The following is a 72089-nucleotide window of genomic DNA, read 5'->3' as shown; positions in this document are numbered from 1 at the left end:
TGGGATCACCCCCCGGGTATGTGCATAGCGAGGTTACACGGTAATTTGATGGCTTTTGGAACAACTCTTGGCACGTTCGAGGACAAACGTATGTTTAAGTGGGGAGGATGTAATGACCCGACCAGTCATTTTGAATAGTTGCACTTTGATCGGTTGTTTGAGGGCATGAGTAGCTCCATATAAAGTATTATGACTTATGTGAATCATCGGTTTTGGTTTTCAGGTTATTCGGAATTGATTTGGAAGAATGATTCTCACCTAGAAGCTTTAAATTTGAAAGGTTTGACTTTCTAGAATTTTACCTCGGATTGGATTTCTAATGATTTTGTTAGATCCGTTGGGTTATTTTGGACTTAGGAGCGCATCCGGATTGTGATTTGGAGGTCCGTAGTAGAATTTGGCTTCAAATAGCAAAAGTTAGAATTTTGGAAAGTTTGACCGGGAGTGGACTTTTTTATATCGGGGTCGGATTTCAATTCCGGACGTTGGATCAGGTCCATAATGCTAAATGTGACTTGTATGCAAAATGTAAGGTCAATCGGAAGTGATTTGATAGGTTTCGGCGTCGGTTGTGGAAGTTAGAAGTTTCAAGTTCATTAATTTCGAATTGAGGTGTGATTCATCGCTTTGATATTGTTCTGTGTATTTTGAGGCCTCAAGTAGGTCATTGTTATGATATGGGACTTGTTGTTATGTTATAATAGGGTGCCGAGGGGCTCGGGTGAGTTTCAAATAGGTTTGAGTTGTGTTGTGCTCGTTTTTTTATGTTTTGACGTCGTTTTTCAAGAATAAATGGTACTACATTAAGCAAATAAGCTCCGATTTCTTTTTTTGAAGCATTAGATCCGTATCATAATTATGGGTCCATAGCAGAAAGAATCGTCGAATTTGGACATTATATGAGGATTTTATGATCATTTTACTAAGAATTGGATTGCCATATTTGTCAGATTAATTACGAAATTGCCGCTAAATTCGTATTTAAAAATCTCCACTATTTTCAAATATTGAAACCATTCTATCTCTTTCAATATAAGGTCAAATAGAGTGATTCAAGAGCCTAACTTGACTAAAATTTCACAAGGAATCCATTGGAGGAATTAAAAGCGAGTTTCGGGATTATTTCACAAGAATCGGGGCAAAATGGCTGGCAGAAAAATATATAAAACAAGGGTTTGTTCATTTGGTCATATTTTGAGTTGGGGAACTCGGATTTGGGAGATTTTGGAGGAGATTTTCACCATATGGATTGAGGTAAGTGTTCTCTACTCTATTGTAGTTATAGTTTATGAATCCATCTTTGTTTTTGGCATTTGATTGATGATTTCAAAGTGAAATTTGGAAGTTTTTGCCTAAAGTTTCATAAAGTGAATTTTTAAGTTTTGAACATCGATTCGGAGTTGGAATTGGATGAAACTAGTATGGTTGGAATCATAATTGAATGGGTTGTCGAATTTTATGAGTTTTGTTGGATTTAGAGATGCGGGCCCTAGTTGGGCATTTTGGCCGATTATGGGCTTTTGATTAAAGATTCGACTTTTTCGATTGGGATTGGTTACTTTAGCATTGTTTGATGTATTTGAGTTATTTTTTGTTAGTTTCGAGCCGTTCGAAGGTCGTAACATGCAAGATGGCATTTTTGGAGCATCACTTGGCTTGCTCGGTATTGGAATTGGCTTGTTTGAGGTAAGTAACGATTATAAATCTAGTCCTGAGGGTATGAAACCCCGAATTTCGTATCGTTTTACTATTTTGAGGTGACGTGCATGCTAGGCAACGGGCGTGTGGGCGTGCACCATTAGGGATTGTGACTTGGTCCATCCCGTAGCAACTATAAGTTGCGTATTTAGTTGAAACTATATGATACTTATGTGTTTTAGAAAGAATTTCTATAAATTGGGTTGAATGCCATACGTGGGACTTGTGCCAGAGCTGTTTGGACCCTTAGGGGTCTTTTTCTTACTATCCTCTCACTGTTTTCGATTGGAAATCTATACTCAGTCATGTTATACTTATTATTTTCATAACTCAGTCTTTATTACTCTGTTTCGATGCATATAAAAATTGCTTTGGGCTAAGTACCATATTTTTACTGAGAGCCCGACTGGCTTGAGAGGTTTATGACTGAGTGAGACCGATGGCCTGATTTGTGAGGATATTTATGGGATCGGGCTGCACACCACAACATGTTTACTGATTTATGACTGAGTGAGGCGGATGGCCTGATTTGTGAGGATATTTATGGGATCGGGCTGCATTCCGCAACATGTTTACTGATTCATGATTGAGTGAGGCCGAGGGCCTGATTTATTTATGCCACGAGGTTGCTTGGTATAGTGTTTGGGCTATAGGAGCCCCTCCGGAGTCTGCACACCCCCATTGAGCACGGGTACCCTAAGTGAGTGTTATGATGTTTTGCCCGATGAGCTGTTCTTGATTCATGTTGTGCCTGAGTTACTATTCTTGATTCATATTGTCCCCGAGGGGATGTTTATGAGTGACTGTGAGGTATGCCTGATGGGTTGTATATGAGTGACTGTGAGGTTGCCTGAGGGGTTGTTTATGATTCATGTTTGCCCGAAGGGCTGTTCACGAGTGATGTTTTGCCCGAGGAGCTATTTATGTTTTCATCATTTTTACCCACTATTTCATCACTTTATTTGAAACTGTTGAAAGATGTTTTAAACAGTTTTACTGAAACTGGATTTAAACGAGCTGAGTTGATTCAAACCCTGATTTTAAAAGCCTGATATATTGTACTGAGATTTCATAATATAAACTATATATGTTTGATTGCTCATCACTACTGCTTAGTCTTTATTTACTTCGGATACTTACTAAGCTGGCGTACTCATGTTACTCCTTGCACCTTTTATGCATATCCAGGATTCTGGACTCGATAGCGGGTGTTGATTATTCGGTGACAGATCCATCAGAGTTAGAAAGGTAGCTGCCTGGCGATCGCAACCCTGCTTTACTCCTTCTTTATCTTCCCTTAGTTGTATTTAGTTATTTTTAGGCTATGTTAGTCTTGATATTGTCAGACGGTTGTAGTAGATGCTCATGACTAGTGACACCCTAATGTCGGGCTTTCTTTTCTGCACGTTTGTTTTGATTTGAACTCTTTTATGAAGGTTTTATAATAAATTATTTTGGAACTATCTTTGAAATGAAAATATCGATTTGTTTTGGTAATGTGTCGGCTTGCCTAATACCACGATAAGCACCATCACGATAGGGTTAGTTTTGGGTCGTGACAATATGTTTAAGCGGGGGAGAATGTAAAGACCTGAATAGTCATTTTGAGCATTTGCACTTTGCTAGTTAGTTTGGGGGCACTAGTAGCTATGTATGATGTATTAGGACTTGTGTGCCAAATTTGAGTTCATTCCGAGTTTATTTGATATATTTAGGTGCTAGTTTTTGAAAGTCGAAAGTTCTAAAGTTCATTAAGATTGATTTGTGGTGTGTTTCATCGTTTTGATATTGCTATGCATGATTTGAGGCCTCGAGTAAGTCCGTTTTAAGTTATGGGGGTTGTTGGTAGGTTCGTACGGGGTCCCGAGGGGCTCGGGTGAGTTTTGGATAGAATTGTATTGTGTTGCGCTCATTTTTCTTATGTTTCACGACGTTTCTTCAAGCATAAATCGTACCACATTGAACAAATGAGCTCCGATTTCCGTTTTGGTTAAAGCATTAATCTGTATTGTAATTATGGATCCGTAGCAAAAACAATCGTCGAATTTGGACATCGTATGAGGATTTTATGGTCATTTTACTAAGAATTAGGTTGCTAGATTTTTTCAGATTAATTACGAAATTATCACTGACTTCATATATAAAAAGCTGGAATATTACCAAATATTGAAACCAACATATCTCCTTCATTATAAGGTCAAATGTAGTGATTCAAAATCCTATCGTGACTGAAATTTTACAAGAAATCTATTAGAGGCATCAAAAGCAAGTTTTGGGTTGTTTGGCATGCAAAATGAGGTAAAATAACAACATGGCAAAAGTACTTAATATCAAAGGTTTGTTTATTTGGTCATATTTTGAGTTAGGGAGCATGGACTTGGATATTTTTTGAGGAGATTTTCACCATATGGGTTGGGGTAAGTATTCTATACTCGATTTTGGTTATATTTCATGAATCCATCTTCGTTTTTGACATTTGATTGATGATTTCAAAGTGAATTTTGGGGGTTTTGTCCAAAATTTCATAAAGTGAATTTTTGATTTTTTGAAAATCGATTCGGAGTTGGACTTGAGTGAAACTAGTATGGTTGGACTCGTAATTGAATGGCTTGTTGGATTGTATGTGTTTTTTCAGGTTCCGAGGTGCGGGCCCGGGTTGGGCTTTTGGTAGATTTAGGACTTTTGATTAATGATTCAACCTTTTTCGATTGGGATTGGTTTCTTTAGCATTGTTTGATGTATTTGTGTTGTTTTTGGTTAGTTTCAAGTCGTTCGGAGGTCGAAACGCGCAGGATGGAATTTTTGGAACATCGCTTGGCTTGCTCGATATTGGAATTGGCTTGTTCAAGGTAAGTAACTCTTCTAAACATAGTGCTGAGGTAGGAAACCCTGCAATATGTATTATGTGATTGGTATTGAAGTGACGCATATGCTAGGTGATAGGCGTGTGGGCATGCACCATGTGAATTGGGACATTGTTACTCCCATGACACATCATAGTGGCCCTAGTTTGTTGATATATGTGTTTTCACCTTGCGATAGAGTAACTGAGCTGTCAATTATGTTAATTATCATATTTAGGATTCATGCTGATGTTGTTAGGACCCATAGTGGTCGTTTCTTATTGTCATCTCACTGATTTCCATTGATATTTGTACTCAGTCATATTCATGCATTCATATCGTATCTCAGTCTCAGCTGTTGTTGTTGATGCACCATATCATTATTGTCGGGCTAGTTTCATGATATTTTGAGCCCGTGAGCGAGACTGGAGAGAGTGATGACTGAGTGTGGCCGAGGGCCTGATCAGCCTGCATATATATATATATATATATATATATATATATATATATATATATATATATATATATATATATATATATTATATTTTATGGATCGGGTTGCACGGCGCAGTGATGTGTGTATATATATATATATATGTGTGTGTGTGTGTGTATAATGCAACAACTTTGTATTAAATATGTCATGCCCCGAGCTTGGGGGTGAGACCGACACCCAGAGCCTCACCTATCCTTGCGTATCACTTGCGACTAAGAGACTCTGGACATGTAATGCCATATTTTGGCCATAGGCCACATTACAAGATAATGTGCGATGCAAAATATAAACTGAATAGAGACTAACGCTGACTAAATGTCAACATAAAGTTGGGCTGGCAAGGCTGTCATAATTACTACAACTGACAAGCCAACAAAATATACATACAGGACCTACAAGCCCAACATACTGCACTAACTGACAGGATGTGTCTACAAGCCTCTACTGATAGACGTATTGTGATAGGAACAGGGCCCCAACCTACCCATAACCTATCTACATATATACACAAGATGTACACAAAACTTCTAGAACCGACACCTCCGAAGGACGGGGAGCTTACCGATAAAGCTGAACTCGGGCAAACACCTACTGGGGAGGTCTACCCGTCTACCTATCTGGACCTGCACACATGAAATGCAGCTCCCCGAGAAAGGGATGTCAGTACGAAATAATGTACCGAGTATGTAAGGCAATATATTGAAGCTGAAACTGAACTGATAATATAATAACTAAAAACAACTAGGAGTCAAAGAAAATCTAAAGATATGCTCATCTACTGATACTGACTCAACTCTCTCAATATAGTAAGTAAAATAGTTGTCCGGCCCTATAAGGATATATCGCTCATAAGCGCTCGGCCATAGTAGGCTCGGTATATATATAATTGCTCTGCCATAGTAGGCTCGCTCATAAGTGCTCGGCCATACTAGGCTCTATATCTCGACCAACTGGGCTCACTCATAAGTGCTCGGCCATACTAGGATCGGTATATAACTTACCATCTGATCAGAGGTTACCCAATAGGGGCCTGTCCATCGATTATAGCTCGATGGTAATAAAAATACTTTAATACTATATATATAAACTCTCTACTCTCTTGACTGGAAGAAGAAAATACTCAATTGAATATGAAGTCCCGATAAAGAGAATATTGTAACTTACAGAAACTAGGAAAATATACGTAACTTGTGAAGCTAGCAAAATATACGTAAATTTTGGGATATGAATTGTTCTTTATGCCTCGTTATCAAACTTGTGTAATAACGAGATCATGTAAAATGAAATAAGGGCTTAGCCTTAACATACCTGAAGTAGGTAAAATCCGTATGATATTCTTGGAAAAGGTTGCACCGTACTCCGCTAGAATCGCAAAACGTAATTATGTTGCTAAGGCTTTAATAATTTTTGTTGGGTTTTTTGTGGGAATTGATTGCACAGAAAATGGATAACATCTACTTCATTCAGCAAGTAATGTGAGGTCCTATATCTCTGTTCTTAGTTTTGGAACATTTCAAATGAAATTATCATAGTTTGTTTAGTCTTTAAGTGAAAGACTTTGATTAGTCAACGTCTTGGAAATGAAATACATTGTATCTTCATGACAACTTAGCAAAGAATGACTTAGTCATTCCGTATAACATGGCAAGCTGCCACGTGGGGTTGGGGATAGGATAATTTAATCTTCATCCACTTATTAGGTAATTAGGTACGGTCCCGTTACCCGTTAATTAACCAATTATCCGCATAATTAAAAATCATCTCAAATTACTTAAAATTCTACTTATTTTTAATATACTTTATACATCATACTATCGTGATCATGTGGTAACTTGCACGATACTAGTCCATAAGTATCAAGTATTAACGCTCGACCCGTAGTTTATCCCAATTCGACAACCTTCAATGAAACTTATTTTCTTTAATTCGCGTACCCTTTACTTCATGGTACTTACTTATTGCTTGTTATAAACAGTATAAATATGCTAACCTCCAGATAATCTCATCCCTGAATTTACATCAATTTACTGAAGACGAAACTTTAACGTACGAAAAACGTGAGATGTAACAATATATATTTATGTATATGGATCGGGTTGTACAGCGCAACAAGCCTTAGGGATATTTATATATATTATGGATCGGGTTGCACGCCGCAATGAGATTGGATCGGACTGCTCGCCGTAACAATATAGCGCTTGGGCTGAAGGAACCCCTCCGGAGTCCGCACACCCCTAGTGAGCGCAGTTGACTCTCTCTTTTTTTATATATATATATATATATATATATATATATATATATATATATGTGTGTGTGTGTGTGTGTGTGTGTGTGTGTGTGTGTGTGTGTGTGTGTGTGTGTGTGTGTGTGTGTGTGTGTGTGTGTGTGTGTAGCAGTTATTATACAGTGCTGAGTATTGAGCCTAGTGAGAGAGGGTGTGAGGTAGTGAGATTGAGTGCTCTGAGAGTGTGAGTGCATGATTCATATCCAAGATACATGACATTTACATGCACAAATGACATACATGCATAGAGATGCATTTTTCCTCATGCGATATAGTATCATGGCATTCATGACTTATTATACACATTGATATGTGAGCATAGAGAAGTATTTTGTACTTGTTATTTGGAAAGAAAATGAAATATTTTATTTATTGTGGAAAGGATATTTGAAAAATTACAGTTTTCAAACTTACTCGTACTTTTGGTAATTTTGATAAGAGATCTGGGATTTTCTTTCACTAAGATATTTGAAAAGCATGACCATTTTCTGGAACTGTGAACGAGCTGAGTATTTTTACTTTTGAGATGTCTCTTTTATACTTGCATGTATGCTATTATGAACTGTTGTGGAATATTGGTATTGGACCCGACCCTGTGTTAGCTTGTCACTACTTTCAACTTAAGATTAAGTCTGTTACTTACTCAGTACATGGGGTTGGTTGTACAGATACAATACTTCTGCACATTGCGTGCAGATGTTGGTTGTTGTTGTTGATGAGTTTGACGGTTGGGGGACTTGAAGATGTACATGCGTCCCTATTGTACCTGCCTCCTTTGATTTGGGGTAGCCTTAGATTATAAACCTTTGATTATGTTTCAAACAAACTATGTATTTATTTTATTTCTGCTTTGTAAATTCTATTCGTAGAAGCTCATGATTTGTACTACCAGTCCTTGGGAAATGTATAGGTTTCAGATAACATCTTTCATTTAATCATTTTATTAATTTAATTAGAAATGGATAATTATTAAATTGGCTTACCTAGCGGGTCGGGGTTAGGTGCATCATGACTAGTGGTTTTTGGGTCGTAATAATATATATATTAAAATGATTGGAGATGTATAACACACACACACACACTATACACGTTTAAAAATAAAATGTATAGTGCTATAAGATGTAGTGCTATATATATCGTGTTGGATGTCGTTACTGTACCAATTGATCCACTGATAAAGTATCCGAGCAAAGTACTAATAAGGTAGTCGAGAATAAAACAATCAAGACTGTGTAGATTGTACAAATCTTGGAGCATCTAGTCACTCATTATACCAGAGCATCTAGTCACTTAAACTCCAAGATTTGTTTTCTTATTTAGTCACCGATCAATCTTTCGAGTATGAACAATTGAGAATAAATCATCAACTCTAGTCATAGGTATGTAAGTGAAAATAAATTATCATAAATGAAATAAATCATACACTCTATTAGAATTTATTACACGTATATGGATATGAAGTGTAATTTATACAAAAGCACACGGATAATAAATATTATATATAATTGATCGAGTTTAATTGATATAGTCGTTGTATCCAACATGCTATGATATATATATATATATATATATATATATATATATATATTGTAAATAATAATAATTTATAAGTGGTTGACTATTTTTGACCACCATATTGTCACGGCCCAAAATCCATTAAAGGTCGTGATGGCGCCTAACGCCGCTATCGGGCAAGCCAACCAAAATTAATTATAACTCATAGAGTAAGTGATAAATATTTTAGCAACTAAATTTCTAAACAACCCATATCCACTCCCAAAATACGGTGTCACAAGTGCATGAGCATTTACCAGGGAGTTAAAATAAAATACAGCATCTGTCCAGAATACAAATTAGACAGGAAAAATATAAATAACTCTGAAACAGACTCTATTGGCTGCGGATCGTAATACAGAATGCAGCTCGCCTAAGTCCCCGCATGTTAACCACACCTCTGCTCCCACAAGGCCGCTAGACATATCTGTACCTGCACAATAAAAAGGTATAGCAAGTGTAGCATAAGTACGAAAATAATGTGTACAGTAAGTATCAAGCCTAATCTCAAAAAAGTAGTGACGAAAGGCTGACTTTGACATTCACTAAGGGTCAATAATATTACAATAAATATATTGAATTAAACATGATTTTTGATGAACAATTATTCACTTTCGTAACAAGCAGAAATAATTAATTGCTTACATTTCAATAATTTCCAATTTATCAATTAACTTCCCACGCAGCAATTAAAATATCAAGGTATCGTGTAAATATTATGGTTATTAGGCACGATTTCTGCCGAGGTCGTATAACCCGATCCAGAGTGACGTGTATACTGCCGAGGGACGTGCGGCGTGATCCATAGATCCATAAATGCATATATCCATAGATGCAATAACATTTTTGAGATTTAACGCAGGAGGATGTACAAATTTCTACAACAGTTAAATATTCTTAACAAAATTTCAAGTATGTGAGATTTCAATCTTTTACCATTTCCTCTAACAATCTGCAACATAATTCTATTGCTTTAATTAAATAAGGATACAATTATCACAAGATTCATAATTTAAGTCCTAGACTATCCGGACTTTAGCAATATTAATAGCTACACACGGACCCTCGTCACTTAGTGCGTACGTAGCCTCCACAACTAGAATCAGTTATTAATTTAAATTACCTATGGGGTATATTCCCTCTTACAAGGTTAGCCAAGAGACTTACCTTGTCTCAAAGCACACTTCCGATTACCATGTCGTGTAAAAATCTCAATTCGGTGTCGAAAAATCCGAAACTATCCAAATGTTATATAAAAAAGTTAATACATGCTCAATAATTCGAAGTTAGACTATTAAATAAATTAACCTATCCAAAAATGATAAATTTCTAAAATTCACCTCGGACCCACGTGCCCGGATTCCGGAAATTTTCGGAAGAAATCGTTACCCACAATCTCAAGAATTCAAATATACAATTTCCATCTAATTCTATTCTTTAAAAGGTTAACTCCATTCTTCTTGACCGTAAAGGAGAATTTGTATTTCTTGAATAGTTGCCTTAATAAATCTTGACTCTGGTTGTTTCAAATTATATTTTCTTTTTTGTGGAGCGGGTCGAATGCCTTGGCAGGTTAAATAGATGCATCTATGATTCGCGCCGTTCAATCCACCCTCAGTTGTGCACTGTTTCAATATTATATTGGATTGGGTCGTACGACCTCGACATGATTTGCGCATGATATATTTTTAGAATTGATAATAATTGATATTGCTTTCATTGGCCCGAGATACAGAAATGTTAAATGACAAAAATAAATTTGGAAATTTCTTATGAACAAAAGAATTGTTTACTTATTTCATGATATTGAGCTTACAGTCGTTCTACGTAATCCATGCTTAATTATATCATTGATATTTTATTTATAGCCCATAGTAAGTGTCGAAGTCGACCCCTCGTCACTACTTCTTCGAGGTTAGGCGGGATACTTACTGGGTACGCGTTGATTTACGTACTCATACTACACTTGCTGCACATTTTTGTGCAGGTACATATATGTCTAGTGGACTTGTGGGCACAGAGGCACGGTTATTGCGAGGACTTAGGTGAGCTTCATTATATTCTACGATCCGCAACCAGCAGAGTCTCCTTCAGAGTATTTATATTTCTCTTGTCCAAATTTGTATTCCAGACAGATGTTGTATTTATAAATTTGGAATCGAGGATTTTTAGTGGCACTACAGATGTGGTGCAAGATGTTTCTCTCTGCGTATTTTCTTTGGTCTATTGTCGTTGCCTTGTGGAATGTCGTTCTATCGTTTGGCTCAGTATTAGTATTATCTAAGGTTTTGAGATTTGGCATTGATTGTTATGACGATTCGTGCATTGCTATCGCACAGTGTTTGTGTAATGGTAGGATGCTTGTCTATGTGTCGAGGCAGTTAATGACTTGAAAGAAGTTTATTCAGTGCATGATTCAGAGATTCGGTACATTATTTATGTCGGAGGAAATGCAATCAGACTATAAATGTTCAGGTTTGGGTTGATGGAGTAACGGTACTTGGTATTTTCGAGCATGGTGGAATTTTCATCTGTGATGTGGTGTCGCCATCCCCATTGAACGCGTTAAGGTTTTCCGATGTCATAGTCTTATCCAATTTGCCTTCGGGGCAGGGTATTGTGAAATGGTATCGGAGAAGCGGCTGTCAGAGTTTGTGGTATGCAGTGGTATAGGATCGAATCAGTGTTCCTATTATTGATGGATCAAGAAGGATGGTCTTCGGAGATGTTTAAATTTGGCAGTGATCTATTGGTTCAAGAACCATAGAGATGGATTTTGATTTAAGGTAACAGCTGGGCGACGGAGGATGAGGACAAAAATGTGGGAGGTGTCTTGTCGCGGTTAAGTTTCTAGAAGGCTAAGTGTGAGAAGTAGAAGTCGAGTAGTTGCTTAAAGGAGAGGGTTTGACCAAAGTGGGAGAGTGACAGAGTAGCTTATGGGTTCTGTGGTACGGTAGATACACGCGTTGCAGAAAGTTTAGAGTGATTGGGAACTCATGGTGGCAGTGACTAAGTCTACAAACTTGATTTGGAATATTGACTATTATACGAAGCAGGGTTGGATACGACGGAAAGGAGTTGTATGGTATGAAGAAGGATACAACCTGACTTTGGATTGGAATGTGTTGCCGCACCTTTAGCTGATGTCCATGAGAAGTGAACGGACTTGCACAACTGGTGAACAAGCATTGGCTCAGGATAGTTTATTAGTTTCTTGGTAATTGTACTCGGTGCAGTTTTGTTAGAAGATGTAGGCATAGGATTTCCATAGGTGGGTTATTTCTGGTGAGCAGGTCAACTATTGCGTGGTGTTAATAAAGCTTCTACAAAGAATTTTACTGGCCATTCGGTAAGAGGTTGAATATGTAATTGTGGCTAGTGATTCAAAGCGTTCATGAAATGATTAACAGGAAGATTTTGAGGAATTTAGCGGGTCAATTGCGCAAGGTCATGTTAGTAAGGGAGAAGGAATCTTGGTAGGTTCTAGGGTCATGTAATGGTAACTTCAAGCTTAAGGGGGAGAGCCCTTCCGCCTACAATTGGATTGCATAGTTGTCTACTGTGAGGTTTTTGGTTATCGGCATATTGGTAGGTTGTTACGACTAAGGAAAGAGAACGTCAGTGGTATTTTGAGACAAGGTTTTGAGGAATGTGTGTTACAATTGGCCTTATCAATTCATGATCAGGCTTTGGGAATACTCATAGTTTATGCTTCATGTAAAGGTGATGACAAGGAAAGTGAGTCAGTCGAGTGCTTCTTTGAGAAGGTGTTTATGTGCTAGCAGACCCTTGTAGTTTGATCATAATTGGGAACAAGTTAGAGAGGGTGAATCTCAACAATGGTTCTAGCCAGTAGTATGGTTAAGTATTGAGCTTTTGCAGTGGATTATGAAAAAGGGGCTTGGAATGTTTTATTTTATCATTGGGTATGTGATACAATATTAGAAGATGGGAGAAAATAACTTCGGATTTATAAAGAAATTATAAGAATGGATGTACCAGTTGAAGATGCGAATATGCGCACAAGGAGAGTATGAGATGATTCGTGGATTTTGGAGAAAACGCGGTCTCGTATTACTTAGGATTAGTGATGATTTGGGGCCATGATGTTTTGAATGGAGCTATTATTATTATTCCTAAGGTAAGTGTAGAGTAAATTAGGGGAAGTCGGTTCGGTTAAGCAGTGGTTGAACTGGCATGATGGTGGCAATGATCAGTTCCTTCAGTGTGTTGAGTTATACATGTGATTTGTGGCGGTACGTGCAAGGCTTGACGGCCACCGTAATTTGATTTATTTTGAGGTACACGATTATTACGGCATGTTATCTGTAGATGGATCCAGGAATGGACATGGTAGTTTAGACCACTACTTGGGGTTGTATTTTCTATGGTTAGGAAAATTTGGTCGCTTGTTGCAATGGTTCTCCCAAAATAGGTTAATTAAAAGGTTTCTATATGATAAAATGTTATCCTATTAGTGGGTTAGGGGTTATCATGGAATTCTGGTACTTTCACGTATTGGCATGTTAGGTATAGTGAGCGACATGGGAAATCGAAAGATAAGGATCAAGGTTGCGGTTCAGTGTTAACAAGAATGTCATGAGCTTGGATGATCAGGGAAGAATTCGGATGTTTAGAGTAAGCTGGTATTGTTTTTAGCGTCACTTGAGATCGGTGCCCTATTTAAGAGGCTTTGTGTACTGATTTGTAGCCTCTTGATTTGTTTTACATCATTTATGTGACTGGTGGTTTGGATGTGCAAACTTGTTACCTCGTGTAGAAGGTCATGGGAGTGTATCCCATGGGAAGATTGTATAAGTATGACATGTAGTCACTTGATTAGTTAAAGATTTAAAACCAAGTATGGAGATTGTGGTACTATTGCTAATGTGAGGATTTATGCCTGAATGACGCTCGGTTCATGTGGTTGTGGATTGTGAAAGTTTGTTCCGGATTTGATGGATGTTCTTATGTGTTGTAAATAGGTCATTATTGGTCCTTGAGGGGCTATTTAGCCAAGCATGGTAGGATCAGAATCAGTTTGGGGTCCGTTGATGGGTCCAAATACGGATGTGTGCTCTACACCAGCCTGGGTGAGTTCATTCGGCATAGCGTTCCTTATGGAGGAGTGTTCGGGTGTTGGATGTTATTTCGTCGTTGGCTACTTCATGTAATGCTCTATTGTGTTGTGTGGGTTGTGAGACGGCTTGATTATTTGTACAATATGTTGAGGTCCCACGTAGCGGTGGTGTTATGTGAGCGGGATGACTTTCAAGATGCAGATCATATATCTCACCTTAGTTGTGCTTGAGTTTTATAGCGTATGATGCTACCCGTCTCCTCAGGATTCGTATTATGCACTTGGCGTGCTTATGGTTGATATTCGGGCATTTCGTAAGGTATAAACACTTCTAGCTGTTGATACCCAATTTTTCCCTCATATTGTTATCGAATATATATATATATATATATATATATATATATATATATATATATATAGTTTACAAATCTATGCAATCATTTTTCTATAATTTCCTATAATTTTAGAGCTTTAAAATTGATTTCTCTGTATTTAAATTGCTTGAATATTTATTAGTTACTCCTTCAAATGAGTTTATGATAACTTAACTATTCAAAGTTATTAGTTATGCACCTATAATACATGTTTCAAATATTTTACTTTATTTTATTTAATTACATTAATATTTTTAAGCTATTTGCACAATTTTGCAATAATAGCCTATATTTGTACAAAAATTCCCTTTATTTATATTATTTATGTCAAAATAGCATGTTATATTTTTATAATACAAAATTATTATTTTTAAGCATTTCAGTGTATAAATAATATTTTTACTTATTTGTCAACCACTTTTATAAATTATTTTCGTGTATTTAAATAATAGCCTAGCTTTAAGCTAATTTTTGAACCAAATTGGCCCAATATCCTTAGCCCAATAAACCCCAAGCCCAAACCAGGCGACCCTTGAATAATACCCGATCGTTACCCGTCTTTATTACCTGCCCCGTTCGCTTTTGAATCCCAGCCGTTGATCTTTCAAGATCAATGACCTTCGTTCACTCTCCTTCTTTAATTAACCAGACCCGCTAAAACCCTATCATTTTCTCTTAGCCTACTGCGCCCTAAATCCTCTCTACTCTCTCTTCTTCTCTGAGAAACCCTAGCTATTGTATCACTTAACTTCTCCATATCCGTCTCTAAAATGGAATCAATCACTGATTCATTTACCTTATTAGTGTCCTCTCACTATTGGTCGTCCGCTTGTGGTGTTACCTAAGCACTTGCCTAAACATGGCAAGTAATAATCTCCGAAATCAAATAAAAAAGGGTTCGAATCTTTGATTTTGAGCACTGTTTTGTATACATACGCTCAACATTGTATTATGTGAGTCCTATTTCGTTTGAATTTCTGTGATTTACACTTTCCCTAAAAAAATTAGGGTTTACCGGATTTCTCTCCTAAATTGATTTTGAACTGATTTTTCATGCCTTCGTTCCTTATTCTATGATTGATTTATTTTGTTTCCATGTTCGTTCGTTCAATTTTTGCTGCTATAAACCCCTCCCTATTCCTCTTTTAGGAGAGACTTGAATCGGCATATTTTCACTAAACAAAATTGAGGCTTTGTTATGCTATTCTCTTGTCCTGTATTCTGTTTTTGGCCAACTGAAATCAAAGGCCACTAAGCCTCTGTTATTCAACCTTCTCTTGGTGCAAGCATTGCCCGGAGTTCTTTTGAAGCTCTTGGGAACTTTGACGCTTTGAAATTCTGGGTTCTTATGGGATTTTTTCTCTTTACTGTTATTTGTTTAACTAGTAAGTTATTGGACTTCTGCAATTTCATTCTTATATGTATGTAATTGGCATACGTTCTCACTTATGAAATTCATATCTTAATATGTTTTTGGACTACCCTTGTGTGCAATTTTGCTAGCTTTACCTCAGATTTAAGTCTCTTTCGCATTTAATTTCACATAATGTAGCTACTCTGAAACATGCTTTTGCCTAATTTAATCAATTTAGATTCTTTTAAATGTGTTTAGCCACTATGTTTTGAACTACTACTGTGTGTGACCTTTGCACTTGTTAGCATCTCTTTAGTGTTTAGTTCTTCTTAAAATGTCAATTCTGTTATTGTAACGATCCTGCCGGTCGTTTCATGAGTTACCGCTCTATTTCCCCTACTTATGCTTCTTTATGTGTTGTTCAGCTATATTTCATTGTATCGTGTTGGTTGTTCTGTGTTTGGAGTGGCCATAGAGTGAAATGAGACACTTAGTCTCTTATTTGGAAGCTTTTGTTGGAAAAGTCAACAGGAAGTTGACTTGTGAGTAAATGATCTCAGAATTTGGTTTCTATGATTCGGATAACTTCTTTAGGTAGTTTAGGACTTAGGAACGTGTTCCGAATGTAATTTGGAGGCCCGTGGTAGATTTAGGCTTGAAATGGCGAAATTGAAAATTTGGCATTTCCGATCGGTAGTGTAAATCTTGATATCGGAGTCGAAATAGAATTTCGGGATTTGGAGTAGGTCTGTTGTGTTATTTGGGACGTGTGTGAAAAAATTCAGGTCATTCGGAGGTGATTTGATAGGTTTCGACGTTGTTTGTAGAATTTAAAAGTTTATTAGTTCTTAAGCTTGAATCCAAGGATGATTTGGTGTTTTGGTGTTGTTTGGAGTGATTCGAAGGCTCGACTAAGTTTGAATGATGTTATGTGATGTGTTGGCATGTTTTGTTGAGTTCCCGAAGGCCTCGGGTGAGTTTCGGATGGTTAACAGATCAATTCTTGGTTTAAAAGTTGGCAAAATTTGCTGGTGTTTTTGTTGTAGAGGGGTAGCCATGTTGTTTAAAGTTCGTGAAGGGTTAATGAGAGGGGTAGCCATGTTGTTCTTCGCGTTCGTGATGTAGGTCCCGCGTTCGCGAAGGTGCATAAGTTTAAGGCTACGCGTTCGTGACCTGGTCATCGCGTTCGCGTAGAGTCTACGGGACTAGGGGAGCTTCAGGTAGTTAGACCTACGCGTTCGCGAGGGTTGTTCCGCGTTCGTGTAGGGTCAACCAGCATAGGCTTCGCGTTTGTGAGTGGGTCCTCTCGTTCGCGAAGGAGGACTTTTAAGTTTGAGGCATCTTGTGCTTCGCGAACGCGAAGGAGCTACCGCGTTCGCGAAGAAGGAAATACCTGGGCAGAAAGTTTATGTTCTAAAAACGAGGGTTTTGGTCCATAATTTCAAAATTCATTAGAGAGCTCGGGAGAAAGCGATTTTGGAGGGGATTTTTAGAGGATTGATTGGAATAAGTGTTCTTCACTCAAATTTGGTTAAATCCCATGATTATGTTTTAATTTCTACCATTTAATTTGGGAATTTAGGGTGAAAATTGGGAAAAATGGAAGAAAATTTGGAGAGTTGATTTTGGGGATTTGAATGGTCATTTGATATCGGATTTTGGTGATTTTGGTAAATATAGACTCGTGAGTAAATGAGCTCTATAGTTTTGTGATTTTTATCGGATTCCGAGACATAGGCCCGGGGGCTGGGTTTGAGCAATTTCGGGATTTTTGAGTTAATTTGATAATTTTTGTATGTGTTTCATTCCTTTAGTGTATATTGACGATAATATAGTGATTTTGGTTAGATTCGGAGCTTTTGGAGGCCGAATCGAGAGGCAAGGGAATCGCGTGCTAGAGTTTTGGCTTGGTTTGAGGTAAGTAATGCTTCCAAACTTGGTTCTGAGGGTTCGAAACCCCGAACTATGTGTTATATGATTACTATTAAGGTGACACAAATGCCAAGTGACGGGCGTGTGGGCGTGCAACGTGAGAATTGCGGCCTGGATCATTCCATGAAACCGCTTAGTGACTCTTTGTTGCTGATATCTGTGTTATGATTAAGTTAATAAGCTGTAAATCATGCTAATTATCATGTTAAGGCATCACGCCGATACTGTTGAGACCCGAGAGGTTGTTTCTTGCTGTCATATCATTAGCTTTATTTTTATTCAGTACTTAGTCATGTTCATACATATTTTATCATGTCTCAGTCTCGATTATCGTTATTTGGCACATCATATTATTGTTTCAGGCTAGTATCATGGCATTTTGAGCCCGTGTGTGTGAGATTGGAGAGTGATGACTGAGTGAGGCCGAGATCCTGATATTGAGTGACAGTATGGGATCGAGCTGCACGCCGCAGCGGGATATTGATTATGCCTGTGTTGGCTTGTTATAGTGTTTGGCCTGAAAGGAGCCCCTCCGGAGTCTTTACACCCCCAGTGAGCGCAGTTGATGTTATTGAGGGATGGATCTTCCCTGGACATGGATCATATCCGAAGTAATTATACCCGGAGATGGATCTTCTTCATAGGGCTGGAATGGCCTTCCTCGATACTGGGTGACTGTGGTCAGTAATGTATATATATTCCGGGATGGATCTTCCCTGGGCCGTATGGCCATATACACTGCCGAGGGACGTGCGGCGTGATCCATAGATCCATAAATGCATATATCCATAGATGCAATAACATTTTTGAGATTTAACGCAGGAGGATGTACAAATTTCTACAACAGTTAAATATTCTTAACAAAATTTCAAGTATGTGAGATTTCAATCTTTTACCATTTTTCTCTAACAATTTGCAACATAATTCTATTGCTTTAATTTAATAAGGATATTATCACAAGTAATTCATAATTTGAGTCCTAAACTACCCCGACTTTAGCAATATTAGAAGCTACGCATGAACTCTCGTCACTTCGTGTTTACATACCCTCCACAATTAGCAACAAATATTAATTTAAATCACCTATGGGGTAAACTCCCTCTTACAAGATTAGACAAGAGACATACCTTATCTCAAAGCTCACTTCTGACCACGATGTCGTGTAAAAATCCCAATTCGGTGCTGAAAAATTCGAAACTATCCAAACGTTGTATAAAATAATTAATACAAGCTCAATAATTCAAAGTTAGTCTATTAAAAATATTACCCTATCCAAATATGGTAAATTCCTAAAATTCACCCCTAGCCCACATGCCCGGATTCCGGAAATTTTCGAAGAAAATCTTTATCCATAATCTCAAGAACTAAAATATACAACTTCCATCCAATTCTATAACTATTTTCGTGGTTCAAATCTCATTTTTATACATATCTAGGTATTTAACTCAAAGTGTGTAGAATTAACTTACCTTCAAGATGCTAGTTGAAAGCCCCTCTCAAAAAGTTCCAAAATCGACCAAAAATAGAGGAAATTCGGACTAAAAACGACTAAGCCTCGCCCCTTTTTAACATTCTGTCCAACAGCCTTTTTCGCACCTGCGGAGGGCTAGCCGAACGTGCGGAAAAAATCTCAGGTGCAAGTTTCCCTCCCCTTGCCAAGCTCCGCATATGCGGCCCAAGGAGCGCTCTTGTGCGTTCGCTTCTACGCTGATTCCTCCGCACCTGCGGCCCTATCCGCTTATGCGCCCTCATGCATCGCACCTGCGCGCTCGCGGATGCAGCAAAAATGTCGCTTCTACGATCCCTGGCAGTCCCCTTCTTGGACGCTTCTGCAGCTCATGGCTTGCTTTTGCGAGCTTACACCTGCAGCTTGTCAAGCACAAGTGCGGTTGTAGCAGAAGCCGGAAGCTTCAGTTGCTGCTCAAATTTCCAAAATTAGTTCGAGCCTCGTCCGGTTAACTCCCGAGGTCCCCCAAGTCTCCTCCCGAACATACCAAAAAGTCCGAAATCATAAAATGGACTCGCTTTATCCCTCGGAACATATAAAACAACATCAAAACTAAGAATCACACCCCAAACCAAATTGATTCAACATAGAAATTTCAAATTCTTCAAACTTAATCTGAATGCGCCGAAACATATTAAACTTCTCAAAAAGACACCAAAATTTGCGTGCAAGTCTTAAATCACCATACCGAGCTATTCCCAGACTCGTAATTCCAAACATACCTCAACTACTCCAAAACCTACTCTAAACCAAATTTAAAGAACCTTAAACCTTTAAATAGTTGATTTTTACTATTAAGCACTAAAACACTCCCGGTTTGTCCAAAAGCCGATACAAACGTACGCCCAAGTCCAAAATCATCATACGAACCTATTGGAACCGTCAAATCCCTATTCCTAGGTAGTTTCTAAAAATATTGACTGAAGTCAAACTTGCCCCTTTTAAAGCCAAACCAAAGAAACTGGGTGTTCCGTTTTCAACCCAAATACTTCCAAATCTCGAACCAACCATCCCCGCAACTCATAAATTAGTAAAATCACATACGGAAACTCTTATTTAAGGGAACGGGGTTCTAACAGTCAAAATAACCGGTTGGGTCGTTACAAACACCAACCGAAATCGGCCGGTAAATTCATAATAATTTTGAAAACTTATTTTTGTTATGGAAAAAAAATAATTGAGCTTGGGCAGGAAAAAGTAAATCAAAATTTCTGATCGAATTCGATCGGTATACTTGAATTTTTTAATTAAATTCTTTTTGGTAGATAATGTGCAAATCTGACTAGAGTTTGGTCAAACATTGACCAATAAATAACCTAGTAGCTTAAAGTTGAACCATATCAATTTTAATCATAAAACACGTAGTAATAATATTGATGAAACATACAATTACAAATTATATATTTGGTGTAACGACCCGACCGGTCGTTTTGACAGTTATATCCCCAAATCCATAGTTATTGCTTTCCTGTATCTATTTCTGCTATTGTGACTTGCTAGGAGGTTTCGTTTCGCTTTTTGGAGTCTTTTGGGACACTTAGTCCCTAAATGGAGGCTTAAGTCTTAAGATTTGGATCGTAGTCAAAACTATGTGAAGACAATTCCAGAATAGAGTTTTTTCGATTCTATTAGATCCGTCGGGTTATTTTGGGCTTAAGGGCGTGTTTGTATTGTGTTTTGGAGGTCCGTAGCTTATTTAGGTTTGAAATAGCGAAAGTTGAATTTTTGGAGATTGGACCGGTAGTGGAATTTTTTATATTGGGTTTGGATTCCAATTCTCGAAGTTGGAGCAGGTCCGTAATGTTAAATATAACTTGTGTGCAAAATTTGGGGTCAATCGGACGTGGTTTGATAGGTTTTCGGCATCGGTTGTGAAAATTTGAAGTTTCAAGTTCCTTAAGCTTGAATTGGAGGGAGATTCGGGATTTTTGCATTGTTTGATGTGGTTTGAGGACTCGACTAAGTTCGTATGGTATTTTAGGATTGGTTGGTATGCTTGGTTGAGGTCCCGGGAGCCTCGGATGTGTTACGGATGATTAACGGATCAATTTTGGACTTTGGAAGATAACAAATTTTCTGGTGTTTTGCTGCAGACATTTTAGAGAGACTTTTAGAGACATCGATTGGGTAAAGATTTAACACTTGATTTTGGTTATATCACAATAATCTATCATTAATTTCATTATTAAATTTTGTATTTTGTTTGAAAATTAGGGAAAAATGGGAAAAAGTTCTTCAACTAAGATTTTGGATTTTGATTGGGATTTTGACATCAGATTTGGATAATTTTGGTACGAATGAACTCGTGAGTGAATTGGTGTTCATATTTGGTGACTTTTACCCGATTCCGAGATGTGGTCCCGGGGAGGCTTTTTAGGGCGATTTTCCAATTTCTTATTTTAGCTTTGATTTCATTAATTAGATTAGTTTCTTATAGTTGTATTTATGGTATGAATTTGATTTTGGCTAGATTTGGGCCTTTTGGAGTCGGATATTCGTGGAAAGGGAATTGTTACTGATTGATTGAGCTTGGTTCGAGGTAACTGGCTTGCCTAACCTTGTGTGAGGGAAATCCCCTTAGGATTTGGTACTGTTGTGATATGTGAGCGCAGTGTGCGTGAGCTGATGAGTACGTACACGGGCTATATTATTGTAAAACCTGATTTTTACCGAGTATCAAGCTGCTTTTCCTTTTAAATAAAGTTATATTTTTTTAAAGTGTATTAGTCTGTTCCATTCTTATTTGAGCTTTTCCAATATGTGTAGTCTATTTCGCATGTCTACGTGCTTTAACTGCTTATTTGAACTCTGTGAAGCATGCCTAGTTGATTTCCTACTTTTCCTTGTTCTTTATCAGTATTAACTGTAGAACTCTTGGATTTAACTCTAGTATTTATCGGTTTGAGTTGTGTGTTTACTTTTGAGACTATGAGTTGGTTCCTCGGGAGTTCTCCCTGCACATTTACTTTTGAGACTACGAGATGGTACCTCAGAAGTTCTCCTTGCACATTTAGTTTTGAGACTACGAGGCGGTACCTCGGGAGTTCTCCCGGTATATTTACTTTTGAGACTACGAGGCGGCACCTCAGGAGTTCTCCCTGCATATTTATTTTGGGATTACGAGAAGGTATCTCAGGAGATCCCCTACTATTTATCCTTGTGCGTTGTACTGTTATTTTGCTGTGTTTTCCTTTTGTTAAATTCTAGTCACTTATTATACTGTTATATTCTTCTACTTTATTTATTATATACTAGTGGGCCCGACCTAGCCTTATTACTACTCTACCGAGGTTAGGCTTGGTACATACTAGGTACCATTGTGGTGTACTCATGCCCTTTCCTTGTCACGACCCAAACCGACGGGCACCCGGTACCTTACTCGACCGAGTACCAACGTGACATATCTTTCTTATTACATCATCATATACACGTGACATACGGGCCTAATAGGCCAACATAATTATTTATAAACTCAAAACATAGGCCGACAAGGCTGTACAATCTTTTACGTAAACGACATATGTCTACAAGCCTCTAGGAATACATAAATGTCATAAGGGTCGGGACAGAGTCCCGCCATACCAAACAATACACGTCTAAATTATACTAACCAAACGAGCAATTACGAAGCAAATGGAGCGCACCAACATCTTCTGCTGAGCTGATAGCCTACTTGGAGGGCTCTCGACCTGTCTATCGGGACCTGCGGGCATGAAACGCAGCGTCCCCAGCCAAAAGGGACATCAGTACGAATAATGTACCGAGTATGTAAGGCACATAAATAAGTACATAAGAGACGTGGAAGAAATATAGAGTACATGACTCAACCTGTAAGTCTGAATAACTTTGTAAATCATAAATTACTTTTAGCATCATGCATATGCGTAAGAATGCCATGTCGTACATAGGTACATATTTCATAACATCATTAGCCTCTGAGGGCATCCCATCATATCATATCAACCACTGTGGGCAAAATCATCATCGTATACCAGCTGATCAGGTGGTGGTGCGTATATAACGCCATAACCTTTCTCATATCCCATATACATATACATACATACATATATATGCGTATATAAAGCTGTTTGAATCATATATACCCATATATGCATATATAACGCCGTTTGAATCATATTTCAGCCATTGTGGGCAACATCATCATAATATACCAGCTGATCAGGTGGTGGTGCGTATATAACGCCGTAACCTTTTCCCATATCCCATATATATATATATACGCGTATATAACGTCATCTAGTCATGGGTCAATGCACATGTATAAAATGCATGAAACATACGTAATAAAATCTTTCGGAGCTTCATAAGACCATTTTGCCTTTGGGTAATATCATAAAGTAAACTCTTTTCAACTTTCGTATTTTTTCTTCTGAGACTCATGAACAGATGATAAAATATTATGACACACAGAAATTCAAGAATATAGATATCTCTAATACTCTTATGAATAGATTCATTCATGGAATTTGTGCATTTGCACGTTTCGTTCGTATCGTTTGGATCATGCCAAAATAAAGAAGTGATAGCCTTAGCATACCTGGAGTAGGAAAAAATCCTATAATATTCTTGGAACAGATTGTACCGTACTCCTTTAGAACCACAAATTTTTGACGTTGCTACGGATTTAACAATTCTCGTTGGAATTGTTTGCAAAATTTTGTTGGAAGCCTTTTCTTTTCAGATCAGCTTAGCATTCTTGCTGTTGAATATCAAGAATGAGGAGGCAAGACTTTTCATTTCAGTTTTGATCTCTGCCCAAGGTTGAATTAAACTTTTAAAAGAGATGAAATTTTTAAAAGAAACCAAACATTTACATACACCTTTAGTGATTTAGTGTTTTACACGTAGATGCTAGGTGGTCGCTAACCTTATATGACTTAATTAGTCATATGCTTGGTAAGCTTTCTTGCTGCCACGTTGAAATTATTAATGGTTATCCCCTTATTAGTTAATTAGGTAATGTCCCGTTACCAATTACCCGAAAAATTGAGAATTATTCCTACTTACTTAAAATATTACTCACTTTTCACATACCTTATACACCTTTATATTATGGTCACATAGTACCTTGTATGGCACTAGTCCATAAATATTGGGTATTTTAGCTCGGGTCGTACCCCAACATGCTAAACTTCGACAAAATTTATTTTCTTCGATATTACTTACCCTCTTACCTTCACGAATTTACTCATCACTTATAATCCTTATAATCTCCAAATAATCTTTTCCTTGGACTGATGTCAATTACCTTACGACAAATTCAATGTACAACACTACAGGGTGGAACATCGTCATAATGTAGTACTGCGGGATGTGACATCTCACTTTCCAGCTCTCATTAATTTATTTATGGCGTATTTCATGTACGAAAATATGGGGTGTAACATTCCTTTACATATTTTTCGTGTGCAGATCCAGGTTTCTCTAACCAGCCTCGTCCTTAGTTGCAGTCACTACTGTTTTTGGAGAACTTCAACGTACATAAGCATGAGTCCGCAAATCCTCGGCGTCCCACTCTATCCCTCTATATTGATTTTTCTCTTATTTCTATAGACACAGATGCATAGAATAGTTAGAACTTCGTCGAAGCTTGTGACCTACGATGCTTCAGTTCTTGGGAATGTTTTGTATTTCAAGAGTTGATTATTGTGTATGACGAGCGACATCTCAATTGCTTATTAAAATATCTGTTACTGTTAGTTGTTAATTTTCATATTTTTCATTTCTTTTCCACAAGTGCTAGTCTTACCTAATTGTAGAGACTAGGTGCCATCACGTCGATTCACGGAGGGAGAATTTGGGTCGTGACCATTTGGTATCAGAGCTCTAGGTTCATAGGTGTTATGAGTCATAAACCAGTTTATTAGAGTCTCACGGATTGGTACAAATACATCCGTACTTATTATAGGGAGGCTATGGAACTGTTAGGAAAAATTATGCTTCTTTCATTCCTTGTTGTGCGAAATTTCTTGCCATAAAAAACAATTTCGAAACTTCTATAATCTATTCTTTCTCACAGATGGTGAGGAACCGTACCGTAAGATCTAATGACCAATCACTCGCGCCCCCTGCTAGAGCCGACAGAGGCCGGGGCCGAGGTAGAGGACAACCACGCGGTGTAGCCAGAGCACCCGTGCGAGCTGTGACAGAGGATCCCCCCGCAGCTCCAGTTGAAGGGTAGGCACCAGAGGTTCCTATTGCTACACCAGTGCTCCAGGAGACTATAGCCCAGATCATAAGCCTGTTCAACACCGTATCTCAGGCCGTATTGATTCCATTAGCTCCTGCCATATATCAGGCCGGGGGAGGGGCATCGACTCCCGCATCCCGTACTTCTGAGTAGAGGGTCCAGGTTGATCAGGCCCTAGAGTTCATTCATATGCTGCCGGTAGCTCCGGTTCAGCATTAAACTAGGACAACCATTTCGGAGGTGGAGCAGTTTAGACTTGAGAGGTACAAGAAGTACAACCCACCTACCTTCAGTGAATTAGCTACAAAGGATGCTCAGGGTTTTCTTGAGGAGTATCATCGTATTCTCCGTACTATGGGCATAGCCGAGACGAGTGGGATTTCTTTTACCACCTTCCAGCTTAGAGGAGTAGCCTATCAATGGTGGCGTGCTTATAGGCTAAGTAATCCGGATGAGGCAGCTTCACTTACATGGACTCAGTTCTTAGACATGTTTTTGAGAGAGTATGTCCCTCAAAGCCTCGGGGAATCATGACACGCAGAGTTTGAGAAGCTACGCCAGGGTGCTATAATGTGTCAGAGTATGCAGTCCGCTTCAGTGATTTGGCACGACATACACCGACCTTGGTTGCCACAGTTTGAGAGAGTGTTCGACGATTTATTGAGGGACTCATCCCTAGTATCCGGATTAGTATGGCCAGGGATTTGGTTATGGATATCTCTTATCAGCAGGTCATGAGTATTGCCAGGAGAGTGGATGGCATGCTTGCCCGGGACCGAGAGGAGAGGGAGGCCAAGAGGTCTCGAAAGGCTTGTTCTTATTCTGGAGCTCGTTCCACAACATCTCACTGTAGTAGGGGTTATGTGGTGTTCCAGCCCCTGCTAGGCCCTAGGATCCTTATTATTCACCACCAGTATCTAGTATGCCTCCTGTTCGGGGTGCTTTTTGCGGCCAGTCCTGCAGATATGGCCCGAGTCAGTCACAACATCCATACTCTTTAAGGGATTGTTTTGAGTGTGGTAACACCCGCCATATGGTGAGGGATTGCCCAGACTTAGGAAGGGTGTACCTCCGCAGACTTCTCAGCCACTACGTGCTCCATCGGTTCTTCAGGCTATAATTTCAACATCAGCTATCACCCTACCTGCTCAGCCAGCTCAAGGTGGAGGTCGAGTTCGCCCTAGAGGGGAAGGCCAGGCCAGGTATTATGATCTTTCGGCTCATACAAAGATAGTTGCTTCTGACTCTGTCATTAAATGTATTGTTCCAGTCTGTCATAGAGATACGTCGGTATTATTTGACCGAGGCTCTAGGTATTCCTATGTGTCCTATTATTTTGCACCATAATTGGGCGTATATCGAGATTCCTTGAGTTTCCCTGTTTATGTGTCTACTCATGTGGGAGATTCTCTTATTGTGGACCACGTGTATCGATCGTGTTTGATTGCTCTTAGTGGTTTTAAGACCAGAGCCGATTTATTATTACTCAACGTGGTAGACTTTGATGTTATCTTGGGCATGGATTGGTTGTCACCCTATTATGCTATTCTTGATTGTCATGCTAAGACCGTGATGCTGGCTATGCCAGGTTTATCGCGATTATAGTGGAGATGTACCTTAGAGTATACTCCTAGCCGAGTCATTTCATTTCTTAAAGCTCAACGAATGGTTGATAAGGGGTGTGGCTCGTATCTAGCTTATGTGAGAGATGTCACTAATGATACCCCTATTGTTGAGTCAGTTCCAATAGTAAGGGACTATCCAGATGTGGTTCCAGCTGAACTTTCGGGCATGCCGCCTGATAGAGATATTGACTTTGGCATTGATTTATTACCGGGCACTCAGCCCATATCTATTCCTCTATATCGTATGGCTCATCCTGAAGTGAAGGAGTTGAATGAGCAGTTACAGAAGTTGATTGATAAGGGCTTCATTCGGCCTAGTGTGTCACCTTGGGGTGCTCCTGTCTTGTTTGTGTAGAAAAGGGATGGTTTTATGCGTATATTCATTGATTATCGCCAGTTGAACAAGGTTACAGTGAAGAACATATATCAATTGCCTTGTATTGATTACTTATTTGATCAATTACATGGTTCCAGAGTGTTATCCAAGATTGACTTATGTTCAGGCTATCATCAGTTAAATATTTGGGAGCCAGATATCCCGTAGAATGCCTTCAGGACTCGATATGGTCACTATGAGTTCCTTGTGATGTCTTTTGGGATGACCAATGCCCCAACAGCTTTTATGCACTTGATGCACTGTGTGTTCCGGCCTTATATTGACTCCTTTGTCATTGTGTTTATTGACGACATTCTGGTGCACTCCCGGACTCGAGAGGATCATGAGCAACACCTGAGGACTGTGCTTCAGACCTTGTGAGAAAAGAAGTTATATGCAAAATTTTCTAAGTGTGAATTTTGGCTAGACTCAGTGGAATTCTTGGGTCATGTAGTATCGAGTGATGGGATCCAGGTGGATCTAAAGAAAATAGAAGTAGTGCATAGTTGGCCCAGACTGTCCTCAGCTACAGAGATCCGGAGTTTTCTTGGTTTTACTAAGTATCAAGCTGTTTTTCCTTTTAAATTGAGTTATATTTTTTTAATGAGTATTAGTGTGTTTCCATTCTTATTTGAGCTATTCCAATATGTGTAGTTATCCCGTTTACTCTAATATTGCATGTCTACATGTTTTAACTGCTTATTTGAACTTTGTGAAGCATGCCTAGTTGATTTCTTGCTTTTCCTTGTTCTTTATCAGTCTTAACTGTAGAACTCTTGTTGTTAACTATGGTATTTATCGGTTTGAGCTGTGTGTTTACTTTTGAGACTACGAGGCGGTTCCTCGGGAGTTCTTCCTGTATTTTTACTTTTGAGACTACGAGGCGGTACCTCGAGAGTTCTCCCTGCACATTTCCTTTTGAGACTACGAGGTGGTACCTCGAGAGTTCTCCCTGTATATTTACTTTTGAGACTACGAGGCGGTACCTCGGGAGTTCTCCTTGCATATTTATTTTGATACTACAACACAGTATCTTGGAAGATTCCCTGTTGTTTATCCCTGTATGTTGTACTGTTATTTCATTGTGTTTTCTTTTTGTTAAATTTCGGTCTCTTATTATACTATTATATTCCCATGCTTTATTTATTATATACGAGTGGGCCTGACATGATCTCGTCACTACTCTACTGAGGTTAGGCTTGGCACTTACTGGGTGCCGCTGTAGTTTATTTATGCTCTTTCTTGAACATGTTTTTTGTATGCAGATCTAGGTTTCTCTTACCAGCGTCGTCTTTAGTTGCACTTTCTGCTATTTTCGGAGAACTTCAAGGTACATCTGCCCGCGTCCGCAGATCCTCGAAGTCCCCCTCTATCCCCCTATGTTGATTCTTCTCATATTTCTATAGACATTGATGTATAGAACAGTTAGAACATCATAGAAGCTTGTGAATTACGGTGTTCCGGGTCTTGGGTGTGTTTTGTATATTTCGAGAGTTGATTATTATATATGCTGAGCGGCATCTCAATTGCTTGTTAAAATATATATTACTGTTAGTTGTTAATTTTCATGTTTTTCATTTCTTTTCCGCAAGTATTAGGCTTACCTAGTCGTAGAGACTAGGTGTCGTCACGGTGATTCACGAAGGGAGGATTTGTGTCGTAACATTGGGTGAGAGTTACATATCAGGAAAATCAAACAAACCAAGTAAACAAAATAAATGGTACGTATTCCACTTACTAAGGGACCAAATAATTACAACAACAACCCAGTATAATCTCACTAGTGGGATCTGGGAAAGGTAGTGTGTACGTAGACCTTACCCTCACCCTGAGGTAGAGAGGCTATTTTCAATAGCATCTGACATCCTTCCCTCTAAGAACTCCCTACCTTACTCTTGGGGTGACTCAAACTAACAACCTCTTAGTTGAAGATGGAGGATACTTACTATTAGAGCAACTCAAATAATTAAACACGCAAAATCATACAACGAAACCGAAATGCAGATTCCAAACTCCTAGTAATTAAAGACTTGGAACTAGGAGGAGGTAAACTGTAGAAGTTCCTCATCACATTCAAATGCAGACATATGTTGTTTCTGTAACATCACTCGTGCCTCCACGCCTCGCCCAGTTTTGTAATCTTTCAAGAAGAAGTAATTCTTGCAAGGACCATTTGCTAGACACACTCTTTCAGGTTTTCCCCATCCAAAATCTACACTGTAGAGTGGGAATTGGCAAACGTTGCTGCAAAAATACATCGTAGCAGTAGAATTTTCATCTTCTTCTTCAAATGGTAATTTTCCTTTTTTCATGGAATCTACTATTTCTAAGACCAGTTCATTTTCATCAACTTGGTCTTTCTTGTACGCTACCTCAACTTCCTTCCTTAGATTATGAACCAATCGTGGCAACTCAATATCTTGCATAGCTGCTGTGGAGAACGTGGATACGAGATTTCCAATTGCACTTCGTCGTAGACGAGGTTTGATCATCGTACGTACATTTAAGTAGTGAACCAACTTAGATGGTTGTATATTTGCAGAACTTGATGCTGCGGCTGCCTTTGTTGCACATTTGTAAAGAAGTGCACTAACAACTTCAGCCCTTGTTGGGTTCTCTACTCCTGATTCAACTGCTATCTTCAATACCAAAAAATGTCAGTCTTTTTTTGCAAGATAAATTTATTTAAGTAGGTGACACATTTAAGACTACCTTTAACAAATACAGTCATACCTCTCTGTCGTAATATAACAATCATTCACTATAAAAGACAAGTTTCTTTTGGAACTAATTTTCATGTTATGCTATAATATATGTTTTTTATGACAAGGTGGGTTGCTCTGATGATAAGCACCCTCCACTTCCATCCAAGATGTTGTGAGTTCGGGTCATCCCAAGAGCAAAGGTGGGGAGTTCTTGGAGGGAAAGATGCCGGGGGTCTATTGAAAACAGTCTCTCTACCTCAGAGGAGGGGTAAGGTCTGCGTACACAATACCCTCCCCAGACCCCACTAGTAAGATTATACTGGATTATTGTTATTGTTGTTATATGTTCTTTATAACACTACTTTGTTATAGCAATCAAAAGTAGCTAGTGAACTGGTGGTAGTATTACCTTAGATCGAAGAGCATCCAATTTGGCGGCTGGAAAAATGAGTCTTTTCTGTACGCACTCACTGACATTAGACATAATTTGTGGAGCAATAAGAGGACCATTTAGTGAAGAGAAAATAGAATCTCCTACAAATCTAGGAGAAGGAACTATAAATCTACGATCACGAGTGACATTAGCCCAATCATTAAGGAAATTATTCACAGAGGAACCATCACCAATCTTATGCGATAAACATGCACTAATGGCTATTCCCCCACAATCAAACTTACTTAATTGAGCCACAAGTAAATTACCACCTTCATAATTATTCTTCCAAGGCAAGTCCTTTGGAAAAACTATACTTTCTGCGTCAGTTGCATGAGGATGGTTAAGGATTTCAGACATAGGACAATTTATTTTAACACTCAAGAACTCAGCTCCCATGTCATTACACTCAACAGTAGCATTGTCTCTCAATATTCCTGCATAAGGATAGTAAGAGACTAGAGTTTGTGACAGAGATCTCTGCAACAAATCAGCTATATGGGAAAGTTGAGAATTGTTTGACTCTTCTCTTTGCGGTTTAGGGTAAAAAAAGGCCACAGGAATATACATATTACTGACGGCTTGATCGACGAAAGATAGCTTGTGAAATCTAAGTGTAGAAGGGGTGAGAGTAGAAGGTTTGATGAAGGATTTGTCACGAATAGAAACAAGTGAGTCTGATGATAATAATGGCAAAGCGGCCATTTTATGGTTAATGAACAAATAATACTACTTCAATCCCCTAGCTTTATGCGATAATTCCTATATATCAAATAATAGCCTACACCATTTTGATGCATAAACGGACACATATATATATACACAATTGGAAATTAGTATGAAACTATGACTATATACGCGCACACAAGGAAATACTAAGTATAAGTCACGAAACTAGAAAATTCAACAAGCGTATACAAATTTTGAACACCCTATGCAAGGGTGTTCAAAGTTTATTTTTATTAATCAATATCAAATAATATTTTATCTTATATATAATATAATTTTTCGGCGAAGGGTGACATAGGCCAATGAGGGCGAAACTACTTTGGTTGAAGGGTCGTCAACTGACCACCCTTCGCTGAAAAATTATACGACATATAAGGTAAAATATTACTTGTTATTGATTAAAATAGACTTTGAACACCCTTGCATAGCCCACTAGCAAAGGGTGTTCAAAATTTGAACACCTTTATTGAAATTCCCGGCTTCTCCACTGAGGCCAACAAAGCTTCTTGGGCCAACAGAGCTTCAGCCCTGCTAAGTATGACAAATTAGGTATATGTCCACTTGCAGCAACAACAGCAACAACAACAATCTGGTATAATCTCACTAACGGAGTCTGGGGAGGGTAGTGGCCCCTACCGTGGGGTAGAGAGGTTGTTTTCGATAGACCATCGACTCCCTCTCTCCAAGAATTTTTCACCTTGTTATTGGGGTGACTCGAACTCACAACCTTTTGGTTAGAAGTGGAGGGTGCTTACCACGTAAATGTATATGTACACATAAAACTTACGTGGGAAAAAATAAAAGTAGAAATTGATATTTATAGGTTTATCTATGATGACTCCTTCGGTCTTAATTTGTGTGATGATATTTCTTCTTATGTATAAAGTTGACATATTTTTGTATTTATAATTACTGTAACATTAAATTTTATTTCATTCTTAATTAAATAATTTATAGCCATACAATTTTTGACTTGTTTTAAGTTACAAGTTTCTTATATATGTCCTTTTTTTTTTAACTTTTGAATCTAAATCAAACAGTGTCACACTAAATGGGACGGCGAGAGTACTACTATAGACTATAATCACAAACCAAGATAATTGACATGTTTGGATGGTTGTTACATATCGTTTATATGGTATTGTATTGTATTATTTGACGAATATATCATATTGTATTATATGGTATTATTTTATAATGTATGATGAATACAATATTTAAATAGACTGTATCGTTTGTCATCGTTTCATGATATTACTCACTAGCAATATGAAGAATAAACTTACCATATTATAAAGAAAAATTATGGCACGAAGTGAAATTATTATATAAAAAAAATATAGAAAGAGATAAAATAAGATTATTTATATGAAGGGCGAGATGAGAGAAAAAAATAAGGTAACGACGCGACCAAATCAAATCAGTCGTTACATAAAGTGACACTTTTTATCGTTACGTAACGATGGATTAATACGATACAATAAAATTTTGTTGGAAAACATATTGGATTATGGAGAATAAGATTTAGCTTGAGGCGTGTCAAGAATACAGTCCTTAAGGATATTTCGCCCATACCATAATAAATATTATTAGGCGTATCCTCCAAAATTCAACAAGTTCTTCTAATATAACTAGGAGCAAAAACAATAATAATTAATGAGAAGAAAACCAAAAGAAAAGATAAGATTTTAACTCTGTTCCTCCTTCCAATACGAAGACAAAGATGTATAATATAGTCTAAAGGAGAAGTAGACTATCTGTTCCTTATTTACAGTATTCAAAGAAGTAGACGATCAGAAACTTTTAAAGAGTATTCCAAATACTTTAAATCTTAAGCCATCAAGATTGATCCATTGACTTTCCAATACTAACTATTAAATTCATACTAATGAGCATTCAATTGTATGATTTATTTTGTTCCTATTGAATTAAAAAATAAATTAATTTTCTGCTACAAATATATTCAAAAGAATTATTATAATAAAACTCATGAATATAATATTAAGAAAATTAATCTAGACATCGTTTGCCATTGTTTTATGATATCACTCACTATCAATATGAAAAATATACTTGCAATATTATAAAGAAAAATTATGACACGAGGTAGAATTATTATATAAAAAGATATGGAAAAGGATAAAATAAGATTATTTATTAATAATGAAGGGCGAGATGAGAGAAAAAAATAAGGTAACGACGGGACCAAGCCAAATCAGTCGTTACATAAAGTGACATTTTTCGTCGTTACGTAACAATGGATTAATAAGATACAATAAAATTTTGTTGGAAAACATATTGGATTATGGAGAATAAGATTTAGCTTGAAACGTGTCATGAATACTGTCCTTAATTAAGGATATTTCGCCCATGCCGTGATAAATATTATTAAAAGTATCCTCCAGGATTCAACAAGTTCTTCTATTATAACTAGAAGCAGAAATACCAAAGATTAATGAGAAGAAAATCCACCGCAAAAGAAAAGGAAAGAAAAGTTTGTAACTCTGTTCCTCCTTCCAATATGAAAACAAAGAGGTATAATATAGTCTAAAAGAGAAGTAGATTATCTGTTCCATATTTACAGACTATTCAAAGACGTAGACCATCAGAAACTTTTAAACACTATTCCAAATTAAAATACTTTAAATCTTAAGCCATCAAGATTGATCCATTGACTTTTCAATACTAACGGATCCGTGTACGACACATAAACAAGAGACGCATGACCAAAAGAAAAAAAGAAGAAAATTGTCGAGACTCAAACTCCTTCCGTATAATATTGTAATGACACCTAGTCTCTATAACTAGGCAATGGCGGATCTATGGAGGGGATTCGGGGGGCCACGCCACCCGATTGCTCAAGTATAATTTTATATATATTTAAATATGAACATGTGATTTTTGCCCTATACGAACTACTCCTATAAAATCCCAAGAAAATAAATTTTTTCTTAATTATTTGTCACTTTTAGGAATTCTCGTAGAATTTTATTAATTGTTTGCATTTCTGTGCACGTTTAATTTTATTAAAATCTAGAAAAAATGCCAAAAAATACCATGCATTGAATTTAGGTTTGTTTTTATATTTTTAGGATTATTTAATTTATTTATTGCTTTATTAAAAATAAAAATCACAAAAATGGCTCATTTTTACATTTTTCCCTTTTTATTTTTAGATTATTAATTTTTCTATTTTAATTTAGGATTAAGTAACTTTTATAACTTTTGTAATTAGATCATTAGTCTAATTTTACAATCTAGATAATTTAGGGTTTTAATATTAGGATTTCATTATTTAATAAAAAATATTAAAAAATAATAATAATAAAAGAAAGAGAGAAAAATGAATTGAAGGGTCTAATACATGCATATTTGGGCTGAAATTCAAATTGTCCCATTTCTCCAACCCAAACCCCGTCCAAAACTGCCCTGACCCAAGCCCAATCGCTTCAAACCCGGTCCATTTTCCCTTCATCAAAACGACGGAGTTGCACTTTAAAACTACTTCGTTTCAACTCGTTTACCTCATTAAACGACCAATCACACCTCCCAGGCTTCATAATTCATTTGATTAGGTCTTAAACCTAATCTTCTTTCTCTCAGTGACCTCTGTCCACCTCAACCGCTCCTCCGCCACCCGAAAATCGTCTCATAGCGGCAGACCATCCCCCGTCCCTCAAATTTCAACCACACAATCTCTGTTACCCCCTCATTCATATTCCGCCATTGATTTCTCCAAAAGGCCACTCATTTTCTCCTAGTTTGAGATCTGAGAAATAAAAATACGAACTTTTTACTCTTTGTTCGATTTTTCTTGACCTGGTCCTCAATTCAGGATAAAGCCTGTCTGAATTCCCCAGTTCTTCAACAAAGGGAATCGTTTTAATGTTGAGAATGCCCTATCCCACATATTGGCCAGATTTCGGGCAAAATAGTTGTGGATGATTCAACCCTCTGAGCCTTTGCGTCGTCTTATCTTTGGCATGTGGTGAGGATTGATGCATGAATCACTAGCTATGGACGAGAGTCCCACTACTACAAAAAAGGGTTTTAGCGGTAATTATTTAATGGCAATAAGCTAATTGCCGCTAATTTACTCCTCTACCCACAATATTACCAGCATTTGGAATTTTGTCAAGAAAGGATGTTCTTATAGTGGCAATTCAATGTAATTGACGGTGAAAGATACTACTTAAATTTAAATTTAATGTAGCGGACAATTAACGTGAGTAATCAAAATTTAAATGCTAACTTTTACAAATTTTGTCCTCCCTCCAATATTTTTCACCCTGTAAAATATTTCCTCCATCTATCACACAAACACAATTACGCCCAATTTGCATAAGGGTTCTCTTTACCATAGTATGCCACAGAACCTAGGGTTTCTTGACCCATCTCTCTCATAGTCGTCGGCCCCCAGGCCATCTCTCGAACAATTAACAAGTAATCTCTTTGTTCTCTTTGTCTCTCTCTTCTCCTTTTTTTTTGTAATTTAAACTTGTGGGAAGAAATTTTTGATATTTTTTCCTTGTTTTGTAAAATGTCCATTGATAAAATTATTTTTGTCCTTTGTCTTATAAACTAGATAGCCATCATTTTGTTAATTAGTCTACTTTGACTCCAATTATCATCGAGTAAGTAATTAGATTACTAGTTCTATTTTACTTGTAAGTTGCCTCTTCGATTTGAATCATTGTTTGTAAGGATAAACAATTTTTGTCATACAGCATGATAGAGGATCTAAATGATAAATGCTTAATTACAAATTTTAGTGTGGAAATTAGAATGACGGAGATGGAACTTTTTGGGAAGGTGGGGGTGGAGATACGAAGAATGGAATCTTTGATGTGGAACAAAAAACTAAATTTTGATAAGAGTATTTACATAAAATTAGATGAGCTTACACAGATACGGTAGTTTTCCATCTTCTCTGCCAAATTTACCGTCTTCTTGTCTTTTAAATCCTTTCAATTTTTTATTCTGCTGAAAGGACTAAATATGGGTTCTTCTTGTCTATTAATAATTACTTACTTTTATTTAAGTTTTTTGTTTCACTTATTAGGGACAATTAATTTTAATTACATTTTATATGATTTGATAACATTAAAAGAAAGTTTATAATATCAGTGTATAGAAATTAAACTTTTTATTATTATGCCTAACATACACACTAATAGCTAAATATTTATTTTATAGTCAATAGGAAGTAAGAAAATATAATTGAGCAGTGATAATTATTTTCATTGAACATATATATCGTTATGATTTAATTGTAGTCTTTTAATTATCGAATTGTTTTAATGTCTAAACTATTAATGGCCCTTCTAGTCATGAAATGAAAAAACTGAAGTATGCTAAAATATTCAAGGGCAATGACCTATCCTAACTTGAATTTATACATAATTAATCCCAGTGCTTTTCATTGTATAGAGCTAATTGTAGAGGCAATTAACTTCTGTAATTTATTTTATTATCAAATTACTTCTAGAATTTATTTGTTGTGTCTTAGATTATGTGCTCAAATTTGGAGTTTCGCTGGTCTATTTTACTAGGAGAATATTTTGATTAGCTTCTTATGATTTATGTTTCTTTGCCTATTACTTTTTAGGGAGCCTTGGAGTAACTGGTAAAGTTACTTTCATGGAAATAACTTTTTATAGAAATGCAAGATAAGACTGCATATAATAGACTTTTGTGGTCTGACCATTCTCCGAACCCCGCATATAACAGGAACTTAGTGCACTTGACTACCCTTTTTAATGCATATTACTTTTTAGGCCAGAATTCATAAGATAGCTCTGTCTACCCTTTAAAATAGTGAAGATATGAATGTCTAGTTTGATTTTACTTTTATTTGATTATTTTTCGTGCTCTATAATGCTGAATCTTGGCACTTAATGAGTTATATATGTATATTTTCCAATTCAAACATAAAAGAGATCAGATATTTGTCTTTGTGTGCAGTAGTTTAAATCATAAAAGATGTGTCAAGTGTCATTCATTAAGTTTGACAATTAAAGTTGTGTTGGCATGCAGTTCAGTTAATTTTACAATTAAATGTATACAATTAATGCACCAAATGCATTTTATATATATATGCCACATAGCTATATGTTGCATTAAGTGTATATATATATATAGATAGATATAGATGTGTCAAGTGTCATTCATTAAGTTTGACAATTAAAGTTGTGTTGGCATGCAGTTCAGTTAATTTTACAATTAAATGTATACAATTAATGCACCAAATGCATTTTATATATATATGCCACATAGCTATATGTTGCATTAAGTGTAAGTACTTCTAATCAAGACCCACCTTAAGGTAGAGTGTAAATTAATTTCGCACAAATATGCTTGTTAGTATTTTCTTTGAGTCGGAAATGGACTTTCATTAGCTTCTCTTTCTTTAGATTTCTTTAAGGTTAATTATTTGTTTCTCCCTTTTTCCAAATCTAGTTGTTGCTTTCTCTGTTGGAAGGTTCTAATATTCCAACTACATCCTAAATGAAAATTATTTTTGTATACAGTAGTTTATATTATTTTTCATTTCATATAAAATGAGAGTAAAACTTATATTCATTAAAGGTCGAGTTCTGCATTATTTTACTACTGTAAAACTTAAGCCTTGCTTTGACATCTTGTCTAGCAAAATAAGAAAACTTAATATGTGAGTACTTATTTAGATACAGTTTGACAATATAGAGTTTGGTGCATTATACTACTCTCCATTTTGATATGGTTTACGACTAACACTGCATTCTGGCCCGGGCCCGGGCCTTCGTGGGCCAAACGGGCCGGGCTTCGTGGGCCTGGGCTCTGGCGGTCCCGGGCTTCGTGGGCTCACTGGGTGGAACCGGCCCGTGACGGGCCTAAGCCCATGTGGTCCTGGGCTAAATGGGCCGGGCTCGTGGGCTTCGCGGGCCTAGCGGTTTTTTTTTTTGTAAGGCAATTTATTGTAGTACCATGGCGATATTAAAAATATATATGTAGTATATATGTAGAAATCTAATTATTAAAGTGCTTGATGAAAAAGAAAAATAACAAAACAATAGTAAAACACTAAATTGTCATGCATAATAAATTAATAACAAAGTACAACATGAAGCATATTAATATATATATATATATATATATATATATTGTGATACAATACAATATATATATAGTATACTAGTATAGAATGTTATGTATATATATTTCATTGTATATTGTCTTGTAGTATATATTGTATGTTATGTATATATATCCCCTTATATATTTTCTTGTAGTATATATTGTATGATATGTATATATATTCTCTTATATATTTTCTTGTAGTATATATATTGTATCTTATGTATATATATATTATAACTTATTACTTATATATTTTGTTGTAGTATATATTGTATGTTATGTATATATATTTTCTTGTATATTGTCTTGTAGTATATATTGTATGTTATGTATATATATATCCTCTTATATATTTTCTTGTAGTATATATATTGTATCTTATGTATATATATTAAAACTTATTACTTATGTGTATATATTACCTTATATATTTTCTTGTACTATATATATTGTATCTTATGTATATATATTATAACTTATTACTTATGTGTATATATTTCCTTTATATATTTTCTTGTAGTATATATTGTATGTTATGTGTATATATTACCTTATATATTTTCTTGTAGTATATATTGTATGTTATGTGTATATATTACCTTATATATTTTCTTGTGGTATATATTGTATGTTATGTGTATATATTACCTTATATATTTTCTTGTAGTATATATTGTATGTTATGTGTATATATTATAGCTTATAAATAATTGCAAGTTAAAGACCCAAAAAATATTGCATAAATATATTCAAGGGCATGTCTTATAATTTTTATTACCAAAAATGGCATATCTTTCTTAGTCTTCCTCCCCCCAAATGGAATGAGCACAACAAGGTACTAATACCACCATTAAAAGGAAAAAAAAAAACTAAAAGAAGATATGCCAAAGTACAAGGTACACCATAATCTACATTGTATTTCTAACAAATTTCATAAATCCTTCAAGATTCGGAGGAGGTTGCGTTGGTGGTGGTGGAAAAGAAGCTTGTTCATCACCACTTCCGGGCGAAGCAGCATCCTCCGCAATTTCCGCCATCATTTCTTCATAAGCTTCATCTATCGCCGATTGTGATTCTGCAATTCCAAAGTTCCTTCTTTCCGAGCGGATCCAATCTCTAAACAGTACAGATTTTTCCAAGCTCTCCCTCATTGACGCTCTATGATCACCTATTTGCAGTCTTGCTTGACTAAAAGCGCTCTCTGATGCAACAGTTGAAGCTTGAATTGATAAAATATCCCGAGCCATCCTTGCAAGAACCGGAAAATGTTTTTCCCTTGCCTTCCACCATTCCAAAAGATCAAAAGAGCCGTCTGGATTCTCCTTTTCAAGTCCCTGAGACAAATAAACTTGAAGCTCATTTAGATGTGAAGTTTCATCATAATTATCACCTTGAGAACCCCTGAACTCCGTCCAAGATTTAAGAGCTTTTAAGCCCGCAGATCTTTTAGACGATTGTGAGCTAGACTAAGTAGGAGTTGGAATAGTTGGACTAGCATACTCTAAGGCTAGTTGATAAGCATTATAAACTGTTTGAGTATTAATTTTAATTGAGGCTTTTGCATCTGCAAGTGTAGCAACTTCCTCATTTGAAAGATCTAAAGCCTTATAAATATTTGAATACCAAAAATGAGGACCTCCCAATTTCATTGTAGGATTTAACATTGCAGCAAGACCATAAATAGGAGGGATAGGAAAAAAATATTTTTTAAACTTTTGTTTCATTTCATTTATAGCAAGTTCATAAATGTCACCACCCTCACCAAATTCAACAAACAAATCAGATAGTGCTGCAATATAAACTAAACAGTTTGAAATAGTAGGATAATATTGCCCAGAAAATGCATTTATAGCAATTTGAAAATGTTCTAAAAAATCTAAAAGAATTTTAACATTCGTCCAATCTTGAGTAGTAAGCATTTCATCATCATCCTCACCACCTACCCGAGAATTAAACGTTGCATTAATTGGGTTTCTATATTCATATGCAACTACTAAACTTTCGTACATATAATTCCATCTAGTCGGGCAAGGTTTAGGAACCTTTCTTTCTCTAAGGCCATATTTATCACATTTTTAAAAATACTCTATAAGTCTACTTCTACGGTTTGAATAAAAAAGCCAATTAAGAGCCATTCTAACCTTTTCAATTTCTATGTTTAAAATTCGCATACCATCACCGACAATTAAATGATAAATATGACAAATACATCTAACATGAAAAATATTAGTAAATGCAGGATTTAGTGTTGTTGTAAGCATGCCTATAGCACTAGTATTGCTAGAAGCATTATCCATAGAAATTGCCATTATTTTATCGCTAAAGCAAAAATATCTACAAATATCTGCAACAGTGTTAGCTATAAACTTACCTGTGTGACGTGAATTAATTATTCTATACGCAATTATGCGTTTTTGCATTGTCCATTCCTCATCTATCCAATGACTTGTAACAGTTAGATAATCACAATCATTACCACTTCTACCAATATCAGTAGTAATAGAAATCCGATTAGGTATATGAGTAAATAAATACCGCAAATATTGTTCATATTCATGTTTGAATTTATAAATATCACTTTTAACTGTTACGCGAGGCCAACCTTTATAAGTAGGATTAAAAATTCTTCTAATATAATGAACCCAATTAGGATTAGAAGCAAAAGTATAAGGTAAGCACATAACAGTAATCATCTTTGCTAATTCTTCACGATCTCTATTTGGATCGTAATATAAAATACCTCCGGTGACAGTGTTAATTCCTGGTTGAACTAGATTTGAACCTGTACTAGGGTTAACCGCAGAATCTGCACGTGTCCCCTCTAGCTGCGCTTTCATTTGTAAAAATGTAGCCTTATCTCTAGGGTGTATTTTTATGTGCCTAGTCAAACTACCCGTGCCGCTACGGTCTCCAGTATATTTATGCGACATTAATTTCCCACAAGTTTTACACTTAGCCTTATTTTGTTCTCTTACTTGAGTAAAAAAAATCCAAACTAATGATGTTTCTAGGCGTTTAGCAAGTTCTCTATTAAAAGTAGGAGTTTCTATAGGTGGGTCGGTCGGTGCATCAGTTGGGTTATTAAGAGGACTAGTAGGTGTATCATCTAAATCCGGTGCTTGGGTTTCATCATCATCCTCATTTTCCTCATTATTTTCTAAGATAGTTTCATTAGGATAAAGAGCATTCATAATTTCATCATCTAATCTTTCACCTGGTGCAACATTATGGCAAAATTCACTATCGGTAAATTGAAAACAAGGGTGATCACTATTAAGAATTACGGAAGGAGGAGGACGTCTAGGTTGGCGACTACTTTCAACTTGCTTATCTTTTCTAGGTCGGGGAGCCGGGGGAAGGGTAGTTGGTTGGCCACTACTTTCACCGGTTTTATCTTTTCCTTTACCAAATATTTTTTTCAAAGAAAATGTCATATTAATTATAATTATGCAATCTAAACCACACAAAAATATATTCTTAAAACGTAAGAGTTGAAACGAGTTTACCGGATTGTCGAACAACTTCTTGAAAATTGAAAATCGTTGAACACTTGAAAACTTCAATTCAACAACTTCACAATTTTTCACGAAATTTCAACAATAAATTAAGTAATTGTAGTAGAGAGATTGATGAATTGGTGAATAAAAATGAAAGAATGAGGAGGTATTTATAGTTGAGAAACGGGGAAAAGTGTAATTATATAAAGTTTGGGGGTCAAATGGCCATTTTCGAAACTACCAAACGGTCAAAAAAAACATCAAACGACTACTTTTTAAATATGGCCGATGGGTTGTTTTTTTTTAAAAATAATTAGCCGTTAGGCCCGCTAGGCCCGGACCAGGCCCGCCTGCCGGTCCCGGTCTCGTGGACTTGCCAAAGGAGACCAGCCCGCCTCGGGCTTTAAGAGCCCACTAGGACCGGCCCACCAAGCCCGTGAGGCCCGTTAAGACCGCGGCCCGGTCCGGTCCGGTTCAAGACCGGCCCACAATGCAGCATTAGTCTATGTGATAATTATTAGTTGAGTACATCTCCTAATTATTTTTCGGTATTCCTTTGTTCTATGTGCCATGTTTTGTGAATATTCTTCTTAACCCGTAATATTCACTTATTTAATTCTACAAGATTATGAGTCTGCCTTAGTTCTGGATACTTCTTAGTTTTATTTATTTGTACGAATGTTCTAAGTTTAATCACTGGTAACTACAGTTTAATAATTTAAAGAAAATTTTAGCTCATTCTCGATATTGATTAATTAAGCTTAGATGATTTTACAATACATTAGAACTCTTACTTGTGAACTTCACCACCTCTTTTGCTAGAGTAGTTAGCTTCATGATAGAAAATGTAACCCTTGCTTATCAGAAAAGTCATACCACTCAAAACATTCCCCCATAGCTAATAGAGGGGTATGTTGAGAAAAGGTCTACTCGATGGTTGTTGAGGAAACAACATGGATCTTGAGCAAGAAAATATAAAGACTCAATAAAATTTTCGACAACTAAAAGAAAGTAATATCTGTAGCATTGAATTTTGTTATCAGTTCTTCCTTTGATTGTTTCGATGACTTCTTAGTTGTTCTGCCTCCACGTCCTTCTACAGTCTCAGTCGTCAGTCGTTCGTCTGTGATTAAGATAACATAATTGTGACACCATATGAAAGAATAAGTTTTCTTGTTACTGAATGTTTCTTCCTTGATATCAGATTATTCAAACTACTTGTGATATTTTTATACATGAAATTTCATATTTTGATACATTTATTTTATTATTTCAGGTCATACGTTCTAATGTTCGAAAAGTTCGCATGTGGAAGATTTCAATATGATGAAGAGTTGCGAAAATTTTTTGAAGTCACCATCGATAGGATTGGTTATATTAGTACGAACAATATAAGTTTTTCTTTAAAGTGTGACGTTAATATGTTGGTTTACTCCTTTCTTTTGTTTGTTTTAGATTTAGTAAGTTATTTTATGAATTAATAGTAATATATTTTTAGTGTCAAACTTCTTTACCACCGAGAGGCTCTTTTTAGTAATAATTTCGTTGGATTTACAAGTAGTATTTTCTGGACGAACGTAGTAGCATTGTTAACGATGGCTAAACAATTGTCGTTAAAGTTTGTGACTTTTAGCGACAATTTAATTGAATTTTCTTGCCATAAAAATGGTCACTAAATGGATAAATTAAGATGTAATGCCACAAATAATTATTGTTAAAACTACCGACTTTTCTGGCATTTTAATCAAATTTACCGGCTATAAGAGTGAATGCTAAAAGATCATAGTTAGCCGTTATGTATTGGATTCAACAACCAAAACAATTGCCGCAAACAATTACTGCTAACACTAATAGTTTTTAGCGGCCATAAACCATACCATTTACCAGCTTTTGTTAGAACGGCCGCTAAAGGCTTTGCCGACGCCCACATTTCCGGCTAAAGACGAATGGCTGGTAAAGCTTGTAGCGGCAATTATTATTGCCACTAAAGTATTTTTAATTGCCACTAAAGCCCCCTTTTGCAGTAGTGTCCGGCCAGTGTTCATGTTGCAATTCTCACCATTTGGCCGAGATTCTTGCCCGCCAGAGTTCGATTTGATTCGTCCCTGTTTCTCAAGGATACCAGAGCTTTGTTTTGGCATACCATCTCCTCGTCTTCTGTAAGTTCAATTAATTGTCATATGTCATAAGCTCGAACCAAACATGCCTTAGCACAAATTGGAGTTTTTGGTGTTTTATTAATTAATCAGTGATTTATCTTTTAATTTGCATTTTTCTTTTAATGTGTTCCAATTCCAAAAAAAAATATATACTATCTTAGTCCTCATGTTTGGATGCCATTTTTATTTTATTTTTGTTTGTTCGATTGGTTTGACTTAGATTTGGGCTTGTTTGTACATAACGGGCAGGCCCATTAGATAAGGGATTTGGTCAAAAAGAGCCCAAGATCTTTTTAGGCCTATCCGGTGGCCCAAGTCTACTATTAAAAGGGATGGGAGGTTAATATGGGGATTTAACTTAGAGAATTTTGGATAACTTCTGTGAGCACGTGATTTTTGAACTGTGAGAACTACTCCCAAAAATTCAAAATAAAATGGTTTTGTGTTGTTTGTGATTTATTTGTATTTTGTCTGTGCATGTTTATTTCTGCTTTAATTAAGAAAAAAATACGAAAATATATGTTGCATGCACATTTAAGATTTAATTGTGCACTTAGGAATTAATTGAACCATGTTTTGTTTTTAAGAGAAAGAAAATCACAAAATTAATGTATTTTTTGCATTTTTAGCATTTCATGTCCAAGTTATGTGATTTTATTTGATTTTGTGTGTTAATTGTTATTAAAAGTTAGTTAGTACTTTTATAAATTAATCTAGTCCTATAAGTTAATTTAGGATTTTTGGAATTTTTAGTTTTATTAGTTTAAGAAAAGAAAGGCAAAATAAAAGAGTGTTAAGTCATATTTGGGCCAAATCAATTAAAGTCCATCATCCCAAACAATTTTTCTTCCCCTTTGAAATTGAAACCCGGATACCCAGCCCATACCCCATCCCCGACCCGGTCTGCCCCATAGCCCAGACAACCACCCCCCTTTCTTCACATAATTTTTCATTTCCAACCCTAAACCACCCGCCCCTCTCCTTCTTCATCTTCTCCAAACGACCCCTCCTTCTCCCTCGACATCCATGGATGCCCTTCTTCATCTTCTTCGAACCAACGACCCTTCCTTCTCCCTTGACATCCATGGTTGCCCTTCTTCTTCTTCTTCTTCTTCGAACCAACGAACACCGGCGACTCCGTCAACTCGTCGACGGCCCGCCTTACGTCCGCCAGCTTCGTCCAAACGACCATCTCCCTTCACGCCAGCTTTACTACCAACGCCCACTGCCATCTCCAAGCCCCCGTCGCTGCACTTCTGACCACTGGCCAGCCTTCTCCATCGACGTCCAACGCCACCAATAGACCCAACATCATCACTCGTCAACCAGTCACCAACAGTCTGCCCCTCCAGCTCCACAGTCGTCGACCAGCAGCTTTCACAGAAACGACCAAACACTCTGTCAGTCATCATGCTCGAGCAGCCATGAAATTCTGGCTCAAAACCTTCAAAACCCTCCGTTAAAATATGACTCATTTTTAGTCCGTGAGTTCGAGTTTCCGACGGGGTCTTGGTTCCAGATTTACTCGAGTTTCTTGGAACATTAGCTTGAAGCTTTTGTTTGTTATGTGCCTTTGCTGTACAGCTCTGCTCAAAGAGTTTTTTGTATTCAATCACTTGGGAAATCCATTTTTGGCAACAATGAAGGTTCATTTCCTTTTTCTTTTCATCTTGTCTTTTGGTTAAACTGATATCAATGGGTTGCGTGTTTCCATGATCGAACGTAGTGAGCAGCAGTACAAGTTTATGAATCTGTCGTTCTTCTTGCTTGTTTTAATTATCTTGCTTCGTTCTAGTTTCTATCTCTTCTTAGTTATGTTATGTTGTTTCTTTTCTTGTCGTTGTTCATCATTTCTTGCATATGAAGTCAATTTGTTTTCATTCAGTATGTTGACAGCATTCATTTGTTCTTGTTTAGGTTTAATCTAGAAGTGTGTTAGTTTAATCACTGAATCCTTATTTTGATGATATTTGGTCTAAATTGAGTTTCAAGCTTAAATTGTGATTTGAGTTTGATGAATCTTAATGTCGTTGATTGGGAGTTAGTTTCATGTGTTCAATTAGTCAATTGTTAGGATTTCTCACTTAAGATTGGTTATAGTTGCTATAGTTTGGTTAATTGATTAGGAGGATTGGATATAGCTAATGGAGTAAAATGGTAATTTCAATAGTTTCAGGGGTATTTTGGGATTTAAAGTTTTAAAAATGATTAATTTGAGTGCCTTGTCCACTAAGCACTAATAATATTAAAATAAGGCATTGTTTAATACATAGTGGGGGACAAGACATTTGCTAGTGGGGAACAAGACATTTGCTAGTGGGGAACCAGACATATGCTAGTGGGGAACAAGGCATGCAAGTGTGGGGAACAAGACATGCAAGTGTGGGGAACAAGACATTTGCTAGTGGGGAACAAGGCATGCAAGTGTGGGGAACAAAACATAATGGTATGAAAAGCTTAAAAAGGATTGATTAAAATATGTTGTCCATACCTGTTTTTGGATTATAAATATGGTCATTTCAAGAGAAAAAACAGGCTGGTTTTTGAAAGGAAAAAATCAGTTCTCTTTCAGTCTTTTTTTTTTCAGAGAGTTTAGGCTGGATTTTTAACATTTAAAAATTCAGTAATTTGAGAGTAAAAGAGAGGCTGGTTTTTGGAAGGAAAAGAGGAGTTCTCTTTCAGTCTTTCTTTCAGAGAGTTTAGGCTGGATTTTTAACATTTAAAAGTTCAGTAATTTGAGAGTAAAAAACAGGCTGGTTTTTAATCCTAAAAGGTTCAGTGTTTGGAGAGCGAAGAAACTAAAAAGTGAGTCTTTTCTTTTACTGCTGCAGAACTAGTACTGTTGTTGTTTCATTGGTGTTGCTGTTTGGTATTTCTGGGGTTTCAATTGGTTCTTCCTTAGTTTGCTATTGGTTATTGGCTACTGTTTTCATTGGGTAATGCTGGAACTCTGCTGGTTCCTTCCTTTTTAATCTGTCACTGGGTTGTTCTATCATTGCGTTGCTGTGTTATTACTGTTGCTGACTGCTCCGTCATCTTCTTGCATTTCCGTTATCCAGGTACACGTTCTAAAGCTCTCAAATTTAAAGGAAAGGAAGTAAAGAGTTGTTGGAATGGATTTCTGAATTTCCCTTGTTTCTTTGTGTTTAATTTGATGTATAAGCAGTAGTTCACTTGATATTTCATAGTATGTATTGGAATGACTTTGGAATGCATAAGCTGGACTGATTGAATCTATTTCTACAAACATGGAATATCAATTGTACTTAGTCTTAGTTGGTGATTACTAGTTATAAAATATATCGTATTTAATTCTTTTTCAGTGGTCGCGAAATAGTTTCAAATAGTTTATGTCACAAAACAGGTTCAAATAGTTTATGGAAATCAGCATGTTGGTTTAATAAGTCTAATTCTGAAATTGCGAGTTCACTTGAGTAAATAACATCATTTTAAATAGCAATTTAAATAATGTTGGTAACTAATGTTAGTTCTCAAATGTTAGTGATTAATGTTAGCTTGATGTCAGTTTTTAAGCATTGATGCATTTTTCAACAAATCGTAAAAAGAGCTCAAAAATGGCTTTGTATTCCACATAGTTAATTCCAATAGTCCAATTCATATAATAAAGCTAAAGTTGAACTGAATTGAAATGGTAGCTGGTTTGTTAATATTTACAACGGCAGGCGGCGGATCTTAAGTTAGGCAGCGGGTTCAAACTAGAAGGTGTTTCCTTTTGTTGGGATCCGGACTTGAACTTGAAGCCCGAACATTTAATGCTAATTGATTAGGATTTTCTTTATTCTTAGAGACAAATAAATAGAAAATCATAGTCGCTTTAGGATATCCTTGAATAAAAAATGAGATGAGCCTCGCCGAATAAAAAAAAATACAAAAATTGCGGGGCCCTCAATAAATATTTGTTTTAAAATACTTAGATTTAGGGACGGGCCGTTTAGCGAATTTCACGGCCTTCCCCAAAAGATAATAACGCGCAAGTCATTTCCGGCGCGCTTTAAATAATTTACTCTCTTAAACTCGGGTGCACATTTATGTGACCCAAATCCAGATCTCAACGAAGTCGAAATGTGTCGCTAATCACGGGTACATTGATTGTGACGTGGTTCGAGATGCATTTCCACGACGTTGCAAATTCCTTTTAAAAAATAATGAATGAGATGAGCCTCGACAAACAAAAATACACAAGCTGTGGGGCCCTCTATACGTGTTGGTAAAATTACTTAGACTTCGGGATGGGCCGTTTAGCAAAATTTCACGGCCCTACCCAAAGTAATGATACGCTAGTCGCTTTAGGCGCGCCTTTAATAATTTACTTTCTTAAACTCGGGTGCATATTTATGTGACCCAAATCTAAATCTCAACAGAGATGAAATGTGTCAATAACCACGGGTGCATTGATGTGACGTGGTTCGATGTGTATTTTTACGACGTTGCAATTCTCGTTAAAAATAATAATAATAATAATAATAAAAGCGGTAAACAGTTAAAATTTGCACATATGTTCAACATGTATTAAAACCAGATAAATAAGCCGAATATGACAGTTGAGCGACCGTTCTAGAACCACGGAACTCGGGAATGCCTAACACCTTCTCCCGGGTTAACATAATTCCTTACTCAGATTTCTTGTTCGTGGACTGTAATACAGAGTCAATCTTTTCCTCGATTCGGGATTCAACCGGTGACTTGGGACACCATAAATCTCCCAAGTGGCAACTCTAAATTAAATAATAAATCCCGTTTCGATTATTCTTTAATTAGAAAAAAACCCCCTACGCCCGTGCGGGCGCATGTGAAAAAGGAGGTGTGACAACTTCCTAGGAAGGTTCTAGGAAAAAGGGGGAGTGGGGTAATTAAATGAATGGTTTAAATATTTGGGATCCAAGTGAACAAAAACAGAACTAAAGAGAGATGGGTTTGAATTATAAAAATCTAATTTGGTTGCCCTAAATCCCTCTATAAAAGATCCTCTTGCCAATGATTATGACACAGAAAAAGAGTGAAAAAGGGAACAAACGGCTGAAAAACAAACTTTCCTAAAGGATTCTTAAGAAACTTTGAGTTTTTCTTTGGTTTTGGGGTTCTTCTTGGCTGGGTTTCAGAAGTGGGAACAGACTCTTGGGTTTGTTCATTGCTGGTGTTGCTGAGCTAAGCTAGGAACTGCAGATTTCCTTGCTTCTTTAGGCTGTTTTTCCCTTTTGCTAAGTATTTTTCTGAATTTTTATATGCTTTGCTGAGTTGTCTTGAATGGAATATGGTTTTTGCCATAAACATTTGATCCTAACCTGATAAATCTAATATCCCAGTTATGCAAACTACTTGGATTTCCTTCTCTGAAATCTATTTTATGTGTGTATGATAACTGAGTTAAAGGCCCTATTTGTTGGCATTCATATAATTGGTTCATTGTTAGAAGTTTTATTTTGTTTGGATGCTGATTCTGTATCAGAAATGATGCTGAAAAATGATAATTTGTTGCCTTTTATCTCTGAATGATTATTATAAGCTTAGTTGTTAGTTTTTTTAGAAGTTCATCAATTTCATATCTTTGTTGAATACAAATTGAAGTTGTAGCAACATGAGTTTTACTATAGTGTTCTGTACATAAGATATGTAGATTTGTGTTAGTTTGAGGATGTAAAAGTTGGTTGCTATTGATTACCTTGTTGTAGTTTGCAGATATGACCATAATTGGCCATGTCTGTAAATATGGAGGCCCAAAATATAGCGTCCAGAAGCATCCTTGGAGATTCAAAAGCTAAATTGCCTCATATAGGATATGTATTTACTAGGCTCTAATTAAGAATCATTTATTTTTATTTAATAATACATTGTAATATTGTTGTAACTATTTTTTCGTCACTTGATATACAGATTATGAGTTCTATATAGGATTACTAATTTGTATGAAACAGGATGTAATTATTTTCCTTGGTTCAATTCGTAGAATGTGATTTTAACAGGGCTATTAGTTACGTTATGGACCGATTCATTATGGATGTCGTAAATCGAGCTCATTTTTTGCTTAATAAGTCTTGGTTAAATAAATAAGGAGAATATGTTTGAGTTGTTGGATTTTATTGGGTAAACAATGCTAGTCGCAATAGGCAAAAGTAATTTTTATATATTATATTTGTTTTGCATTCGTATATGTCAAACAATGATGTTAGAACAAGCATCTCTTTCCTCCTTTGTTTAGTTAAGGATCAATTTAGAAATTTGTTTCCACGGACACGACATCTTAATACAACTCTATCTCCATAAATTCATAACTTGGTAATAATCTCAAACTTAGAAGTCATTAATTCATAAACGTCCATAGTTGTTTTAGGCGCGCATTTGATAATTACAACTACAAGTACAGTTCTCGTGACGTGGTTGTGATACCAAGTTTTAAATTAGATAAAGTAGGAGCACCTTTAGTTTGCCCTTTTAAAAACATATATATATAAATCTTTCTTAAAATAATTTGAGGTGTGTCATGCCCAAACAAAACCTATAACACATGGACCTCACAAAATTAGATCAAGAGCTAATCCTTTTTTTTTTAGAAAATAATTTGAGGTGTGCCATACACAAATAAAATCCATAACCTATGTCTCTCACATAAATAAAAATTTTAGTATAGAAAATGCCTTGAACTTTCGTAGTTTGCTTTAGGCGGGTTAATTAAATAATTATCATAGCTACGGGTACGGTTCCCGTGACGTAGTCGTGACGCTTAATTACTAAAATCCGGGGGTACATTTATGTGACCCACCACAATTTAATCTTTAATAATTTAAACATGTCGTAGATTGTGGGTATGGTTCCCGTGACACGATTTTTGATATGTAACAATAATTAATTAAAATTGGTTATAAAGTTTAAAAATGCACAATAGGTTTAAAACGTGTAATAAATCAGATAATAGGCCAGTTATTAATAGTTTAAGCGATCGTGCTAGAACCACGGAACCTATGAATGCTTAACACCTTCTTTCGGGTTAACAGAATTCTTTATATAGACTTTCTGGTTCGCAGACCTTTAAATAAAGTCAAATCTCCTCGATTTGGGATTTTAAAAATAAACCGGTGACTTGGAACACCAAAATAAACTATTCCAAGTGGCGATTGTAAAAAATAAATAAAATAATCCCATTTCGAATAATGTCACTTTAATTGAAAAAATTCCCTTATATACCCCCACGGGTGGGTAAAAAGGAGATGTGACAGCTCTGGCGACTCTGTTGGGGAAGGTCAAAACCCATAACTTCGGTTCCGGGTTCAAGAATTTGAGCTTAGAATAACTGTTATAATTGTCTTTTATTTATTATGTGATTTTTATTACATGCTTGGGCCTAATGTGCTAAATGTCGCTTTTTACCGCTTTGATATTGTTTGAATTGTATATAAACTGTTACGAAACCCTTCTCTTCTTATCTTCGGGGATGTGCACGCTGGCGTGACTCCTTTTCTGTTAGTGTCATACCTTAAATAAGAAAGAGACTCATACAAGTTACAAATCCGGATGGCCTTTTGGTTCCAGGTACGTAGCCTCCCTCGGCTCGAGTTGTCCGCTCGGGTATACCAAGTCTAGAACAATATACCCAGGTTTTAAACTTAGAATAACTTAACCTTATACCGGATCCCTAGTAGGAACGCTTGTTTGCATCATGTGCATTTGACTTTGGGGATTCAACAAAGGGGTTGGGTCCGTCTAGAACAGGTGGACCCCAGAATCATAAGACCATCCTAATGCATTTTTACGTGCTACTTGTACATTTATCTGCTTCGATTTGCATGTTGATCGGCTTCTAGAATGAGAGACAAAACAATGGAAAAATCAAATTGAGGTATGAGTATTGGAGCATTTGTAAAACGCAAGGAGGAGTCAGGGTACATCAAGATTTCCTTGAGAGGGAAACCAAAGAGGAACAGTTAACTATCACGCGGAAAATAGATACACTGGAACAAATTTGAGTGGATTTTTTAATGGTAAAGAATTCTTTATCTATAATGAGCGCTTCAATTAGAAAGCTGTTTAACTTGCTATTTTTGTGATGAAGGGCCACTCGAATGATACAAGTCTTTCTGATTTGCTTTACTCTTTTTATGTCATAATATGTTATAGATTAAGGTTATAAGTGGATAGCTTCTTGCATTTATCCATACGAGTGAAAACAAAGGCTTCTATTTCCTGGAACTTTCTCATTCTTTTCAACATGGATGATGCATATTTTCCGACCCTTAAATCTTTTTTATCCTTTGATTGTCAGATTTCAAATTTAGGAGCTCGTGCTATTCTTTTCAACTCTCTTTTTTCTATCCCAATTTCCTCTTTCCTTTGCCATCTTTCCTTAGAAGGCTAAGATTCCAACCAGAACTGTTCTCGGTTGAAGTTAGGCTAATTATGAATATTCTTCTTTTGTGTAATTCGGTTCAAATCTCTTTCAGTCTGTTATGCTTCAAGTTTATGAAGTTGGAGTTTTTCTTGCTTCTGTTTAGAGTATGAATGGCTTTTATGTAGTTCAAAGCTTTGGCAGTAGTTTAGGAATGAGATTGGAAGGTTGTTACTTCTGTGTTGGTGGTACTTTACAACTTGTTTGGATGGTTGTTACGCATCGTTTCATAATGTATCGTATCGTACTGTATTGTATTTTACTGTATCGTTTGATAAATATAATGTTTGGATAGATTGTGTCGTTTGTCATCGTTTCATGATATCACGCACCAGCAATATGAAGAATAAACTTGCAATATTATAAAGAAAAATATTTGGAAGGCTGTTACTTCTGTGTTGGTGGTACTTTAGGGAGGAGATCATAAGCTGTCACTTTGATGTCGCTTCATTGCATTTCACCATATTGCTTTAATCAAATATTCCAAGGGCGCTATTTAGATGAGCACAACAGTGGAACAATTTTAGTTCTTTTTTCTTTACTGGCAGATCTTTTCCTAGTTATATCAATATTTTTTATTATCATCTTAAGAATTTCATGTTCCTCAACTGGAAGTTCCGACATATGTTTGGTTGAAATTCTTTGAATCGTAAGTAGGTTCTTTATTCTACTTTCTGTAATGTCATGTCTCTCTTTGGGCGGATAAACACTTTTGGGGATTAGATAAGGATGTCGTTAATCAGTTGAAAATAAAATGTAATTTAACATGACTAACCGTTTTTCTTTCATTGTTGATCACCTTACTATCTAGTTATTTATTCTGCTTTTATATGGCTTCTTGGTACTGTCCGTTCTCGTTTATATTTTCATTAATATGGTGCTTATGCTTTCCTAAGCCGAGGGTCTATTGAAAACAATCTCTCTATCCTAACAAGGTAGAGGTAAATTTTGCGTACACACTACACTCCCAGACCCTACGGTGTGGGATATTACTTGGTATTATGTTGTTGTTGTTCTATTCTACGTATGGCTCCATACTTTCTAAAATTGACTAAGAGAAATGCTGGATAATTTTATTATCTAGAATAATTAGATTTGTTACAGCGTGCAGTATTAAACTTGGTTGTACCTTAGTGTTTGTTTTGCATCTCAATTTCTGTTGTCAAAAAGTTGTCTCTATTATTTTTAAAAGGTGCTTATCTGCTATTGTTCTGCTCGATTTTTCCAAATATATACTTCTTGTGGTAAGCTGATTTACATGATTAAGCTTGTGCTAAGATAATCTTTAACTATAGTGATAAAATTGAGTTGTCTAATACATCTATGGTTCTATGTGAGTCATCGAAAAGAAGAATTGAAAAGGTTGGTTATGACTAGAGGAACAGCGATACCCCATGAAATAAATTTGCGCATTTTGGACGATTGCTTGTGGAAAATGGAGAACGATAGGTTATTTATAGAAGAGGAGTGTAGAGAGTGGAATTTAACAAAGCACTTCAGTTTTTAAAAATTCGTTGTGGAACTGAATGGAAATTTGCATGACGATTTTTTTTTGGTTATATCTAGAGCTTATGAGTACAAATGTAGTGTGGCCTCTAACAGAAGATAAGTTCTGTTATTTTTTTCTCGATACTGAACTAGCAGTGAATTTATCTATTTTATAATCTACATGCTGATGGCAATTTTCTTATTAGCTACATCAAATTCACATGCTCTTGCACGTAGTGATAAGTACATTTTCTTTGTCCAGTATGCCTTCCGAATCTAGTCGTCATTTGACCTCCAAATAAATCATATATGCAAGTTAAACTGACATGGTTGTGATACTTTTTCATATTATATGCAGTGGTATATTGCTTTGCGAGGTATAATTTTTTATTCTTAGCTCGGTGGTACTATCTTCCTGGTTATGTTGTTATTATTCTATTATCGCATCTCATCTTCTTGTGTCGAAGGTCTATCAGAAATAACCTCTTTATCCCAAGATAGGGGTAATGTCTGCATACACTTGGTTATTATTATTGTTGTAGTTGTCACTTGATTTCATTTTTTAACATACATTTATTGTTATTTCAGGTCATACATTAATGATGTCCAAAAATTTAGCATTTGGAATATTTCAATACATTGAAAAGCTACTAAAATTGTTTGTGGACTTTTGTATCTATTATTGTAGGCATTCAATAGGATTAGTTGTAATGATATTAGTTATTTAATTCAAATAAATATAATTTTATCTTTATGTCGTTGATACATTCATAATACTTATCGATTAATACTTGCTTTATTGTCTAGATTTAACAAAATATTATGTTCTTGTTGATTATTCTATTTGCCAATTCAAAGAAAGTTTTAATTACAATAATAAGGTTGTTAAATTGTACCTTTCATTTGCCGCTAAATGGGTCATATTTCTCAATAATATAATTGGATTTAACAATAATAAAAATGAACGTAGTGCAAACTAAATCATTACCCAGATGAATTTAGCAGCCAATATAATAGTTGTTAAAGTATGTGATTTTTAGCGGCAATAAAAATAGGCGCTAAAAGAGAAAACTTTGCAATTCTGGAAATGGATTTAGCAGCCATCATAACGGCCACAAATAATTGTCGTTAAAGCTAATGGTTTTTAGCGACAATAAGTCATTCCTTTTACCAGCATTTGTAAGAATGGCCGCTAAAGGCTTTGCCGACCCCGGATTCAGCGGCTAAAGACCAATGGCCGGTAAATGATATAGCGACAAAGAGTATTGCTGCTAATGGCCTTTTCTATTGCCGCTAATGTCTGTTTTTGTTGTAGTGTTTGGAAAATCTGGTGTCCAAAAGTACCGAAATTTTGAAAAAAAAAGAAAGAAAAAAAGGGAAAATTATTTCAAAAAAAAGTATTTCATATTTTTCATTATGTCAAAACTGACCAAACTATTCAAGTTTGATTCTCACCGGATGTGGGACACGTAGGCAACCCTCACCGGGTCCAACTCCATTTTTGCAAAAATAACCCAAAATGTAAAATGTTGTTATTCTGTCATAAATAAAAACTAGGTGATGTTGTTCTTGTCTAAATAGCCCAAAATGTCCCCAAAAGGACGTCGGAAGGCTGTTTTTGCAAGATTAGCCACCTATTGCCCTTTTTCAAATTTTGGCTACCTAGCAAGCACAACCCTAAAATCTTCCTTTTCAAAGTGCTGAAGGGCTGTATTTGAAAAAGTAGCCGTGTTATTTAAATTTTTGCAAAATTGACCTTGTTTATAAAATTCTCTTTGTTTTAAACCAATCACCTTAATTTAAATGTGCAGAATGAGCACGAGTCAAAACTTGCCAATGAAGGTCATGACCAAGATTCCTTTGGAACTGTACATGTGGTGGGAAGATCTGGGAAAATCAGGACGAGATGTGGTCAACCAGTACTTGGGGGGTCTCACCGGGTTATTGAAGATCAGGCCTAGAGGAGACATAATAAAAGCATTGGTTACATTTTGGGATTCAGCCCACAACGTGTTTCATTTCTCGGACTTTGAACTCACACCCACTTTAGAAGAGATAGCCGGTTATGTTGGGAGTACCGAAGCTTTGAGACATAAATATCTAGTTTCCCCGAGAGCCGTCATCCCTCACAAGTTTCTTGAATTGCTAAAAATAAGCAGGGGGTCCAATATGCAGATTTGGCGGTTGGGTATTCTACTCCACAGTTCATATATCAGCAGTACGGACACATAGGGGGATTCGAAAACCCGGAGAGCAAAATTTGCAGCAAAGGGAATCGACTAAAATGGAAAGAGCATAGATGTTCCCCTTCATGGTAGTATTTTTGGGTCTTTTAGTACGGGTAGCCGGGGTCATCAACACTTTGCTTACCCAGGCCAAAAGCACCCTCGCACCCATGATAGTGTCTGAAATATTCCGAGCTCTCACAGCGTGCAAAGCTGGAGTAGACATTTTTGAGGGATACAACTTTTTGCTATAAATGTGGATGATTGAGCATCTATGTCATCATCCTCAGTACATGAACTATGGGTCAACGGGGGAAAGCTGTATAGAGAAGTTTATACAAGGGTCGACGGGTTCAACATGCCAGAAGGGGTCACAGAATGGATATCTTGCCTCCGCTCCGTCATCGCAAATCAAATAGAATGGACGTTGGGTTGGCTTCCTATTGATGAAATTATATACATGCCAGCCACCGGTCCCCACTTCCTCTTGATGGGTCTCATAAGTATCTAGCCTTATGCCTTATACCGGGTTTTGAGACAGCTAGGGAGATCTCAAATACTGCCCAAGGATGAAGATATTAGCCTTCATGTGGTCGAGATCCATTCCGATGGCCAGTTTCACGAAATAGTGGTTCGCCAGATTTGGAGTGTGCCAATATTTGACGGAAAATACCCGAGTACGTGATCTATCCAGAGGTGAAGTCTCACCCGGTTACCTCGCATGGTACAAAAGGAAAGTTGAGTTTGGAAGGCCAGCTAAAAGACCCTACCTCCAAGAGTTTGTTGAAGAATCACAAGAACAGTGGGTGTGGTTGACAAAAGAAAATGAATATCAGGCCACCATAAGCAGGTTAGAAGGGTAGATGAGAGACCTTAAGTTCGATAGTAATGTGCAAGCCACTGTGGATGAGGGTGAGAAGAAAAAATTAGCCTAAGAAAATGAAGTCATTCGGGCCCAGATCCAAAGGATGAAGATAGCTGCTGAGAATCAGAAAAGAAGCCGAGCAGATGAAAGACTCATTAATGGCCTCAGGAAGAAAATATGTGAGTACGGGGATGATTTAGAAAAATTCGAAGGCAGTTTGGCAAGAGCTCGGGCATAGTTGGAGAAGAACTCCAAGGGACGGGTAGAGTTTGTTCGACAACTAAAAACGAAATACGATGGAGAAGTCACAAACTTGAAGAAAAAGCTAACTACCCTCGAGAATGAGATGGCTAAACAAGCCAAGAGCTTCAAAGCCGAGAGAGAACATTGCTACGCTTTGATGGCACAGCTAGAGGGAGACCTACAACATTTGCAAGAACAGAATCACACGGCCACCCAGGTTAAGACTAGAAGATAGTTTAACCGCAATGGTTAGAATAGCAAAAGAAAATGAGGAAATAGATAGAAAACGGGAAATTAAAGAAATACAACAGCAAGCTAAAGAAAAAATACAACAGATAGAAAAGGTAAAAAACACTAAAATAACAGAATTAGAAAAAGAGTTAGAAATGCTAAAACAATTGTATAATAATAAATTAAGAGAAAAAGAAAAACGAAAAGAAGAAGAACAAGAGCTGAGACTAACAAATGAAATAGAAAAATTTAAATTACAATTAGAAGAAGTACAGGATAATCCACCAAATATAAGCATAAACGAAATAAATGACCAAAGTGATAACGACATAAATCTAGGAGAAGACTATTCAGAAACAAGTGAAACATACACAGAACTTATAAAAAAACAGAAGAGATAAAAATAACCCAGAAGTAAATACAGGGGATATGAACGAAGATAAACCGAGCATATCAGGAGTAAAAAATCCAAAACAATTGAACCCAACCTATTACAGAGTAAGTTATGATGCATATGATAGAAATAAAACATTATGGGATAAAAGGCTAAATAGGAAATGGGCACCAAGACAGATAACTGAACAATATAATTTTTTAGATTTAGATTGTGTAGCAGATATAAATAAAACAATACAATTATGGATAGGATATATCTCAAAACAACTAATAGATAATAAGATAACAATAGCAGAAACACCAGGATATATAGAAAGAACATTAATAGGAACTGTAAAATTATGGTTACAAAATCTATCAAGTGAAAGCTTAGACACACTAAGGAGTAATAAAAAACTTGACGGTACAACTACAACAACAATTATTGATATATTAAATAAATATGAAATAACAATAAGAAATGAATTTAGTAGTATGACAACAGAAGTAGAAGAACAAAACAAAGAAAAAATTACAAATAGGAATTTAATGACAAAATTAGCAATATGTAATATGTGTTATATAGATGAATATACTTGTTCATTCAGAGACTATTATTATAAAGGAACATATAGTCCAGATGAAAGTAAAGAGATAAGAAAATTATATTTTACAAAATTACCAGAACCCTTTAGCTCAAAAATAATAAAAAATTGGAACGAAGCAGGACTAGCAGATACATTAGGAGCAAGGATAAAATTTCTACAAAACTGGTTTATAGAATTATGTGAAAAATATAAAGAAAACATGAAAATGGAAAAGATATTAGTAAAGAATTTGGCATGTTGCAAAAGTAGAATAGCACCCCAATTTGGCTGCACAGATAAATATTACAAAAAAGAAGGAAAGAAAAAGAAATTTAAATCAAAATATTCAAAATATAAATATAGGAAACCAAGAGGAAGATATTATGTAAAAAATTATAAACATAAAAAACCATATAGGAAAGGGAAAAAACTAACAGAATGTACTTGCTATAATTATGGAAAACTAGGACACTTAGCCAAAGATTGTAAATTACCAAAAAACCCAAAGAAGAAACAAATTACCGAAATACTAATAGATAATGATAAATATACACAAATAGAATATGTAGATTATGAATTAAGCAGTGAAGATAGCATATATGAAATATCAGAAAATGAGTTCTCTGAAAATGAAATAAACAAGGATATAGAAGAATCAGATGAAGAAAATTATGACTGAAAAAGATATACAAATTATACAACAAGAAGAACACCAAGATGAACAATCTTCAGAACAAAAAATAATATTTGACGCTAATATATTTGAACAAATAAAAGGAAAAGAATTGGATCTAAGTATAGACAAAATATTAGAAGTACCAACAATAAAGAATTGGTTTAAAAGACAAAAAGAAGAATACTATGTAGTAAGCCAAAGAGAACATATAATAGATTGTAAATACATCAAAGGTAAAGCACAAATACCAATTTTAAATAAAAGACTACTAAATAAATAAATACAAGATATAAAAGCAAAAAATCCAATAAAATATGTACACTTAGGAGGAACGGAGATCCTAATAAAAGCATGTTTTAGGGAAGGAATAGATACCCCTATAGAAATATACTTGGCAGATGATAGGATTGTACAACCTATAGAAAAGTGTATAATAAGTGCCGTAAGAGGTAACTTAATATATCAAAAATTTAAATTTATTGTAAGTGCTAACTATTCAGTAGCAGTAGATGATAAAAATATAGATAAATCATTGGTACTATACTGGAAAATGTCTGGGATAGAATTAGCACCAGGAAGTAAAATATTCACAGCAAGATGTAAAAATCTATATGTCTTAACAACAAAACATAAGATAACAGCTAAAAATAAAATAAATAAAATAAAAATAGAAAATCCATTCGAAAGAATAGTATCAGTTATAGACAACAATGATTATAGTTATACAGAAATAGACATGGATGAAGATTTAGAAATAGTAAAAGAAAGATTAAGTACATCAAAACGGATAAATAATGAAATGCCAGAAATGTCATCGAGAACAAGTACATCAAGAAGTACATCAAGAAGAATAAATTATACCACTCCACAAAAATTAATAGAACAAAAAATGGAAGAAATAAACCCACATCATTATTATATAACAGGAATAATGGACCAAAGAAAATATTTAATACTAATAAATACAGGGCAGGAAGAGAATTATGTTATAAGAGAACTAATACCAGAACAAGAGATAGTAACAATAGAACAACAAAATTCAGAACTACCAAAAGCATTAAGAAAAAACGAAGAAACAACTGAAAAAGAATTAATTATTGGAGGAATACCAATATTAATAAATTTTAAAATATATCAAGGAGATAAAAATATTACACTAGGGATAAAATGGTTAGAAAAAGTCAAACCATATAAATTAGGAGATAGACAATTAACAATAAGTTATGAAAATAAGAAAATAATAATAAAAAGAACTTTGGTATAATGCCAAAGATATACATACTTGCCAAAATAATAGTAGAAAGATATTATAATAGATATTATACACCTATGGTGGATACAGGAGCAGAAGCTAATATGTGTAGACATAATTGTTTACCAGAAAGTAAATGGGAAAAGCTAAAAACCCCCATAGTAGTAACAGGATTTAATAATGAAGGAAGTATGATAACATATAAAGCAAGAAATATAAAAATACAAATATGGGATAAAATATTAACCATAGAAGAAATATATAGTTACGAATTCACAAATAAAGATATATTATTAGGAATGCCATTTTTAGATAAATTATACCCACATATTATAACAAAAACACATTGGTGGTTTACTACCCCGTGTAAACAAAAATTAGGAGCAAAAAGAGTAAATAATAAAGTAAGAAAAACAACACCCTGGATTAAAGGAAGCGAAAAGATTACCCAAAAATTAGAAAATGTAATACAAAGCAACCATAATATAGAAATAATCATTTTCTCAATAAATAAGATAAAACCACTACAAGATAAACTAGAATTACTATATAATGATAATCCACTCCAAGGATGGGAAAAACATCAAACAAAAATAAAGATTGAACTAATAGATGAAAATAGCATAATAACGCAAAAACCTTTAAAATACAATTTTAATGATTTAACAGAATTTAAAATGCATATAAAAGAATTATTAGATAATAAATACATACAAGAAAGTAATAGTAAACATACTAGCCCAGCATTTATAGTAAATAAGCATAGTGAACAAAAAAGAGTAAAAAGCCGTATGGTTATAGATTATAGAAATTTAAATGCAAAAACAAAAACATATAATTATCCGATACCAAATAAAATACTAAAAATTAGACAAATACAAGGATATAACTATTTTAGTAAATTTGACTGTAAATCAGGATTTTACCATTTAAAACTAGAAGATGAATCTAAAAAGTTAACAGCATTCACAGTACCACAAGGATTTTACGAATGGAACGTATTACCTTTTGGATATAAAAATGCACCAGGTAGGTATCAACATTTTATGGATAATTATTTCAACCAATTAGAAAATTGTATAATATATATAGATGATATATTGCTATATTCTAGAACAGAGAACGAACATATAAAACTACTAGAAAAATTCATACACATTGTAGAAGTATCAGGAATAAGTTTAAATAAAAAGAAAGCAGAAGTAATGAAAAATCAAATAGAATATTTAGGTATACAAATAGATAAAAACGGAATAAAAATGCAAACCCATGTAGTACAAAAAATAATTAACTTGAATGAAACACTTGATACAAAAAAGAAGTTACAATCATTTTTAGGATTGGTTAACCAAGTAAGAGAATATATTCCTAAATTAGCAGAAAACTTAAAACCATTACAGAAAAAATTAAAAAAGGACATAGAATATCATTTTGACGAAAAAGATAAAATACATATACAGAAGATAAAAAATATGTGTAAAAAATTACCAAAACTATATTTTCCAGATGAAAAGAAACAATTTACATATATTGTAGAAACTGATTCTAGTGATCACAGCTACGGAGGAGTTCTAAAATATAAATATGATAATGAAAAAATTGAACACCATTGTAGATATTATTCCGGATCATACACGGAACCACAATTAAAATGGGAAATAAATAGGAAAGAACTATTTGGATTATATAAATGTTTGTTAGCATTTGAGTCATATATTGTTTATAACAAATTTATAGTAAGAACAGATAATACACAAGTAAAATGGTGGATAACACGGAAAGTACAAGATTCAGTAACTACAAAGGAAATAAGGAGACTTGTATTGAATATACAAAATTTTACATTTACAATTGAAGTAATACGAACTGACAAGAATGTTATTGCAGACTACCTATCAAGACAAAGGTACCCAAACAGATGAAAGCCAAGAATCAAAAGACATATTTACAATCCTTACTACTCTATCCTTACAGATGGAGAGTATGAGAAAAAGATTACAACAGCTAGAAAGTCAGCAGCATGACTATAAAAATGCGGAGCTAAGTCGATCGGAAGACTCTAAACTTCCAGAGGTAGAAGGAGACGTTGGGAAACTCCAAAAAACCCATAACACATTTACTTTATATACAGCTGCAGGTACAAGCAAACAAGTTAGCAAAAAGCCACATATCAATGTAAACCTAAATACCGTATTTGATAAGCCATTTACATCAAAAAAGCCAAGAGAAGCAATAGTTATAGTCCCACAAACTTCAACCTATGCTAATAGCCTACACCACAACAAAAAGGTATATAACCATATTACTCAAACATATATTGAAAATATATATAAAATCCAGACATTTCTGAACCTAAACCCTAGATCAACTACTACTACAGATCCAACACAAGATTATGTAACCCAAAAATTACAGGGATATAATAGGCTTATAGCCCAGCCAAAAACAAAAGCAAACCTAGTAAAAAACATGTTACAACTACGGACTACTTAGCACAGTATATACCCATGACGGAGAAGAAATAATTGGAATACCAGAGCTATACAAAGCATTTGTCACCTTCAAGAGAATTACGAAAGGCAACCTATTCTTCATCAAATTCTATACAGCACCAGCGGAAATACTATATGATGAAATAAAACCCATAATACAGGTGATAAAGATAGGACTAACACGAGATATGATAATACCGGAAGAAATAGATAAACAACCGGAGATACAGAAAATGGAGATACCAAGTTTCTATGCTAATAAAAGAATAATTGGTATAGCAACTATTATTCAAGAACTAGCTAACAATTATCTACAAGGAAATGCTATCTGGAGCTACTATTCCAGAGACCAGTTAATGATATATGCCAACTCGAAGGAACTACGACAAGGAGATATGGATGAAGTCCAGAAATGGATTTTATCATTATTAAAGCCAGAAATGCAACCAACTACCAGAGCATTGAAAAAAGAATTTATTTCAAACGAGTTATTAACAAGATACTGCAAACTAGTAGGACACAAATATCCAGACCACATATGTTCAAAGTGCAACGGAGATGATAACTATGTACCAGAAGTCCAACTAGAATGAAGGTATCAACAAGAAGACAAAAGAAGAAGACAACTACTGGAAACATATAATGTAAAGTAAATAGTACTAGTCGCATTCATGAACAGTAAAGGTCGTTCATGAATAGTAAGAGTCATGTAAAAAGTCGTAAAGTAAATAGTATATGTCATAATCATGAACAGTAAAGGTCGTTCATGAATAGTAAGAGTCATGTAAAAAGTCGTAAAGTAAATAGTATATGTCATAATCATGAACAGTAAAGGTCGTTCATGAATAGTAGGAGTCATTTGTAAACAGTAGGAGTCGTTTTAATTTTCTTTATATAGAATGTAAATCCGAGGAAGGAAGGACATCCTCAGACCTTCTCTCTCTAATATTCTCTCTTATCTTCTCTCTCTTGTAAGAAATATCTGAGTTATTTACAAGTATCTAAAACAACTATGGAGCATTCAAACGAGTTACAAAATCAGGTAAGTTTATTCATAATCATGTTTAACTAAACTCTTATATTCCTTATAATCTCTTGAATATCATAATTGATTATCATGTTATAGTACTGTTATAAAGAACATCTTGAGAAAGTTTGCCTGTCTAATAATGCTGAGAGTAGTTAAGCCCAGACTATGCCATCCTAAAGTGGAAACCAGTAGGCAAGGAAGCCGTTTAGGGGAGTACACAGAGTTGAGGCGCTGTTAGGGTAAATGATTGAAGCATGAAAAACATGGTAGTGACCAGAAAAGATTGTTCAGTATAACTTATTAAAATATGATAAACTCTATGATAAACAAAGAGGTTAGATGGAATATGTTTAGTAAATACATGATAAGGATAAATAGTAAATCTGAATGAACAACCACACGTATTTATTAGAAGAAAATATTGAGTACAAAATACTTATATTATATATCTTTAACAGACTTAATAACGATGTTAAAAGAAAAATTTATGATATTTTAGTTAGTTTTGAAATAATATATGTAATGGAACAAGCATTTACAGAACTAATTGTATCACAAGAAATAGATATATTAGATCTATATGAATTAGATTTATATTCAGATTAATGATCACATATCAAGTTAATAAAATCTGTTTATAAATGAAACATAACACTTTTCATTATATAAGATTCTATAACACCCAGAAATGGAAACTTCTTAAAACTCTCAATAATATAAATAGAAAAATAGATTGTGTTAAACACAATATTAAAACCTGTAAAGACATAATAAGATATAATAGAATACGTAATAAAGCTTTATTAACTATAGAAAATGAAATTGAATTCTATGAAGATAAACTTGAAAGTTATCAACACAGAAAAGAAATAAATCTGAGAAATATAGAAACCATGGATATATGTATCAACAAGTATGTGAGCACGTGATTTTTGTTTTACGCGACAATCGCTCTGAAAAGAAATAAAAATAATAACAAATGGTCCTATTGTACAATTTTTGGATTTTACATGGCACTTTGTTAATTATTTATAATTTTTGCCCATTTTATTTTTATTAAAGCAAATACAAAAAAATATATGTGTCATGCGTAATTTGAACCGGGATCCGTTCGTTAAATAGAAAATCATAAATAGGCATCTTTGTCCGTGATTTTTGTTTTTGTTTGATTTTACCTGTTTTAAATATTTTAATGTGTGTGCAAATAATTGTATTAAGTGTTTATTTAATTTTAATTTGATTTACTTAGGTTTTGTTTTTAAAATAAAGAAGAAAATAAAATAATAATAATAAAAAAAATTCTCGGACTTGGGCCAATTTTAAACAAATTGCCCCAAACAAACTCAGCCCAAAACCCATGCTTGCCCGGTCCGTGACTAGCCTACTTCGAGAACGTCCAAACGACGCCGTTTTAATCCAGGCTGATCTGAGCCGTTGATCTCTGAAAGATCAACGGCCAAGATCTCTCACCCCGAACCCACTAACAGACCCGACCCGTCTCACCCGGACCGACCTCAACCCTTTACCCTTGAAACGATGCCGTTCCCTGTTAGTCGAAGGATCCTGGCCCTTCATCATGTCTCATCCAACGGCCAGGATTCACCTATCCACTAACTATATAAACCTACAACCATACCCTGCCCCCTATCCAATACCCCGACCTTCGTCTTCACCAGACCCTTCCCCTTCAAACCCTAGCCGCCCCTGTATACTTTCACCATGAAAGCCGGCGGCATGGACGCCGGTGACCCTACCCTTAACGCCATAGAACCCCCTTGCCATCCTGAACATGGATCCGTTAACCACTTAGCTCAAATCCCCTCCCACCGTCTCGAATCTTCATTTGAAGATTCGAGTCGGAACCTGAATTACATCAATCGACCTCAACTTCACACCAGACACTCCCCAGACCCCCTCGTGACCAAACCATGCTTGGTTTGGTCCGAATCTGACCAGGGAAGCATGAATCCCAGATCTAATTTTTGGAACCTTAGGGTTTCTCATCACTAGCCCGTATCTCGTTTAAACCAAGAGATTAAGGTCTAATGGACCTTAATCGAAGTGTTTCTCATCTGAGAAACACTTCGATTAAAGTCCGTTCATCCTTAAGAAAGGTCTGTTCGAATCCAGGCTAAGGCTTTTGATTTTTCGGATTTAAGGTGAGTTTCTGTTTTCCTTTTTCTTTATTCTTTTAGTCCATGTTTGTTTAAAAGGCTGTTCATGTTATTGTGAAATTTGTGTTTCGAATTTTACCAACTGTGTCCTGTCCACCTTGCCTGAACCTCTGTTGTTTGATTGAGTCCTTCTTCTAATTGTTCTGATAATGTGTATGTATGTATTTGTTGTGCAATTAGTTGAATTTCAAATGTGAACTGACCAACTGATTCCTCCCATGTAATTTTGCTTAGTCAGTACAATTCGAATCATGTGTTCGATACTGTTAAATGTCTGATTTTGGTTTCGATTGTATGTGTTAGAACTAGTATAGTCGAGTCGACATATGTCGTCAATTAGTTTCAGTTGTCCAAACAATAACAAATCGACTTACTTCTGCTAAGCATTTGCTTGAATCAATTAGGAACTGAGTTTGTTTACTTATAGTTGTTAATTTGAATCATAAATGTAAAAGGAATGTTTTGTTTAAGTTCTGAATTGGAGGGCATGTGCACTTGTGCACAACATGTGCATTTGTGCACAGCCTGGTTCCTGCATAAAGGGCTTTTTGATTTAAAAATAGTTTGACAGCATATGCTGTCAGACATATTCTGCTGCCCATTACCATGCTTTAGTTTAAGAAGTATTAAACCTCATTTAAAAGAGTAAGTCTGCCAGGGAATGTGATGGGGGGGTTAATACTTAAATAGCTAAGTGGAAACTGAAAAGAAGATAGCACATGGGAGGGGTATTCTTTTGGTCTAACAGGCTGTTAAAGGGCTGATGTTAAGGCTTATAAAAGGGCAGGACTTCCATCAGTAAAGGGGGACAGGCATACAAACATATACAGAACAGATTTTGATATATACACACACAGAGACAGAAATAGATAGATAGAAGCATATCACAGAAAAAGGGACTGCATTTTCACCTTTGTCTTGATTCTCACTGGTCTGGATTTCCTTGTTCCATATTGTTTTATTCTGAGTCTTGATTGAGGTTACTGGTTGTGTTGTAGCATTAGTTCACTTCTGGATGTATTCTGCCTAAATTCTGATTCCACACTACTGGGAAATTGTTTCATTTTGCCATTTTTCCATCGGCTCTAACTGCATCTTGCACTGGGATTTGTTCTATTGGTTACCTGCTGTTACTGCTGCTGCACTTGTTGCCATTGTTACTCTGTTGACTTTCCTTTTTCTTCAATTGTCAAACATTTCTAGGTACACAACTTCTGAAACCATATGTTGTTGAAAGTTTGAAGTTTGAAGCAGAAATAAAGAAACAAATGTCTGTTTACTTTATAATACTTGTGTTCAAAATAGGTTGAATGTTAGTTTAGCCTGTATTTGTTTAACTGCAAACTGCAAATACTCTGTATAAATTAACATACATTCTAAGTTGAGATGAACAATTAGATAGCATTTGCTTGTTAGATCAGATGTGTTTTAATGCATACAACCGTTAGTTTTGTTTCAGTTATGACATCATAACATAGAATCATAGCAAGCATATGTATGTATTTTTGCCTAGATCTTTGAACTATCGAATCTGCTATATTCGGTTCCATTTGACTTCAAGATAAGTGTACCCCAAACTAATTCTCATGCAGCGTTACGTTAACAGGGTGATAATGTACGCCAACCCTTTTGTTAGATTACTTGTTTCTACATAGTTTCGATATGGGCTTCAATATAGATTCATTGTTTCGGAATAATGCGATGACTTTCGAGGAAAACTAATAGGCATTCTCGAATCCAATTAATAGTAGTTTTTCTTAATAAGTAGCCGATTTCATTTATCAAGCCTAAATAAGTTAATTATAAAGTTCAAACTTAAGGTTTGTTTAATGTAAATTTAGTATGAGTTATTTGTTGCTTGCAATCTCTCATATCAAATTAACAAAGCTTATTCACTCTTTGAAGACGAGGCATGAAATAATTCTCACCTCATAAACAACCAATTAGGCAATCAAGCAAAATTCGGACTCGTCACATATAGTAGAGATTTCGTATGTTAGTTGCTTAAATAAGTAAGTTTGGTATTTTCTCTTTTATTTTTTAGAGACAAATGTAATAGAAATGTAGTCGCTTCAGGATATCCTTTTTTTCTAAAATAATGAGACGAGCCTCGCCAAGTAAGAATGCAAATTGCGGGGCCCTCAATAACTAACCATAATAAATATTTAGAATTCAGGACAGGCCGTTTAGTGAATCTCACGGCCTTCTCCAAAAATAATAACGCGTTAGACTTTTTTAAGCACGGTTTAATCAAATTATATTCTTAAATTCGGGTGTACATTGATGTGACCCAAATCCAAATCTCAACGGAGTCGAAACATGTTAACAACCACGGGTGCATTGATTGTGACGTGGTTCGAGATGCATTTTTACGACGTTGCAATTCTATAAAAATAAATGATAATAATAAAAGCGGTTTAAACTTAATAAAAGCACGTGAGTCATAACATATATTTAAATCAGATATTTAGCCATTATAACAATTTAAGCGACCGTGCTAGAACCACGGGATTCAAGGGTGCCTAACACCTTCCCTCGGGTCAACAGAATTCCTTACTTAGAATTTCTGGTTCGCAGACTTCATTTGGAAAAGTCGAATATTTTCCTCGATTTGGGATTCAAGATAAACCGGTGACTTGGGACACCAAAAGCCAAACCTTTCCCAAGTGGCGACTCTGAATTAAATAAATAATCCCATTTCGAATATTGTCACTTAAATTAGAAAAACTCCCTCGCGCATTTAACCCTTCGGGGCGGGCGCGCAAAAAGGAGGTGTGACAGCTCTGGCGACTCCGCTGGGGAGAGTTTAACCCAGAACCACTGGTTCAGGGTTCAAGAATTCGAGCTTAGAATAATTGTTATATTTGGCTTTATTATCTGATCTTTATTACATGTTTTTGCATAACGTGCTAAATTTTGTCTTTTACCGCTTTGATATTATCTGAACTGTATATAAACTGTGCCGAAACCCTTCTCTTCTTACCTCCGGGGAGAAGCTCGCTGGTCGAGACTCCCTATTCTGTTAGTGTCGATACCTGAAATAAGAAAGAGGTCGGACAAGTTACAAAGCCGGACGATCTCGCGGGTCCCCGGTACGTAGCCCCCTCCTCGACTCGAGTTGTCCGCTCGGGTACACAGTCTAGAACAAATGCCCAGGTTATAAACCTAGTATAACGAAACTTCATGCCGGATCCCTAGTAGGAACGTTTATTTGCATCATGTTGCATTGGACTTAGGGGACTCAACACAGGGGTTGGGTCTGTCTAGGACATGCAACCTGAGATGAAAAGACCATCTTGCTGCATCCTATTTGTTTTGCGCATTTATTTGCTTCAGTTCCGCATGCTGACCGATTTCTAAAAATAAAAGGGAAAAATAACAGCGTAGGGAGATAATTACTTCTTTTGGAAAAACCAATGTCCGAGTAGTGTCAAAACCTCGCCGGAATTTCTTCTAAAAAAAAACAATATATAAAAAAAAAAAAGAAAAAAAAAGATTGTCTTCTAGTTTGATTTTTTTTTTAAGTTTTCTTTTTATCACTTTCAAAATAAAAAAGAGAAGGTATTTATTTAAAAAAATAAAAAAAAACGGAAAATTCATAATTCAAAAAAAATGTTGTTTCTTTCGTAGTACCCCTTTTTATAAATTCAGACTAATAGTCCAAATATTTCCTAAAATAAATAAATATTTTCTTTAGTCTTTATCTCTTTAAAAAAAAAATATATATATATAATAAAAATACGTATTCATGATTTCTAGGTTTATTTGATTTTCTCTATTCACGATATTGCCGAACTACGCAGGTTTGATTCTCACCGGATGTGAGATACGTAGGCAACCCTCGTCGGGTTCAACCCCATTTTTGCTAAAGTAGCCAAAATCAATGAATAAATAAAAAGAAAAATGTGTTTCAAACTTTAAAAAAGAGTCGTAAATAAATCAGGTGATGTTGTTTCGTCATAAATAGCCGAATGTTCCCGAAAGGGACGCCGGAAGGCTGACTTGGCATAAACAGCCACCTTTGAGTCATTTTTTTTAAGGTTTGGTCCAATTGACCCACACAGCCTTAAAAATCCTCGTCACCGAGGCGTTGAAAGGCCGTGTCAGCAATATTGAGTTTTCTAATTCGAAAAACGATAAAAAGAGTCATAAATAAATCGGGTGATGTTGTTTTGTCATAAATAGCCAAATGTAAATAGCCAAATGTTCCTGAAAGGGACGCCGGAAGGCTGACTTTGCATAAATAGCCACCTTTGGGTCTTGTTTAGTATTTTTGTCCAGTTGACCCACACGGCCTTAAAATCTTCGTCCTCAAAGTGTTTAAAGGTCGTGTTCAAAACTTGATCCCCTTTGTAAAATATTTTTTGAGTCAAGTCATTTTTGTTGAAATCACCTTAATAAATGTGCAGGATGAGCACGATGCAAAATGAACATTTTTCAATAATGACCAAAATCCCTGTCAAGTTACGGCTATGGTGGAATGATCTAGGTGCTGAAGGACAAAATGAGGTCAAGAAATATCTAAAAGGTCTCGTGAGTTTGTTGGAAATCCAGCCTCGGGGAGATATCATAAGAGCTTTGGTTACCTACTGGGACCCGGCGCACAATGTTTTCCATTTCTCTGATTTTGAACTCACCCCGACTTTGGAAGAAATGGCCGGGTACATCGGGAATGCTGAACTTCCGTTGGGGCAAAAATACTTGGTCGCCCCAAGAGTTGTCACGGTACATAGGTTCCTAGATTCATTGAAGATACCCAGAACAGTCCACAACCCGGATCTGGCAGCCGGATTTTGTACTCCATGCTTCATATATGATAGGTACGGTCATGAGGGGGATTCAATAATCCAATCAACAAACTATGCAGCAAAGGTGTTCGTCAGAAGTGGGACAAGCACAGACGGGTAGCGTTCATGATGATGTTCCTGGGCCTTCTGGTATTTCCAAGGAAAGACAGAAACATTGATTTGAAGATATCCAGGATCGTCAGCACTTTACTCACACAGAATGACCGTACTCTCGCACCTATGGTGGTATCTGACATCTTTCGAGCTCTTACAGCTTGTAAAGCTGGGGGAAATTTCTTCGAAGGTTGTAACTTGCTCCTACAGATATGGATGACCGAGCACCTCTGCCATCATTCCGAGATTTTGAGCCATGGTTCCCCGGAAAAGACTTGCATAGAAGAATCTTACACGAGAACCAAAGAGATCAGTTTGCCCAAAGGAGTCCTGGCATGGACCTCGTTCTTTCAAGCTCTTACGGCCAGCCAAATACAATGGACGCTAGGATGGTTGCCTGTTGATGAGTTCCTATATATGTCGGCAGCTAAAACTTATTTCTTGCTGATGGGGCTTAAGAGCATTCAACCTTACGCACCCTGCCGAGTTTTGAGACAGTTCGGAAGATGCCAGACAGTACCTCATGAAGAAGATCTTAGCACTCAAGCAGTTGAGATAAGTCCTAACGGACAATTCCCGGAAGCGAAGATTCGCCAAATCTGGAGTGAGTGTCAATATTTGAAATCAGATACTTGCGTGCGGGATCGAGCCAAAGGGGAGACGGCGCCAGGTTACCTTGCATGGTATAGAAGGGAATTTGAGCATGAAAGGCCGGCTAAGAGAACCCACATCCGGAATTTCACCGAATCATCACAAAGGCAGTGGGATTGGCTAGCAAAGGAAAGAGGCTATTGCGCCAAAATGAGCAGGTTAAAGCAACAAGTGGAAAGCTTGAAATATGAGCACAACGTGCAAGTTGCTACCAATCTGGGAGAGCGGAACAGGTTAATTCAGGAAAACAAAATGCTCAAAGCCCAGATCAAACAGATAAGGGTGGATGCGGATAAACAGCCAAGGCGTCGATCAGACGAGCAGATGATAAAAAGGCTAAAAAGTGAAATTAGGGAATGGCAAGATGGTTTGGAGAAATCTGAAAACGTCATAGCAGAGCTCAAGGCACAGTGGGATACAAGAGCAGATAAGCATCGCCGATACCTAAATCAATTGGAAGGCGACCACGAGAAAACTGTTGCTAAAATAAAGAGAGAGATGGCTGCACTTGAGATCAAAGCAGTT

At 35.9% G+C, this 72089-nt stretch overlaps 1 protein-coding gene across 1 annotated transcript; it reads right to left on the bottom strand.

Moving 5' to 3' along the window:
- Window positions 1-29040: 29040 nt before the first annotated feature.
- Window positions 29041-31239, bottom strand: LOC107778215 (acyltransferase Pun1-like). The gene is made up of 2 exons (XM_016598426.2): window positions 30449-31239; window positions 29041-29973 (listed from the first exon to the last, which is right to left on the bottom strand). The coding sequence occupies exons 1-2, from the start codon at window positions 31175-31177 to the stop codon at window positions 29371-29373; spliced, it is 1332 nt and encodes a 443-aa protein (XP_016453912.2). The 5' UTR covers window positions 31178-31239; the 3' UTR covers window positions 29041-29370.
- Between the last annotated feature and the right edge of the window lie 40850 nt (window positions 31240-72089).

This window comes from Nicotiana tabacum, chromosome 21 (assembly GCF_000715075.1).
Source record: "Nicotiana tabacum cultivar K326 chromosome 21, ASM71507v2, whole genome shotgun sequence".
Taxonomy (NCBI): domain Eukaryota; kingdom Viridiplantae; phylum Streptophyta; class Magnoliopsida; order Solanales; family Solanaceae; genus Nicotiana; species Nicotiana tabacum.
The sequence above is the reverse complement of the archived record's forward strand: the minus strand, read 5'-3'. Positions and strand labels throughout refer to the sequence as shown.

Coding starts and splice junctions, on each gene's coding strand:
- LOC107778215 (XM_016598426.2), bottom strand. CDS start 31,177: ATGGCCGCTTTGCCATTATTATCATCAGACTCACTTGTTTCTATTCGT. Junction 29,974..30,448: donor TGGATGCTCTTCGATCTAAG/GTAATACTACCA, acceptor TTGGTATTGAAG/ATAGCAGTTGAATCAGGAGT.